The sequence below is a fragment of the Cinclus cinclus genome, chromosome 4 (assembly GCF_963662255.1).
Source record: "Cinclus cinclus chromosome 4, bCinCin1.1, whole genome shotgun sequence".
NCBI lineage: Eukaryota > Metazoa > Chordata > Aves > Passeriformes > Cinclidae > Cinclus > Cinclus cinclus.
This window is the reverse complement of record NC_085049.1, coordinates 68479768-68551856: the sequence shown is the minus strand read 5'-3', so window position 1 is coordinate 68551856 and position 72089 is coordinate 68479768. Positions and strand designations below refer to the sequence as shown.

At 43.0% G+C, this 72089-nt stretch overlaps 1 protein-coding gene across 1 annotated transcript; it reads right to left on the bottom strand.

The window, feature by feature from the left end:
- Window positions 1-29734: 29734 nt before the first annotated feature.
- Window positions 29735-58963, bottom strand: CREB3L2 (cAMP responsive element binding protein 3 like 2). The gene is made up of 11 exons (XM_062491509.1): window positions 58819-58963; window positions 46690-46856; window positions 44988-45075; window positions 43061-43242; window positions 42258-42404; window positions 40791-40849; window positions 39632-39700; window positions 32500-32599; window positions 31541-31667; window positions 30624-30849; window positions 29735-29810 (listed from the first exon to the last, which is right to left on the bottom strand). Exons 1-11 carry the CDS (start codon window positions 58946-58948, stop codon window positions 29735-29737), a joined length of 1371 nt encoding a protein of 456 aa, XP_062347493.1. The 5' UTR covers window positions 58949-58963.
- Between the last annotated feature and the right edge of the window lie 13126 nt (window positions 58964-72089).

The following is a 72089-nucleotide window of genomic DNA, read 5'->3' as shown; positions in this document are numbered from 1 at the left end:
GAATGCCTGAAGTGATTTACCCTTCTTTAGTCCTTTTTCACTTCATCTATAGCTTTTCTGGCTCCCAACAAACTAAAGGAAGAAAAAAGTAAAACTAATAAAAAGCCACCCAGATGCCACTCAGCCCATCATCAACAGCTGGAGGTGTCACATATTCACAATAAAGATGATTTGTCCCCATTCCTTCCCCCCCTGCGGGTTTTGTTTGTGACATTCTGGCCAGGTAAGTGAATTAGAGTAATAGCAAATGTCAAACTAAGAGCAAAGCTCGCCAAAAAAGGGACTGTCCCACGGAATAACATCAGGAATTGTACAGCGACACCCGCCCAAGCTGCCTCTAACACATGCTCCTTTCAGCAGGCAGGGCTGGCTTTGAGCCATTAAAGAACAATCCTGAGAGACCAGCACTCGGGCAATCGGGGAATTTTACTTTCCAGGCGATCTATTGTAGCTCAGAGAAAACATGAGGAATGAGTCCCCCTAGGTATATGTGCTCTAAAGAGCAAGAGATTTGCTTTCGTGTCCTGCGCTCGAACCCAACCACAGAACGAGTGGCTCCCAGCTGCCCTCGCAGCTGGCAAAGCAGTTCATTTTCAAGATGCAGTTCACTGCAGGCAAAATGGCAACGTCTCTATTTGGCTATAGAGATGTTGCAGCACTTTATAAAATTGACATACTTGACAGCATCCACTAAAAGAAGTCACCACTTCCACTTCGAAGCAGATTTATATCTTGCAGGGAAAAAAAAAAAAAAACACTTTCTTGCAAAAAAAAAAAATCTAAAAATTCTGGTTTGCTTTTTTTTTATTTGGAAACATTTGTCAAACACTAACAAGCATATTCATCTATTCATCCTGGTTGTAGGAAGGGTCTCCATAAAAACTAATTTTAAGACTGCTTTCCATGGACTGCCTGCAGTCAATGGAGATGGGCTCTTCCAGAGGACAGTTTGGAGCCAGAATTATTTTGGCAAAATGGTCCTCTGGAGAAGACTCTCTCACATGCTAACAACCATTGAATAGGGGTAGTCTCCCCAGCCTGAAATTACCCTTCATTAAAATTCCTCTTCTCCTCATACTGACCTCTCCACACATTTTTCTTCACAATTTTTCCAGAGCCAGCAGGGCATGACACCAACCACCAAGACGTGCACGTGGGGACTGATTCATCACAGCAGAGCCATTAGAAGGAAATGCATTAGTCTTAATGGCAAGAACTGCACATTCACATGGTCTCTTCCCAAGAAAGTTCTTAAATCCTGTGGGAGATGTATGTCTGGAACAGCAAAACCAGTACAAGCAGACACTGCTGTGCGACTGAGAATTCAGCAATTCCTTGTCCAGACATAATTTACTATAACAAACACTGCCTTGCTATTTTGCCTCTCTCTTATATTGGTTTCCAGGCTGCAGTTACCAACACCCTTCAGTCTTTCCCTCTTTCCTTTTCTGCTGTGCAGACCAGTAGGATGGGGGCTTCTCATTCCAGAGAGACAAATCTCACAGAAATTTGACTAGTACAAAATTCTGGCCCTGTTGAGTGGTGTGGTGCTCAGCAACCAGGACATAGTGGGAGAGATCATCATCCTGCCAAGATCCACCACCCTGGTGCCCCCTCCCTGAGAGAGGGTAATTGCTGATCCAATTGTTCCATGCTCAGAAAGGAGCAGAACACCAGACATCACTTTCATCCTCTCTGTAAGACAAAAGCTGTTGCCAGTAAGTGACTACTCAGCTTTCTGCTAGCCAGTTACTTCCACCAGTAGCTGCAGAGGATGACTCCCAGATAGAGAATATTTTCAGAAAGAGAAGGAAAAAAACAACCATAAACCATACACCCAATGTACATTCAGCTTTCAGACATCCCTGGAGAATGATCTCCCTCTTTAGCTGGAAAAATTTGGATGGCCACCCAATATTATTCTTATGATATATTTTAACCATGACATCAGGAAGCTCCTGCTAGCAGTCAGAAGATAATCTTCTGTGTTCTTTCAGTCTCTGGTAGCTCAGAAGAGGCTAAGTGTCACAGAGCTGACCAGCATTAGATTATTACAACGCATTTCTAATACAAAAAAATGAATCACAGCCAAGATAGTTTCACAAACACTACCAAATAACAGTTTTGGCTTGCACTCCCAACTGTTGAAAAATTCTCATATTTCAAACCAAAACAAAACCACTTTTCTCTTCTGAATCAAAGTGAAAATAAGAACTCTGGTTGAAGAAAAGTAATTATAATATCAATCATTCTATATTTTACTTATAAGATGAATATACAAATATATTTGTCATGTTGGGAGGGTTTTTTTTAAAGAAATCAGCATCTTCTCCAGAATATTTCAGTTGGAAAATATTATGCAAAAAATATCTTTAAAGTAGGAATATTCCACTGCGTAATTTTAAGCTACCCTTCTCCACTATAGAAGACTGGAACTACAAGCAAATGCATACATTATGGTACTTTCACAAGTATTACCTGAAGCCCAACTTTCTTAGAATGAGCAAAAGGTCACCATTTTAAAAAACAAACTTGTTTTCCCACTGCCTCTCTGTTTGAGCAGACTCTTCACAGCATGTCTTTGACATCTTCCTTGTGTTTCAGCACAGAGCCCCAGTCCAGCCACATCAGGCACGAGCCCTCCAGGCTCACCTGGCTGTCCCCAGCACCTTCATCACTCCAGTCAGCCACTGATGCACACTGCTGTTCCTGCAACCACCCATCATGAAGATATTTTCACTGGTTTTCTTTTATCTTCCTATAATTTGTGGTTCCACTCATAATAGAAGCTGCTTTTCTGCCTGTGTAGTAAATTTGTCTCATTGTCTTACAACCTCGCTGTGAGAAGCTGTTAGGATTGATTCACAATAGGGCCAACATTTCCATCAAGCAAATATCATGCTCAGCACCTGACAAATTGTGACACTGTTTGCAAAGTGACTGAGTCAGAAACAAAAAGCTCCCACTGTGTGTTTGGGTAGGGGTGGCTGGCAAAGGGGCTACCCTGCAGGAAGCAATGGCTGCTGTCCAGGCACAGCTCAGATACAGCAAAACCCAGGAGAACCCTCTGTTTTCTGGATGTGATCCTCATGATGCAGGCAGGACTGGGCAGGAGAGCTCACCTGCCAGGGAACTGCCTCTAGAGACAGCAAGCTGTCTCCTACAGGAAAGGAATCCATATCTTTCTCTTTTTCAGCCACTGGATCAGATTGGGTGGAGTCGAGTGGTGATTTTATCGTCTCAGCTTAGTTCCTCCCCCTTTTCTTTTTCTCTGTATTTCACATCCTTACTGACTTCTTTCAAGCTTAGAGGAATTTTTGTTATAGAGCATTACCTAGTGCACTCCAAGCACAGATTTTCAGCCTTCCTCTCCTTCTCTCATTTTTTAATTGCTGGTGACCCACTGGAAAAGCCTATCTTTGCTCAGCTGGAGGATCCAGAATTCTGACTGGGTTGAAATAATCAAATCCTTTTTTTATCACCTGCAGCTCCCATCAAAAGCAGATGGGAGAAGCAGACATGTGGAGCAGGCCCATATCCATATCCTTCAGGAGGCAGTCAGGCTCATCTTTATGACTGATAAGATGCACAACTGCAAAGGATAGTAAAATAACATCACTGGTGGCAGAAAGGAAAGGTCATTTAGTATCTTGGCACTTCATGTGCAAAATGGGATGGCCTCCAATTTTTGCAAAACAAAAAATTTGGGTAATCTCAGGACAAAGGTCAAACACCAAAAAGAAAGTGAATTTACCTTCTTTTTCAGCTAAGTCAGAAGAGGGTTATAATCAGTCTGTGATGGAAGCTTTCCCTAAACAGAAAACAGTCCCTACCAATTAGGAAATGAGGAGGAATGAAGCCAGAATTTCCAAAGCCATAAGTCAGCTCCCTTCTTCCTTCCATCTCTCTCTCCAAATTAGTCATCTTATCTTCTCTTCCCACAGAGGAATAGCATGAGCTGTGAAAGGAGAGGAGCTCCCACACTAGGGCTCAGCAGCTCTGGCTTACTGGACCAGGTACTCACATAAACACCAAACTCAAAGCCTTTCTTCAGAAAGGAGGGAAGTTGGAATTGTGAGCAGCTATTGTATGGGCAGGAAAATGACAGCTTCAACCTACCATCTCCTGATGGCAGAACTACATTTCAATGCTTTCTTTTCTGCACTAAGGAGGTGTGGGTAAGGGGAGAAGAGTGTGCTGAGAAATCCAAGGATTAGGGAAAAATACCATATTGCCCAGACAAGGGATTAGATTAGGTTTTCCTTTTAAATTCCCTGCTATCTGATCTCTCACATTTTCACCAGACATGAGGTGAAAACTGGAAAGAGTGCATTCCTTCCTCTTGAATAGGTGACTCTAGAAGATTACAAATGAGGAAATTAAATTATTTGTGTGTCATCTTGAACATCTCACCCAGCTGCATCCAGAGATACCTCAGCTTTGTGTCTTTCCTTTAAAAAAAAAATAAAAAAGAAAAATCAGTGGAATTTACTCCACTCTTCTTTTTTGTTTAAAAATTTAGAAAAATTAGCGGAATTTGCTCCACTCTTTTTTTTTTTGTTATTTTTTTTAACCACGTGAGGTTTTTCTAAACAGATTCTTCAAGAGGGAAGCTCACACAACACTCTGAGTTTGTCCTGTCCTGGACAGCATTTCTTAGGGTGCTTCTGGCTTGAGACTGCCCAGAGGCTTGGACAAACATGCAAAATGCTTGGCTTTTGCTGTTGATGTCCATCACATCATCAGGAGTCTGGGGTCTGGACATCATCTTGCTGTGCACTGGAAAGCCCAGGTTATTCCCAGAGGCAAAGACATGCTGTATCTCCTCTGGAAAGCAGAAAAGCTGTGCTTCTGCCAGCCCTCCCCTTGGAGGCTACCAGAGTCTGCCAGGCCACACTGCCTACAGCCAGCCCTGCTGAAGGTTATGGTTTTTCTCCCTCTTAAATGGATTAAGGTTTGATAGGTAAGGGGATTTCTGGGAATAGAGCTGCCACTCCAGGCCACTAGACTGAAGGCCATCAGGGTAGCAGTTTCTAAACACCATATGTAAAATCTGTGAAGGGGCATCTTAACTGCTTCATTGGTCTCAATCCAACTCGTAGCTGCCCCATCTTCACAGCCAACATTACTCATCCTTCTCTCTGCTGAAAAAAGAGAGACAAAATGCTGCCAAGACGGAGGCCAAATAACCCGACACTCAAATTTTTTTTGCTGTTCACTCTAGAACATGGCACATTTATCAAACAATGACATGGTCCATATCACACTCAAGGAAATTAAAAACACTATTTTGCTCTTTGCTGCCCAAGCTGAATCAAGATTCACAAAGCCAAAAGAGAATCCAGGCAAGCATCACAGCCCTACCCTGTACCCAGCCCGCTGGGAGCTTACTCCATAATTGTTTGTTATACATCAGAGGGGTTTGTCAGACACCTCTCAGCATTCCCTCAATACCTGAAAAAAGCTGAGAAAAAAACAAAAGCTGAAAAGCTGGAGAGGGTAACCAGTGCCTCCTCCTTTTTGCCATAGGTTTGCCTTATACTGATGGGAAGGAGTCACAAACCAGTCTGCATTCCAATTACACTTTAAAAGAGCATGTAACCCCTCTGCAACACAGCCCAGCACTGCAGGGCTTGGAAATTCCCCAAACTGAAACTCTAAAGGGGAAAAAGAAGCAGATTACTAGCACCTTGATGGTAAAGAATCAGAGAAAAAGCACTGTACTACAAAGCTCACACTAACCTTGGAGGCAGGAAAAAACTGTTTGAGCAACCTCAGTAACTTTAACCTTGTAGAATGTGAAACCCAGTATCCATGTAATTCTATGTTCCTCGTTCGTTGTACCATGCACTACACAACCCCAGGTATATAAATAACACGGAGCACCAGGGTCTTGGTGAAGGCAGGGCAACAAAGGAAAATTATGGAATTAAAAGGACGGAGAACAAATAAAAGATGCAGAAAGACATAAATTCTCTCGTGGTAGACACTGGCCAGGGACAAAACTATCTGCTGCAAAGCCAGATGCAGTGCCCTACAACAGAAGTGACAGTCGCAACTATTGGCTACCTGCAGAGACAAAAATGAGAAACAAGGAATAGCTTGAGTTCTTTTCTCTAATAGAAGGCCACCCACAACCAAACACGTCAGCTGCATCAGTACTGTTGCTAATTCCTTCTTCAATGTCATTTTAAATCAAGTAAAACCTGGAGGTGACTGCAGTGCCAGAAGAGAAGGTTCCTACAAGCACCAACACCTGGGAAGCCACTGGTACTGGATATCCCTTGAGGCAGTAGCATCAAAGGCATTTATCTCTTGTTTCCTATCTACACGAAGGTTTTAAATGCAAATTCTCTCAGTGTCTCAACTTACAACTAACCTCAAAACTCATAATGAAACTTTATTCGCATCTTTGGCATTTCACTTACTTTCACAGGAGAGTCCATTGCCCTCCAGGGCTTCATCTCAAAGCCATAGACCAGGCTAACATCAGCAATTAGTAATGAAGGACCTGGCCTAGCATGTACCTTCACATGGCATTTCATTGCCTTCAGAGACCTGCAGGATGCAATGCTCCAGGAGGAATGAACCTCAATGTGTTTTCACAACAAAAGGATATACTCCTGGGATCACCCCCTAATTGGATAAAAGCATCAGAACTACCCCATTACCATCCCTAGAGGAAACTCATTAGCAACCTAATGAAATAAAGTGATGACAGGAAGGTATTTTCTCATCATCTTTTAATGCTAACGGGCTTTAAAGCTATTTTGCTTCCTCATCCTCTCCTATGGTGCCCAGAAACCCCATGGCACTTTTCAGAGCATCACAGGCAGTCCCCTCTCCTGCAGATTACACAACATCAGGGAGCAGTTTCAGAGCACAGAGGGATTCTAGGGTGTTCGACTCATCATCTTTGATGAATCTATGCAATTGAATCTTAATCCCTGTCCCACTTGGAAAATGCTCCCCAGTGGGTCAAGCTTCCTGATGAGTCATACAGTTTAGAAGAAATATAATCTGACTACTAAGGACTCTGCTGTTTGGTTTCATGACAAGCAAAAGTCATGAACATTTGAAAGAAATTAGAAATATTGAAAGAGACTTTACAATTTTTAAATACTTTGAAGTTGATGAAAACACAAATATTGAATCGAGTTCTACAGAAGCATAGTGCTTCTAAAAATTATTAAACACGATAATTTTTTTCTCCTTCTCTAAAAAGCATCAGCTCATACCCCAAACACTTCTGTATCATACAGCCTTAATATATACATATTTTAGATGTACATATTAAACACAAACTCCATAGTAACAGCGAGGGAGGAATGGATAATTTTTAATACATCTGAAAAGGATATGAGAAAGCAAGACCGAGTATTCACCCACCACATTCCCTCTACCCATACCTCTGACCACTAAACACCTTCCTCCAAGTGCAGTTAGACACCTCCCTTCTCTCTGACTGCATGGCCATTTGCTTACAGCAAAGGGGACTAGTATTAGGTAGTCATAGGGCCAGTGATCTGGAAAATTTTGTAGGTAGAATTTAATGCTATTACCCCTCAAAAAAAAAAAGTTGGATGAACCAAATTATTAAATAGCACTTTCACATTAGGAACTCGTACGTTTTGAATCTAGCTAAGCTTTCAAACAGCTGTTAAATGGAAAGGGATTCTGGTAGTGCCATTCAGAGCTGCATTGGAATGGAAATCCAAAACTGAAAGGTTCAGGACCTCATTCCCAAGGTTTTTCTAGCACAAGCATTTCAAACTACCAAACTTCCTAGAAAATGCAATATAAACAGGTATTGGGAAATATCAGGGTCAGTCCCAGAGCACAAAGTCAGCCCTGCACCCGCTTTTTTTGTCATGAACACAATAGTTAGTGATCCTTAATTCCTCAGAAACACCTAACAAATCTTTTGCTTTCCCCTCGGCCTCCTCTCCAACTTTATGCTGAGCCATTTCACTAAATTAACTGAAGGTCTTGAGACATTCAGAAGAAACCTCTTAGTGCCCTGTAGCAGCCTCAGGCTACAGAAGACCTTTAAAAATGAACCCTCCCAATGGCTTAGTGAAATAAGTCAGGAGCAAAACTTCATAGAAACAAAGAATGCTTTTGTTTTAGAAGGACCTTACAGATCATCTTGATCCAATACACCTTCCATAGGCTGAGACAATTTCCACTAGGCCAAGTTGCTCAGAGCCCCTTTCAACCTGGCCTCAGACACTTCCAGAGATGGGGCATGCAACTATGGAGGGGCTTGGCAGCTGGTCTGTAAGCCAAACTGAGTTAGTAGAAGAAACAGCAATTTTTGTAGCCAGACTACGTGCATAACTAAATAAGTATACACTCCCTATTAACTTTTACCAAAAACATTGACACTAATTGCTTTGCGCAGATGAATACAATAAGTCATTGTGATGCAGTCAGTGAATTAAGATCACACTTTGTTGAGAGTATATAGACAGGAGAACACACAGAATAAAAGGATGCCATTGTTATTCTGTTCAAGTATGTGTGTGTATATGTCATGTCCAATCTGACAGCAACAGGCAACCTGTTCCAGTGCCTCACCACCCTCACAAGGAACAATTTCTTCCTAATACCTAATCTAAACTCTATCCTTTCTCAGCCTAAAGCCATTATCCCTTGTCCTGTCATAACTTGCCTTTGTCAAAAGTTCCTCTCCAGCATTCCTTAGGCCCCCTTTAGGTATATTTGGGTATATTATACTCCAAGCAAGATCAAATTATTATACACATGCACAAGTGCCTCTCCCCCGACTTTCAGGTATTCTTTGAAAGTTGCAGTTTCAATCCTTTTCTCTTCCAGTCTCTTTTTGACCTGGATGAGAGATCTTGCTCTATGTGCTAGAGTTGAAGACCTGTTCCCACTTTGTCCTACAGACTCCATCTGCAGTCTAAAATAGGTCTCTTTATGGTCCTTTCCCTCTGTTTCTCAAAGTGTATCTACAAGGACTCAGGCCCTGCACTGCCTGTGTTATGTATTGTCACAGATTACAGCCCTACAGGTGGAAAAAGCTGAGACAACATCCAGTGGGCAAGAATTAGACTTTTAGTTTGAGCTATGGCTCTGACTAGGTTGTTTTGGAGATAAAAACCACACAGCCTCTTCTTTGACACTACACAGTCTCCTACTTTGTTTGTGGATCTCTTCTGCAGACTATGATAGGGGACTGTGGCCTTTTGTAAGAGAAAAAAATCCGGTGAAATTTAAGGTAGAAAAACTTCTTTTTTTTCCTAACCACAGTCATCCCAAGCCCTGTGTTTTCCTCAGAGATTGACTGGGTCTGGACAGTTTCTGCTAATCTGTGGCACACAGCAGACAACACATTAAACAAGGTGGTGCTGGTGTGAGGACTGCACACATCTTAATCTTCATGGACAAAATCCTCCCTGAATTCCTTTAGAGGCAAAACACAAAACACAAGTTTCCAGGTAGAAGAAAAAAAAAAAAAAAACCAAAAAACAAACGAGCTGACTGACAGGCAGTCAACTTTCCTGCTGGCAGCATAAAGTGAGCTGTACATACAACAGCAACAGCCTCACCAGGAGCTCAACATCCCAAGAGAAAGGGTGATGAGAGAATCCAGGGACTCAAAACCAAGGGAAGCAGCTGCACCCAGCACATCCACACCAAGAGATACAGGAAAACAAAAGGGAAAAGCACAGTGTAGACAGAAATGAGTAGTGAAAACAGAAATATGTGGGAGCTTTTAAAGAGAGAGAAATGTGCCTAAAAACTTGGGACACAGCTCTTGGCACTGCCCTTTCCATCAGACCTGTGACTTCTGCCACGAGCAAGCACATTAATGTTTTGAACGCATAAATATGTGTTACCTCAGAGGAAAGGACAGAAAAAGGCTGAAAACTCACACACCATACATTGGAATTACCAATGTAATGACATCCTTTCATCTTTGTCCCTGGATATTTATGCAGAGCATGCACCAAGCCCCACAAGCACACACACCATGGTAAGCATTCCTCAGCCCACGGAGGGCCCAGCAATTTTTTGGTGAAAGCACAGGTGGTTTTCCCATGTGACTGCAACTTTTAAAACACAGCATTGTACCTATGTCCCACCACAAACCTTCTTCACCCTGAGGGAACATCACTTTTAGCCACACAAAGCCACCAAATACCCAGCACTAACCCACACAGAGACCTCTACAATCTCCCTACACACACATGGGCTTCTCTAGACGTAATCTTAACACTTTTTTTTCAAATACACCTTGTCCCGCATGGCTTTTCTTTCCCAAGAGCAACAAATCATAGAATTCAAAAACTACAAGAAGGAGAAAAAAAAGTCCCCAAACCAACACTAGGACATTTGGGTGAGCATGTCAAGTATACCTGAGTTCATGCATTACTTCCCCTTAAAAAGGGCTTTTTAAAAACCAAAACAATTTTGTAAAGCAAGGCAAAAAAAGAGCTCCAAATTTCTACATCCATTTTATTCCAAGGCAAAGTTTCTCACTGACAGTTCTGTAACTAGAAGTGGATACAATGATGACAGGCTGCCATTCCTGACTAATTTATTATTACTTTCCCCCATCCCTCTTTTTGTTTATATTTGTGAAATCCTTTTTCTGACTTTCATGTGTGTATCTCATGTCCAGGCTCTGCTGCATGGGCCATAAAGCAAGAGGAAGAGCACAGAAGAGTGTTACCTGTACACATCTCCATCCCAAAATCTCAGCCGAATTAGAAAGAAAAAAAATAACGAGAAAAAAAAAACCACAAAAACACTAAAACAAAACTAAAAAGCCCAAACAAACAAAAAAAAATAACTAAATTAACAAACATATCAAAAGTCATGTGAGGCTTCAAGAAGATAATTTCATCAACCATGGCTGATCCAGGAGAGAAGAACTGACTCCCTGCTCATTTATTCCAAAGGACTAGAGAGAACAAAATTGGTTTTCCACTTCATCAAAGTTATGTGGCACCTGATTCAGCACTTTTTACACAATGAAATTTTCCACCTGCAGGGCAGTCTAAGTGTACAGGTCTGTGCCTGTGCTACATAACAGCTTCATTATGTGCTCACAACGCTTACCCCTTCAGATCACTGATACACTTATCTCCTTCTGACTATGTACATAACTCCACTGCAGCTCACGTGTAGTTTTAGTCAGAGTTACCACTCACAACATCTCTTTTGTGAGGTGCTGCTAAGCCCAGATACATAAGGGAGAAGGTCAGACACTCTCAATTCAAAAGGCAGTCCCTTTACTTTGTGCTACGCAGAGACACTGATGGCCAGACTGGCAGCCACATCTCAATGGCAAGGAATCTTAAATGTCAACTTCATTTTCCCATGGTAGGATTCTTTTTTCTGACTATCCTAGTATTTTTCTGCATTTTGCTGCAGCACAGAATTTCCACCTCAAAGCTTTATAAACCAAACAGCTTCATGAAGGCTGCTTCATCTACCAAAAACATCCAGTGATCTGCTTTGGGAGGAAATGACAAAATGGTGATGAAAGTCTTGGTTGACAAAATAGAGTTACTGTTACACAAGTGAGTGGTAACAAGGCTGTACAGTACCTACCCACAGCTCCTAACAAAGACAGCTGCATGCAGATCCTCTGAGATTAAGCCAAAGAGTGAGAATTATTTAGCATTTGACATTTGGTAGAAGATAAAAACCCATCCATCATTTTCATGCAGAACAGCCGCACCCATTTATAGCAATAAAATGTGTTAAGATTCAAGGAAACCTAGGTAAAACAACACAATCAAAAGATCAAAGTCTTTTGATGGGTGTTTTTATTTATACAAATGTCATTCAGCTTTAATTATTTGTAATTCTTCACAGTACACTAATAAATGTTGTCACATTTCATAAAACAATTAAGTCTTAGTAATAGGAGACACCTCTATTATCCTGCCTATATTTAATATTTACTAAGAAGTGATGTGTATTTTATGACTTAGCATGCCTGAAAATAAAAGAAACAAAAAATGAGGATGTTTCCTATGTCTACATTTCTATTTTGATCCCCAGCTGTAGTCTCAGGTATTTGAATGTTCATCAACAGTGACAAGGCTTGTGTAATAAGGATTTCCCAGAATTTTCCTGCCGTAATTTTTCCCCTTTAAACGCAGTGACAAAACCAATTCTAATTATAACTCCTGTTACTTATTGCCACAGCAGACAAGCAGCTCTTGCTGATGATGCAGGGGGAGAGGCCAGCTCAGTTCTTGGCCTCCTCTCAGAGAGGAAGGGTCAGAAAAGCACACAAGGCACATCCCAAACAGGTTCGTTTGGCAAGAGGGGCAGAAACTTCAGCCAAGGAAACTCAAACCACCTACTTGAGATGGTGAGAGCTCACAGTGACTCATTCCACCCAGGAGTGGAACTGGGTGCCCAGAGGATTCCAGAGCTAAGGAAAGCAGTGCCTCCAGCCTCCCCCACGGCCAGAAGGGCAATGCAGGATGCCCTGCTGGAGCTATTGCCAGTCAGCAGCACAGGACTCCGAGATGGTTCATTATGGCCCCACATTTGGAAATTCCTGACTCAAGGAAGAGCAAAAATTCTAAAGCCTGCCACCCACTGCCTCGGCCAGGATTTCTCAACTTGGTCAAAATGAAAATTAACTTCTCTAGGAAAACTACTCTCTAGTGACAAACACCGCCTGAGCTCTCATGAGAGGGACATTAAAAATTACAACTTGATTTTTATTTCCAATGCCACTAAGCAAGATTCCCTGAATTTCTAAATAATAATTAATTAAGAAACTAAAACCCGTTTGCTCTACTGATTGTTTCAGTTAACTTGCATTTTAGGTTGTGTTGTTTGTTTTGATTTTTAGGGATGATCTTCTGTTTGATTGGGGTTTTTATTCATTTATTTATTACTCTTACTGTTTCTCTAAGCTTAAACATTTAAATGACAAGACTGCATTTCAGATTAGATTTTGGAGGCACAAATACTTTCAGGAAGCTACCAGATAATGTTTTACTTCCCAGGTTTCATCTTACCTTAGCTTTTTATTGTGGAAATATTCTTACTGAGCACCCATCTTTGGTATAATCTGAATTTCTCTTTATATCAAGAATTACTTTAACCTCTACTTGATCTAAAAGACACCACAAGGTTCCTCACAAACCTTGCAATGACAAAATAATAAAATTAAAGGGAAAAAAAATTACCTCACAGCTTTCTGTTCCAATATCTTGTAAATATTCTGGCTCTAGAAATGTATGGGGTAAATACTACCCTGAGAACCAAACTGTAGAAAGCATTTCTCTCTGGCAGATGCACATATTTAATTCACTTTTCAGTTTTCATTTGCCAATCTTTTCACAGCGCGGTGGGAAGCTGAACTTTCGGTTCTATCAGTTTATATATATATAAAAAGTTTTTCATTTTGTGAGCCAATATGTCAGATTTCCGGCAGAAGAGCCAAAACATCGTTAAGATATTTAACACTGTATTTATGGGGTACAAAAATATTAGGGCTAAGAATTGCTGCTTAGCTGTCAGCATCCTGATGTCAGCATCCAAACCATTGGGTTGTTTAAGAGCGTGAGGTTGGAAAGGGAGACATGACCCTGGAAACCTGGAAAGGGAGACGCGACCCTGGAAAGGGAGACGCGACCCTGGAAAGGGAGACGCGACCCTGGAAACCTGGAAAGGGAGACGCGACCCTGGAAAGGGAGACGCGACCCTGGAAACCTGGAAAGGGAGACGCGACCCTGGAAACCTGGAAAGGGAGACGCGACCCTGGAAACCTGGAAAGGGAGACGCGACCCTGGAAACCTGGAAAGGGAGACGCGACCCTGGAAACCTGGAAAGGGAGACGCGACCCTGGAAACCTGGAAAGGGAGATGCGACCCTGGAAACCTGGAAAGGGAGACGTGACCCTGGAAAGGGAGACGCGACCCTGGAAACCTGGAAAGGGAGACGCGACCCTGGAAACCTGGAAAGGGAGACGCGACCCTGGAAACCTGGAAAGGGAGACGCGACCCTGGAAACCTGGAAAGGGAGACGTGTCCCGCTGTCATTTGCTCAGCACAGAGCTGCAGAGACCCCTCAGCAAGGGGCTGGAGCTTCTGTTTGCAGCCCCTGTCCCCTGGCTCGGTCCCAATCCCAAGGAGGATCCACTCAAGGACGTCGGCGGTGCCCGGACACGGGAACAGCGCACCCCAAAGCCATTAGCTCCCACGCAGGCACGGGAATGTGGCACATCCCCACCGTGTGATTATCCCTAATTCCAGCACGGCCGGCACGCATCTGCTGCCACCCGAGCTCGCAGCGGGGACGGCGAGCTCTGGGGAACGCCAAGTGCAAATGACAAGGCCATGGGAATTTTCAAGTTCCCCACCAGGCATACCTGTGTAACTTAAAGCAAGTCTTTCCTCCAGCTGGTTTGAGTGGGGGACAAACACACCTACATTGGTATTTGCTACAGAAAATTGTGATATATTGTGATAATTGATAAAAGATCTGTGTTAATCACAAAAGTATTTGGGTTTGTTTAAACCAGAATACTAAGGTATGAAGTGAAGCATGGACAGTAGATAGAGAAAAATAGATATGATTAAATCATTCTGTTTTAAATCCCCCTGTTATGAATATTATGTTTTCTAAATAAGTTGTATCTACTACCAGTTTGCAAAATCAGAATTTCCGATAGTATGATAGGTTTTGCAAAATCAGATTTCCTGCCTTTGTTTGATCAATGCTGCCTATCTACAAAGGCCAGACTTCCTGACTTTTGCTGGTTTTTATCTGCCAAGACCAGATGGTTATCTCTGAGACTGACTATCACCCAGAGACTTTGTGGGTGTTTATTTGACCACCACTGCTTACCTGGTGAAGTTATGACAGCAAAAATACCCCAAAAATTATTGATTACAACAAGAGCCCATAGTGTAAGAAGAGGCTGCAAACCCAGGTTGGATGGAGCGTGGAGTGGGCAGTGACCCCTCACGTTCCCCAGAGCTGCTTGCTCTGTCTTTATCAAATAAAGCAATCTAAATTTTGCTAAATATTGAGACTTTTTGTTTCTCATTTATAACAATATTTAATACAGCAGTTTATGCACTTCAAGCTACAGGCCAGATCGGTACAAAACATTGATTTCTGAACACGTTACTCGTAGTTTTGGTACAACTCTAGAGAAACTAACAAGTTATTTGCATACAACAGCAATGTCTAGTAATTAAGAGACGTATTACATCGAGGATATCTGATGTTTAACAACAAATTTAAAAAGAAGGGAGGGCAGAAGGCAATACTTTCATCCAACCCTCAGGTAAACTACACTTTAATAACACTGATACAGAAGAAGTTTTTCTTCTTTTTTTCCCCCGTTCCATTTCACTCCTTCAACACCCCGACCTCCCATTTCACTCCTTCAAATACCACCAGTAGATTTTTTATTTTTTTTTAACATGCATTTTCAACTACCTTTATTATTTTAAGCAAGTTCTATCTGTTGGATTTTTTTTTTCCTGAATGTATAAATACAGCTCTAAGGATGTGTATGGCAATGTAATGCACCTGAATAGAAGAGCCCCAAATGAGTTGTTCAAAAAGTGCATGAAGTCTTGAATAATTTCTATTGCTTCTAATCTCTGTAGTGGGTAAGAGAGTTCAAGTGCCAATGTAAATAGGTTTTCCTGGACCTAATACAGCCATTTACATTTGCAAATGTGTTTCAGCACCATCATTTACTGAGAGAAATGGTAGAAATTTAAAGAACCTGGGGTTGCAGGGTGTGGAGAACTCAGTGGAGGTCCTCTGTGGAAGTTTTTTACTCTATCTGTCCAGATTGCTCTCATTATGGATAAATGATAAAGTACATATTATCTGTAGGGAACCAGCTGTAAATGAGGAAAAGGTGTGGAAATCCACGGGTGCAAAGAAAACACTCTTTCTTGCACATATCTTAAAGCAGGATAAGTGATATGCATCAAAAGATGCTTAGGAAAAGGCTTTTATATCTGAAGGTTCACAACTTGTTATATGCTTGCATAGATGAAGGAGAGGAGAAGGAGGAAAAAAAAAAAAAACCCTACATTTCATCCTAAAAGCATTTATTATGAAACCCTTACCAATATTGACCATGCAGAAAACTTCAAGAATACCCACATCTTTAACACACTTCTCAACAATCTAGAGAGCAAAACATTGGAAACAGATTTTACTATCTCCTCTTCCCTACCACCATGCCCCCCCCCAAAAAAAGGCACTTATTGCAAACTCCTTGCCTTCTGCCCCAAAAGCAGACACATGAGCAAACCTGCCTTGTTAGCAGCCACTTTATTTCAGCAGCTCACCTCAGACTGCCTTTTCCTACAATGGATTTACCCCTAAATGGTAAAAGCTAAGAGAACTGCCAGGGTAGAGATGCAAAAGTACCAGGAGCTGAGTGATGTTATGTTAGAACTGGAGGTGACCAGTAAGTTTTCATTTTCACACTGAGTCTAGGATGAATCCTCCCAAACTGCACACTCACCACTGGGACCATCAGCCCTGACAGGGGGAGTCTCTGCACACACCAGCTATTATAACCTCAGCTATGAAGAGTGTTTAATTACATAATTTTTGAGCCCTGCCACATGCAGAGCTTAGTTTCAGACCAGATCCTAAGTTATCCCAGCTGTAAACTGATAGCACATTAAACATCTCTATGGCTGAGGAGAGTCTCCAGCTAATTTACCTGAGGCTAGAGACACCCTTTTCTTGCAGGGACAAGTAACAGCTCTGTGTTTTCTGTCCTCCCAGCTGAGAGGGCTCATCCCTAAGCACACTGGAACAGTTTCTGATGGTGTGCTGCCTCCAAAGGGGCTCTGCGACTAGAATTTGTTAAGACTCAAAAACTTTTTGGCACGGAGCTTCTCAGACAGCAATGCGTTTCGGCAGATGCTGGCAATTAGCAGCTCCTATGTGGTAACAGAGGAGCAGACAAGCCCCACCGGCTGCCCCGTCGCGCAGGTGTATTTACAGGAGGAACAAACGCCTTTATTTGACACCAATCATGAGAAGTAAATGCACATCCATAAAAACGGAAGACCCTGGTTATGAAATTAACTCAGCCCGCAGCCACGCCTGGGGTGCGGGCACAGCAGCCCCTCTCTCTTATCAGCCGCTGGGGCTTATGCAACGCGAGTGGGGACAGGCAGGGAGGGGACACCGCACGCCGGGAGAATTCCCAGAGAAATCCCTCCCGGGAGCAGCGGTGCCGCCAGGAAGGTTTTTTCCGGCCCCCGTTGGAGGCACCGGGACCACGGGGGCTGTACTTTTACAGAAAAGGACAAGCCCTGTTCCCCGGGCAGCCGGGCCAGACCCCGGCTCTGTCTCGGAGCAACTCAGGAGTTCACCCCCATTCCCCGTCACGCTCCCCATCTCCCCTAGCGCTGCCGCGCCGGAGCAGCGCCCTGACCGCGACGGCAGCAGCGGGGCTGAGAGCAGCTCGCTCGCTGGCATAAGGGAATGCAGACCTGGGAGAGCTCTTTCAGGCTTCGGGATGAAGAAGAAGCCCCTCAGACTCCAGGGCGCTGCCCTCACTCCGCTACCCAGCCGCGCCACGGCCGGACCCGCCTGCCACCTCCCCACCCACCGAGAGGCTCCCGCCCGCCCGGCACCCACCTGTAGGACACCTGCTTCCTGAAGGTGAGGCTCCGCAGCTTCTCCTCCAGCGACTCGTCCGCCGCCGACAGTCCCTGCTCCTCCGGGATCCCGGCGGCGCCCGCCGCCTCCCCGCCACCCTCGGCCCCCCGGCAGCCGCCGCCCGCCGCCCCCGTCTCCTCCCCTCCGGCCGCGGCGGGGGGGTTCATTGCGGCGGGGCAGCGGGGCCGAGAGGGAGGAGGAGCCGGGGGCAGGGGAGGGCCGGCCGGCGGCTGCAGGCGCTGGGGGGCGGCGGTGGCGGCCGGGGGACCGCAGCTCCCGGGGCCGCGGGGCGCGCTGCGAGCCGCGGCGGCTGCAAATGGCAGCGCGACCGCGCAGCATCCATCGGCGGCCGCACTGCAGCGGGGCATTGTGGGAAACTCCTGGCCGGCCACGCCCCGCCGCCCGCCGGCCAATTGCCGTGCCGCGCCCCCGCGGCCACACCCGGCCCCGCCCCGCCCCGCCCCGCCCCGCGTCACTCCGCAAATCCCTTCCAGAGCCGGCTCCGGTGCCCCTGTCCTCCTACACCTGCGCTTGTTCGCCTAGCGCTTCCAGTTTGTTCCCCCGGTGATCTCAGTTCGGTACGCTCAGGATCAAAGCACCCAGCGGCAGAGACATCTTCTGACAAGCGTCACGGTGCCCCTCCGTAAAGTTAATTGTACTCCCACCCGGTTCCCTGCTTCTCCCTTTTCTTCATTAGGGGACGCTAAGGAAAACTTCAGAGGAGAGCGTCGGCATGTTTCAGCACAGGAGCTGACAGTGACAATAAGATTAAAAAGTACAGAAAAGGTTGAGGTCTGTGGCTATGATTTCATAAACTCCCATGGTCCACAAATTATTTCCCTAAGCAGCCTTGCCTTCTCTATATGAACCCTGTGGCTCACATCAGGTTTATGACTGTCAACGGATTCCTTACACCCGATCCTCACTCCTTCCTCATCCCATCCACAGATTCAGCTTCTCCACGAGAAGCACATATTGTGTACACATCGTTCACCTCAACTTCAGCATTGACAGGCCCTCCAAGCCAGCCAATCTTCCTGCCCCTTGTTGGCAGTAGCTATCAGCACTTTGTTGGGTGATGAAAAGTGGGTCTTTTCACTACAGCATGAGTATCGAAAAGCTGAACTAACCTTCAAAGGAATGCTCTACCCCTGTGCATAACCAATGCGTACAGTGCCTGCGTGCACAGGTGCTTTGCTCAAATATATGTTTTCTCCCCCAAACCTCAGAGCACCTTTAATTACTAGTGAAGCACATAAAGCATAATCAAGCAGTGATTTGCATATTAGAAGCAAAACTAAGGTTCTTATGAAGGACTGTAAAAGGAAGGTCTGGATCCTCCTCTGAGCTTTGTGCAGAGAGATCTACAAATATTCATGGAGCTCCACTGGAACTATTGGTGCCTTTTCCATTGAGAGCTGGAAAGTCATTCCTTCAGCTGGAAAGTCTCTGGTTGAAATTCCAGGGAAATCAGCAGTGAATGTTCCTTGTGAAAATATTCAATTTAAGATAATGTGACAAATATTTTTTGCAGAACCAAACTAAACCATCTTGGGGTGGACCTGTCAAAGAACAGTTCAGAGCCAGCCCAAAATCCAGCTTCCAGGATGGGGAGTGGCACCATAAGTCCCTTACTGCCTTATCAGTGCTATTTTTGAGGTTTTGTCATTGGTGAAAACCATGTGGCCCGTTGCTATGAGAAGATGCCAATAACATGTGCTAAAACACCTGCAACTGCAAATTAATTTTGCACTCGGAGAGCAAAACACTGTGCATCATCTCACAGCTTTATTCTCTCAGGCTTTAGTCCACAGGAGAAGAGCTCTGTGGCCTGTGCCCCAGCTAATGGCTCCACCTCTCGTAGAGCATCTGGAGCACAGCCCAACAACTACTCAGGATTTCCTACCTCCTCTCCAGTGAACATCCATGCCACTGAGCCACCTCCTCCTTCAGCATAAGCCCTCCTGTAGCTCCTGTGTGTCAATAACCCTTTTATCCACATGACCAAATTGACACTCTGCTCCAGGATTACCTATTTTATCTCTGACTGCTGCAGTTTGCATGACTCATTTGCAACATGAAGAGCTAAATTGACTTCCTTTGCCTTTCCTCTGAATATGAGAAATTATGAGAGAGTCTGAGGCTTGTGAAGGAAAGCCCTGCTTACACAGATACACCTGTGGTGTAGCTGTCAGTCCCTGTGTCTCCTGTACAGCAAGGCAGCAACAGCAGAAACTTTGTAGGAGTACCATGTTTGCTCCAGGGTCTGGCTGCAGACATACCACTGGGCCAGAAAGGAAAGAATGAGAACATAGATTTTTACCAGGTTTTGCCACTATCTGGGGTTATCATGATAACAAAAATCCAAACTCCCAGGTCTTGGCTCTCATCTCTTAAGTGCTGTCAGGTTAAATGGAGCACCTCACAGCACTCCCTGATTGTCTGGGAGAGCTGAGAAGGTTCAGCAGGCAGGGAGCTCTTTTTCCTGGGTGGAAACTTCTCACCATACTGCATGCCATGAATAGCAGGGTGGATGGTGGGAATGGTGGAGGAAATGCAGTGAAAGGAGAGATTTCAGCCTTTTGGAATAAAGCCAAAGGAAGGTTTATTCCATTACTCACATGCCTGTTAAATCCAATTTTGAACACTCCAGTGCCCACAGACCGTGTGCACTGCGGTAAGTTTCATTCCAAGCAGGAGGGACTGAAATTTCTTTTTCTGATAGAAACGAGATTGATATATGAAAATGGGGATTGGGGAAGAAAAGGGTGAGGCAACCTTGTTCATTGTGCTAGGCTAGCCAGTGAGAAGTCAGTCTACTTTAAATGCTCCATATTCCTTAAGTTCATACAAAATTCATCCCCAGGTTAGCCCCCAACATTCAACTTCCAGGAAAAACATACAAAACATAAAAATATATTTATACACAGATGTGCATATACATGTATTTGCATCTCCTCCTTTAAAACTTAAAAAGATTTAAATCTTATTTTTAAATGTGACATTAAGTGGCCAGCTTATCTTTCCAGATCCTATGTTGATAGATTGGATCCACACACAAGAACATTCCTTTTTGGTCAACATTTGAAGGTCTAGTAGAGCACTGCTCATCCACTGGGAAACTGAGGGGTGTTGAGGCTTAGTGAGGAGGAGCAGATTTGATCTGCTGTACCACAATAAAGATAGGGGCCAGAACATCTGGTATCTATCAACTATCAGAACATCTATCAACTATCTTACTAGAGATACACAAAATAGTAATTTTATAGCAAGGTATGGAACTCATGCAAATACATTTTAAGATTAATTCAATAACAAAAACTTAAGTCATTCCTATGGACCATTTGAAGCCCACAAAGAGGCAACACCAAGAAAAGAAGAAATCAAATCACTTTCTTTTTTAATTTTTTGAGGCACAAACTGGAGGGAGACAAGACATCCAAGCATTATTTTTCATTAGAAAGGAAATATGCTTTTGTTTCCAACTCCTATCTCATTTGGATCACCTTGCTTTGCTTAATCTCTGTGTGATTTACAGAGGAGGAAACTACCACTGGCTTTGCAGACCAGGAATCTGAAGCATGGAATAAACACGGCAAGCCAAAATCACCAGCATGCCACAAGCATGAGGCCCATGTTTCTAAAAAAATCCTAAAGCAAACAAATTAGGAAATGGAGAATCAGGAATGAATCTTCCATTAAATACCTTCAAGGGGGGTGAAGTGTGTGCTGTTGTAAAATAGGTACAAACAATAGCTAAAGATCAAGGAGAACACTTTCTACCCAAACATGCCATGAGAGCCATCACAAGTTGCATTTGGATATCCTTCCTCCTGCCCTGCCACAGGATTCAGCCTGGAAAAGGAGTATCAAAATCCAGCCTTGAATTCAAACAGTAGGATGCTTTTCCAAGAACAGCATGTCCTGGAGGCTGACAGCTCATCATACAGCATTTCCCCATTGTGTGGAGGTTTCTTTTTTATCAGACTCCCTGCAGCATTACCTGCTGTGTGATGCTTTAAGGGTCACACAGAGATCCGAGGAGATTCTTAACCCATGGCTGATCACCAGCCTGCGTTTTTGTTTGCTTGGAGGAACTGAGCTCAGCTAAAACTAAGCTGAGAGTAACTTTCCCAATCAGTCACAGTCTAACGATTTTCCTCTAAAAATGCTATATATATGGCTGGATGCTGCAAACAAGTGCCCTGGATCAATAGTCCTGGCAAGTGAAATTGCCTGTTTGGAAAGCATGAGGCATGCAGAGTAGATCCTTGGAGAAGAGCTTTTTTTTCTTCCTTCACTGCCAATTTCTTTTGCTACTTTGACCTCTTTAGCCCAAAATTAAGGCATTTCTGAAAATCTGCATCAGCCACAAATTTAGTGCAGGCCACGGTGTTCCAATTCCCATGTTATGCTGCCTTCCCCAAACCGTAAAGCAGCCTTCTTTAAGAGGCCTTGGAAAGGAGGAACCCAAAGCCATCTGTCTCACTCCCATTTTCAGTTAAGCTGGAACTATTACTTCCATGGCTAGTACTTGGATGATAAATTCATGGTTGCTCTTGTAGGGATGCATGATACTCATATATGAGGTCTCCTGCCTAGTAGGAAACTGGCATAAAACAAATTACTGTACCATTTGTGATGCCAGTTCTGCACAGAGTAATTTTCGTATCTGCACTAGGTCATCCATCCTCAAGTTCCCTGGATGACCAGCAAAGACAGAGTCCTCAAACTGAAAGCAATCAGGCATTTTCTTGTCCATGTCTACTCAAAGCAGCAGAGGTCAGCTCTGTACCCTGGCAGGATGCTGGGTTTGGGCTGCAGGGTGTAATGTCGGGTGCTCATGCAGGCAAGAACTTCTGAGTTGCAGGAAAAAGCTCCTGAATTATCTCAGGGGTGAGGCAGGCTAAGGGAAGGACCTGAGGCCCGCAGAAGACCCAATCTCTAAAAGCCAAAGCAGAAAGGGCTCTTGTAAGAGTTCAATCCAGTTGAAACAAGCCCAGTGCAAAGCCAGAGCAGGGAGAGGCCTTCCCTTCCAGAGGGCTGTCTAGCCCACACAGATGAGCCCTTCTAGCCCACACAGATGAGCCCTGGCAGGCTGGTGTCACTGGGCTGAAGCACTGCTCCCTCCAGCATCAGCCTGCCTGGGTCCCACTTGTACAGAGAATTTACTCTAAGTGGGGCTGTAGCACAGTGTTGCACTAAGTGCCATTATCACTATTAAATGCCATTGGCCTTCACCTGATTTTCACCCATTTCTGAGATATAATTCTCTGCTAACCTCAAAAAAGGAAGGGGCAGCCAGCTTCAGTAAAACCCCCCATCCTCCCTTTTCTATCACTAAATCACCAGGCTTCTGCCATGTTGAAGGTGGACACACGGCACACACTGGCACATCTGAAAAAGTTGAGGGCTCAGATTCTTTCTGATCATCAGGAAATCAAACACGTAGTAATTGCTTTTTTTCTACAGAAAATATTTATTTGCAAGAAATGAAAAGCATAACATACTTCACTACATACATATTTAGGCTACAAAAGCAGGTAGTGTGTTCTCTCACAGAATCAGGCAGATGATTTAAAAAGGAAAAAGAGCAATTTCTTTCCACCCAGTGGACATGTTTGCAGTGTGAACAATCAGGTGGGACCATATCCAGATGACAGCACTTGTACAAAAATAGAAAGGTCATTGAACACAGACACAGAGTTAAACAGACATGGCAAGAGAATAGAGATATCCGCAGTCAGAAGAGGCCCCAATGAAGTTTACCAAGGAGCTGGGGGGAGGAGGGGTGCTTTTGTACTAGTGTCACTGTCCCTGTCATCTTGAGATAGTTTTAAATGTTTGCACAAACCTATACTGCATTCACATGAACAGAGGGAAAGGGAAAGATCAGCTTAAGTGCCCTAGGGGTGTCACAGCAGAGTGACTTACTCACAAGGTGCTTTTCTGCATGGCATAAGGCAATGGAATTGGCCATGGAGATTTCTTTTAGAGAGAGCAAAACCAGGTAATTTACCCTTGGAAGGCCTAGTGAATCTTGGGGGAAACTGGGACGTACTTGCACCACTCTCTAAGAGGAAACTGCTTCCCCTGGCTGGCACCTTACTGTGTCCAAGGGATGGCTCCCAGGGGCCACCTTTTAAGGCTAATTTACACCACTCAAAGAAAAAAAAATATATTTAAAAAAGCATTCAAAGTCATAATTCTGCAGACCAAAAATTATACCAGAATATAAAATAATTATTTGTTTTGTACCAAGCCAGAACTGTTCTCTAGAAAGGCCAGCCAGTCTATGCATACACACAAAAACAACACAGTGCAACAACATTCAGTCAACAATTAATCACAGACAGCAATTCACACAACAGTTTTATGAGTGCTCGGTGACCTGGAATGTGAACAGGTTTCAGAGAGAAATGCCTGGACTTTCTGCTGCACCAAGCCCAAAGTGCCCTGTGTGTTCAGGTAGATGCCTTTATTTAGCAACACTTATTACATTAAGAAAACTCTGCATTTTTGACACCTTTTTATCATTCACCACAGATGCACACACTCACATTCATTCTCACTAACTGTACAAAAGAAGAAAGCAAGATGCCATTATATCAGCACCACTGAATTAAAATCTGTTATGGTAAAATCAGATATGTGCAGAGTCCTGTTAAAAAAAAAAAATCAGTACCTGCCTCTGCTTCCCCCTCTCTCTCTTCCACTCCCTTCATTATGGACTGCTAAGATTCCAAAAGATTTTTACCTGCTATTTAGTGGGTATAAAGGTCAGGTATGCATAAACAGGACTGCATAGCATCAAAGAGCAAGGGGAAGAGGAGTAAAGCTAAACCTAGCAGGTAACTACTAATGAAAGAAGGTATCACTGCTGATTTATGGAATCAAGGACTAGATGGTTTCCCTGTGATGTGAGGAGTCCCTTTACCTGCCTTTTCTTTCACCCTTTCTGTAAAGGTTGAAAGTTCGTAAAAGTTTACAAATCCAGCTTTTCCATGTTCTCACCTCTTTAGCTGCAGCTCTTGGAAGAAGAATCTGGAGATCAGTTGTAGGGCAGACAAGAGACTACTGCTAATAAAGAATATCTGAACTCTATTCAGCATCAGATCCAAACACCATCACAAATGAATTTCCTGCGTGATGCTCTTTTCTCTACACAGGAATTTGATTCATTATATATATACACACACACACACACACACCTTGGTAAAGCAGAAAAAGGCCTGACATAAAAAATGAGAAAACCAAACTGTATTTTCCCTCTCAATCCTGGAGTCTCCAATGGATGCTGATCATCTAAGCAATGCAGTATTAATTGGGATCAACCTTCAACAAATTCTCTGAACGCCCAATGTCACTTTATTGGCCATGAGAAAGCTACAAGATGGATTGAATACTGACATTTTTCTTTGTAAAGACCTTACTTAACACATACATCAGTTCATTCCCCTTTGCAGCCCCCAAAGTTGTTAAACTTTAACACTAGACAGTGCAAAGCAGCAACACATCATTACACTACACTATTATATAGGCTGGGACAACTTTTGCAGCTACAAAGTACTGACCTATCATTTCACCTTCAGAATACAAAATGTTCCCTTTTTAATTAGTGACTCGAGAAAGAAATATTTTAGTCACCAAGAGTATAAAAATACTCTTTATTCCTCTGTTCTTAGCTGCGTGGGTTTTGAACAATGGCCTCTTGGCATTAGCTAGAATCTAGAGCCTAAATACTCAGTGGAAATCCCTCCCAACGTAGCAATTAGCATCATTCGCTTACTTGACCTACATTCTAAAAGTGTCTAGACAGAATTCACCACTGATAGTCTGGGGTGATGGGAATGGAGAGGTGGGTTGGTTTCTTTAGCAGGGAAAAAAAAAAGTTTTTAGAATAATTTTTGGTATACCTTAGAAGACTCAAGAACACATCAAGATACACTGTTACACAGAGAGATGTGGAGGAAGAGGTGCCCTGTCAGAATAAATCAGACCTGCAGCCTCCAAGAGCAGTGTGTGAGAACCATGCTGGTTTTATCAGCTGGGATCTGGCCTAAGAACCTTAGCCTAATCCATTAGTCAGTGCTGCTGAAAAATATTGAGTGATACAGACGAAATGAAAGAAGTGTAGCAAAGAACTATAAATACCCTGGGGGGGTGGGGAGTCCCAATATTATCTACACACTGGCAACAAGGTTAAAAACATCACATGCCCTGTGCTTCAGACTTTTAAAATATACATGTATATAAAATAATGCCCTACATTTCTTCATAGCTTATCTTCCTAGAAGCAAAGACCCAACAGATCTAGACACGCTTTAAAGCTATAGGCAAAAGGTAAGTTTACTAGTATGTATAAAACTGTGCTGATGAGCAACATAACCTTACAGCTGAGGACTCTAAGTTTATCACTTAAGTCCTCTACTTGAAATGGAAATTATATAGCACACAAAGCCTTTGCTTACCCTGTCCACACACACACACAATTCCATAGCACCACTGATCATCAGGAAAAGCACAGTGAAGGCAGAAGGCTAAGGCCTCAAGTAAGAGAGCTGAACTAACTAAAAGCACTTCCTGGCATCCTCCCTGAATATGCCTTAATACTCCTGCCCTGTGCCCTTAACTCAGCACAGAGGCTGCTTCTCCATGTGGTCTGCAGTGCATCAGCATTCCCACCGGGGTCACCCCTGGATGCTGAGGGTGGCAGTGCAATGTCACCTTGTCCTGCCTCCCCCATCCCCTGCTAGGTAAAGAACCAAGGCACAAACTCCCTCTGGAGGTCGTGGGGTCCTTGCCACACAACAGCCTGGGAGCAGATGATGACATGGGATTCCCTGGCCCCTAGCAGAGAAGCCTATTCTATTAAGGCCCCTGAAGAAAAATAATCACAAACATACCAAAGTGAAGCAAAGCTTTTCCTTATTATAAAGCAACATGTAATGCAATAAATCCCCAAGCAATGTGTGCACTAGGTCAAGAGATTCTCTAAAAGAGTATCTAGAAATAACTTAAAGAATTACACAATTTAAGATTATAGCAATTGATGATCAAACACTTGTAAGACATCAATATGGCCATACTAGCTAGGATGAATTAGTACAGAGGTCTGACCCAGACCATGGCCAGTTTAAAATGCTCAGGATGGAAACATGATTAACTTCCAACCAGATTTGAACCAATATGCCCAAATTAAATTTAAAAAAAGGGCAAAGTTTTAATGGTGGCCAGTGCAGTAGGTTTCAGAGAGAAGGAGCCATTTTGTTGTGCAAAATCATCTATCCTTTAAGAGCTGAGAAATTATTCCACTTTGGTTTTCACACAGTGAAGTCAGCCAGCTGTATCTGACACAGGAGGTGATCCATTTAGCTGGCAATGAGCAGGAGCCCAGGCTGCACAGTGCAAACTGTAAGACTGGTAAGTGGTGGTGTGCTTCACACCCTGGAGCCTCTTTTGCAAAATATTTAACCACTTAGTTGTCCTCAAACACAGCAAACTAAGGGTGCTCTGGAATAAAAAAAAAAAAAAAAGACTATTTAGGAATTTTCTAAACTGTGACCTTGCCCACTTATGCTGACCAGTTGGGGTCAATCCCAGCTTTCTCCTGTCACTTTGCTGACCTCAAGTGGCTAAGCAATGCAGCCATCCCTTGTGGCACTCCCAACTGATCACTGTTTATGTGAAGCCTTAAACCATTAAAAAAAACAAACCCTAAACACAAAAGTTGTTAATGGATACCGGAATGATTCAGAGAACCCAACAGGATCACTGTGAAGGGAAACAGATTTTATGGTGGAGGTTGACCCATGCCAAGATGGGAATACTTGCAAAACAGACTACAACAGCATTTCTCCTCTCACTGTCACCTCAGGTAAAATAATAAGGCACTTGCATGGAAGGATAGGGCATTACCTAGAAAAGCACAACTGTACACCAGAACTCAGTACTAGCACATGGAGTCAGGCACTTGTTTCATTCTCACTGATATGAGACACCTTCTTAAAATGGCACAGAGGGCACTGATCCACAGTCCCCTCCAATTCACTAAATCCCTTCCACTAATTTCACTGAATTCTGGGTGAGGCCTGAGGGCAAATAGGATGCCAAAGGATGAAAGTCTAAGGAGAATGAAAAACAAGAAAGAAGCTGGTGTGAGAGCTGCTGTAATAAAATACAAATTCAGTATTTTACAAAATAGAGTAGTTGCAGGAAGTATCTACTATACATAGTAAAAAATTATTTGTAAGGCTAGATTAGTTTTTCCCTTATTTATCATTAGGGAAAAAAAAATTAAAAAGAGCTTCAAATTACCTTTTTTTTTTTTTAATTGACTTCTTCTGGTAAACTGTAAAGTAGCTATGCCAGCCTGCTGAATTAGGATTTTCACATTAGATCCATCCTCAATGGAGCACGAGTGCCCTTCTGTAGGAACCAGATAAAACCCTGCTCCAATTCTGGACTGAGTTCAACTATGCCCCTGCAAGGACAAACTGCAAGAAGCACAGCTCAGGCAAAGGCATGACCAGGGTACTGAGAGAGAAGACACTTGAAGACAACAGCAACACGGCACAAGAAGGAAACAAAGCATGGAGAAGAGTACTGGAGCAGGATCAGACCTGAATGCTGCTCTTGGCTTTCTCAATGAACCCAGGTCAGCCACTTCACCTCCCCACATGCTCATCTCATTCATCTTCTGACAGTCTCCTGCCTACATAATCAGCTCCTCAGATCAGATGCTGCCTTGTCATACAGTTAACACAGTATCCATCACCTCTAACATGAGCTGGGCCTATCTGTACAGAAAGCAGTTGGTCTCATATCACATCTCTGGAAAAGCAGGTAAGAGGAAAATAAGACACATGGCTCTATTTTAGGACAATTCAAACTTAAGTGGAGGAAATGGGTGTTCAGTGATGTTTGTGTGTCTGATTTCAGAGTCTGCCCAGATCACTTGCAGGGTTAGGAAAGCTCAGTTCTCTTCATTGCAACTGCCTGAACAGAACTTTTTGAAGCTAATAAATACTATTTACAACAGTAACAGGAAGGTGGCAAGGAAAGGAAAACACAAGACAATCTGAGAACAGGTCTACACAAGAATTTTCATCAACCAGCTAGAAGCCAACAAATTAATTCCATATGGTTCTCTCAGGAGGCACTTCTGGTTTAAGCCTTACACTGATATAGTTTGTTGGGAAGGAACTGACTTAAGATAAATAGATTAGCCTTAAGCAGACTAATGGGCATCCATCTAAAATATTGCATAAATGTAACAAAACCTGCTTTCTAAACCGATTTAGTTAAACTAATGTAATTCTCCCACACAGAGTGTGGTAAGACAGTGACTGATCCTTGCTTAATTTCTCAAGGGTGGAAGCAGGGAAGCCTACCAGGACTGCTTTCAATGCACAGAGAAACCTACCCTGCTAAGTGATGGAGAGACTGGAGGGGAGAAGAGAGAGCCAGGGGAGGAAATTCAGCAGCATCATGGATTAGCCCCCTCCTGCCTGTGCTGTGAACTCAGCAGTGTCAGTGCCCTTTCCTGTCCCTTCAGAAGCAGGCTGCACATGTGCTTCTCTATCCCCCCAAAAGGCTCAAGTGCTGCAGACTAGTAGACACAGAACTGTGGTGAGACTCTAAGCACCATCATGCTGCATCTCCTCTCTCTCTCAATCACCTTCTCCCAAGAAACCTATCACCCATATGCTCCCATTGGTTTTGCACAATTCACCTTTCTCCAGAATGTCTTTGTGCTCAGATCAACATGCCCAGGTGCACACAGACCCACCAGTCACTGGCACACTGCTGGCATCATCTGCCATCATAATTCAATCCTGCCCTTGCAGTGTTAGACAGGAAGGGGATAAAAGCAGAGACAGGGACTCTGTGTGCAACATGAGGAAGGGAGTTACAAAGACAAGAGATCCCATCTGCAGTCACAGCCTCACCAGTCAATGCAGAAGTTGAACTCCCTCTCTTTTGTACTTTGGTTCACTGAGGATGACAAGTCAAGGGAACTTTGGTTGAAAATATGTGGGAAAGAGGGAAGTCAAGAAAAAGGGCCTTTTTATTTTTAAGAGGTGGCATTGACTCTTCTATCTATTTCAATTATCTTCAGTGTTTCATTTCCTTCTAGTTCAGAGTTGACTCTGTAGGGAACAAGAAAAACAAAGGTTAACGCTAACAGTAATTTTTTAAAATACATATCCTGCTTGATTTGGCTAATGCTGAAGAGCCACCCAATATTTACCAGGTAGGTATTTGTCAGTTAGAGTCTGGTAACATACTGAATTATACTGAAGTAGTCATCTCTTTGGTTCTAGGCAAGCAAAGGTGCAGCAGGAAGAAGCACACACATTTAAACCAGTGACTAACTCACTCTCTTTTCAGAGGCCTGGAAAACTTACATTTATGCTAAAAAAAAAAAAAAAAGAGAAAATCCCTTACATTTATGCTAAAAGTGAGGGAATTCAGTGTAGGAACTTAAGTAGTCAGATCATTTTACATGTCTATCTCTTGAGACTGAGTCCTGCAAACTTTCTGTAGTAATGCTGTGGAAGCTCACTGCTGTGACAAACTCCAGCTCTTCATGCCCTAACCTCATTGAAATTCCAGTGAGTCACAGCCACACATTTCCATACAACTGCCAAAAGCTTATTCCTCCGGGAAGCATAAAAGTAAGTGCTTTAAAGAAATGGGCAGGCCCAACTGACAGGCTTACAGGGGTTAGGTTTCTGGCAGAAGTACCAGGTTTGGTAGCTGTATTACTACAATTCTGTTGCAACCACTTCTTCAGAGCAACAGTGACTTTGCCTATAGGCTCTCCAGATAAAAAAGAAACTCTTACTTCATGCTTCATGGTGCTCAGCATAGCTGAGCTGCTAGTCTGACCTCTGGCCTTCAGGCACGAACAAGAGTGACACAGAACCATCCATGTGACAAGCAGCCCACCCTGCACTCACCTGCGCTGCTGCAGGCCCAGCAGCACTGATTTCTCTAGCCTTGTCTTGTTAGATATTGTGAACTGCATGATATCATCCTGCTGTGTCCCTGACACAGCTTCCAGGGACAGTGCTGGGAACTTGGAGGTGTCTGTTTGCCTGTCGTTGTGATCTGCAAAGGAGATCGGGCTTGATGGCTCCTCCAGTTGGTGAGGCTCCTCATAAATCAGTAGACTCCTTGACCTCACTGCATACAAAGACAGAAGGCAAAATCAAATGAGCAACAGATAGCTCAGAGAACAGCCCTGGTCATTTCAGGAAATGTAAACAAATGTAAACTGTTAAGCCAGAGCCAAAGCTGCAAAGGCCTTTTTTTTTCATATTGATTAACTGGCAGTTTGATAGCTGAAGAAAGAAACCACAGAAATGGTCCAGATAGGGATCAAGAAGTTCTGAATTATTCACAAAACAAAAACAATATTAAATAATAATTTTGATAATATATTGGTTCATTATGGTTATGCAATGCTAACAGCTTCCCATTCTGTCATTGGACTCTTTGGTAACAGTGGCAAAGAAAACAGCAACTGAAATAATTTGTGCATTTTAACAGTATGAACATTTGCTACTGAGTAGAAACCCTGCTACCTTTCACTAACTTTAGTTCTGCAAACAGAGGCAAAAAATTCTTTTAACAGAAGTACCAAGCAGGCTAGTGGGGAAAAAGTCTTGCTCATTTTTATGAAATCTGCTGCCATCAGCATAGTTTGCTGAGCTATCCTTCTTAGAAAAACACGGGTATATATTAAAAAAAAAAAAAGGCCATTTAAGGAGCAAAAATGCAAGAGGTGCTTGAGAAGGGGGTTAGAAAAGGGTATGGAAAACAAGTACTTAAGTACAACCAAGCAAATAGCAAGACTGGAATAGCTGTCACTTACCAATGGAATCTGTGTAGGACTCTGGTGAGGAATGCTGCCTGGGCAACACCATCTTTGTAGCAGAAGGATACGGCCCATAGCTCTGAGAGAAGCTGCCAAAAACTACTGCAAAGCACAGCACCACCATCTGGCAAGGGGAGGATGCAGAAGAGGTGAGTGCACCTGACCCACATGCACACATGAGAACTGATACTTTATCAAAACAAATAATTTGAGGCCATTCTCATCACTGCATACCTAGCAAAGGCACCTATACAATCACAATTCAGTGTTTTAAAGAGCACATTTCAATGCTGGGGTTCATTTTCAGTATCTGACCATTCTAGCCAGCTGCCTTATTTACTCACAAAGTTGAAATGCAGATAAAGCTCCTGTGTGTGTTTTACAGGCACTGCTGAGGATTTCCAAGGTTGTTTCTACTGCTGGCCCCAGTCTTGCTTCCCAGAGAAAGTGAGCCTAGATCGGGAGAACAGCTTAGGCCTTGTAAATGATTTCCATCAATTTACAGCAATTGAGGCATAAAGGGAACTTTCTAGCTGTAAGCGTAAGAAGGAAAATGGAAATGTTTCATTCTACTCATTTTCTTATCTTGACTACTACTACTGAAATAGCACAGAGGTAGATTTACAGCCTCAGTCATATTTTTATTTGGTAGAGCAAGTTTATTTTTATTGCTATGAAATTAACTGAGCCTCAAAGGTCACCCTTATTTCCATTTTACAACCCTAGACACCAATTCCCACATATAATACTGCAGGAAATAATAAAGTGGGCCCCTTGGAAGAACATAGCTTCTTCTTTCATCACTGTCTCACCTCCCTCGAAATTATCAAATCATGAAAAGGCATTCCCCAAGCTGCAAATTTGCCATTGAGAGGCTTTGCAGAACAAGAGATGTGCCTTTGAGGAGTGGAAAGAGTTTCTCATTCCCTTGGAATTCCCAGCCTTAGTCCACTCACCATGAGACAGGTCCCTGTTTGTGTGCTAGCTGCCTTGCATGAGCGGGACACTTTGCCAGCAACCATGGCTTGGAGCCTCTGCAGCTGCTGCAGAAGTGTTCTGGAAAGCAAAGACAACAGACAAGCATCACACACACTGACCTGCTTGGTGGTTAAATAGATTTTTGTTTCAAATTCCACACATGGAAATAATATAACATTTAGGATAAAGTAGAGATAGTTATGTCTTCTCCTTGAAATTACTAGCAAGTAATGCTTTTAATTTTTAATGTAAAAGCTTTTACATGTATTAGCACTGGAACTTTTAAGGTCTTTTGCTTTTCCCTCAGCTGATGTCTCTAAATAACTACTTTAGCACTTTCAGCAACTAAAAATTGTATCTTTGGTGTTTCTATATGAAATGTCACAGTAACAACAGAAACTGCTCTACATGCAAGTGACCAGTTACATATATAACCTAACTATGTCATGAATTCATCAGGAGTTTTGCCATTATTTTCAAAGATGCAAAATCGAGTTTATAACTGCTCCACTTAGTTATCAAACACTCCAACTGCTCTAGTTGGTTATCAAAACCTCCTTTTCCTAAAAACCTGCTGTTTAGTGGTTTAGAACACATGCTAGCTGACTTTTAAAGAGAAGGACTAAAAACCAGACATAGGCACAAGGCTTCATTTCTCACATTCATTTCTTAAATAAAAAAAAGTAATGCTATTTGATAAATCCTGCAGAGATGACAGAAATTGTAGATGCTTCAAGTGGCTTCTTTGATTGTGTCTTTCAGAGGTCTCACCCATAATGATAATTCTCTTGTGGCTGGATTCAACAGTGCCAGACCAGAAAAACCTTTCTGACTTTTTCTCCTGTAGCATCAATTACTACAGTCAGAATACAAGTAATTTAAATGGGAAATTATCTCAAAGTATGGCTGGTACAGGGTTTTTACAGCAGCTTTTTAACAATCTATGAGCAACCCAAATGCCTGTCCTCAACACAAATATAGTATAATTTTGTATCAAAATGCCAAATATGCTGCTGGTTTCCAAGTTTACTTTTCGCTTCTCCTGTAAGTTTAACAATTTACAGTAGAAGATACCCCATAGAAACTCCATAACAACATACACTTTTGGAGGCTATTACATCAAAAGTTGAAGCAAGAGGCAAGGTCAGGATGTCAGAGAAAATGGAAGGAGTATTTTAAGATCAAACTGACTAAAAGCTAATTGTAGGACAGACCCAGAGGTGCCTGCACAGCTCAATATATACACTGCTCTGTCTATTTTCATAGATCTTTTAAAACATCAGTGCTCATTGCTAATTAGGGTTTAATGAATTCAGGGACTTCAGGAATACATCCTGAAATGAGTACAAGGCATTCTCAAAGCACAGATTTATCTGGGCCAGCAGACCCTTCTCAACTTCTTAAAAAAGGATATTTTGCATGGTCTTGTCAGTATGGCTTACTCTGCAGCTCAGTATTTAAAGAAGAGAGTGATATGCCCAATGCAATCCTTTGTTCAGCAATACAGAGACCACAGGCAAATTAAGAGGTACAAACAGTGTCCACCACAGAAATGAGACCATCTTTATTCCCTGCTCCCTTTGGCATCTCTCCCCAGGTCCTCCTGACATCCACTGCATGACACGGGGTTCACCAGACTCGTGTACATCATTTCTGGCACAGAACACATCACCCACAGTGTGCCCACCACGTGCCAGCAGCTGTGTTAGACAGCAATGCCCTTTCAACCCTGAGCCTTCTGTAGTATTTTGGAATTCTAAATCTTTCCCCCATTTCAGGCCTGACTCACTGGCCTCGATGCAGAACAGCTCTGCAGAGTGAGGAGGAAGGAGCTCTCCTCCTCCTCAGCTCGGGGGCTGGCAGCAGCAGCAGCAGCCTTAGAGTGCTGATCATTCTTGCCACTTTTTGTGGAGGTGTCAGTGAGAAAACAGCTAATGTCTGGTGAGGAAATCAACAGAGAAGAAGCAATTGTCCTCATTTTGCTCATCTCTGCCTTTTCATGCTCAATTTAAAAAACCTGTTGGGCAGAGTGGGCCCAGAGAGCTGATTACAGAGCAGTCTCTTTGGAAAGTATCATCAGGCAGGTATTCTGAGGCCTCCTATACACAGAGGAAGACTCATCCCCCACCTTATTTACCAAATACCTTCACATAAAATGTCTTTCTTCCCCAGGTAGTTCATCTGTTTGAGCAGAGCTACTGTTTTCTTCTCAACAGAGAAGGACTCAGTGTTTGGAGCTGACAGGATACAGGTGCATTTGCAAACTGTCAGCAAGAACCAAGGCAAGAACAAGAAACAAGCTTGATCAGAGATGACAGCCATAGTTTATCCTGCCACTGCCAAAATGGAACACTCCATGGTGCTTTTGTTCTCTGCTTCAATCTGGAATGGGGCAAGACTGCATTCTGAGGTCAAAAGATTGCCATGCAAAAGCTTGTGACTGGACCAGGAGAGGCAAAAGAAGCAGATCTCTGCCCTGCAGAAAAGGGACTTTGCTAAACTATGATGTTCCCTCCAAATAGCACGAGAAAGGCTACAAAAGCTTTTAGTGGAATACCCTGCCTATAGCTAAGTCCTAACAGGAGAAAATGCAATCCCAAGACAGCATGCTAAGGGGGTTTGCACCCCCAGGGATTATTTTCACTGTGTCTGACACATTTCCCAGGGATATTCAATTAGAGGGTCAATTCCGTAGGAGGTGTGAGCGCGCTTTCACGCTTTTCCCTGCCAATGGAAGCACCTCATAGGAAAGCTGTAAAGTGACTGGAGACTCCTGCACTTCCTTCCACATACTGCTAGCAACCTTGTCTGTCTGTGATGTCTTGGTTTTGCTGCATATTCACATACCATCATCTTCAGAAGAGGCCCTTTCATTACCAAAGTAAAGACCAAATCAAGCCTTCCCTTCTGCTTCCACTGATACTTTAAGTGGAGGAAACTTGTCTTCTACAGAACCACATGGGAGACTTCCTCAAGTCAGTATTTCTGTTTAAAAATCCAGCATCAATTCAAACAAACAAAAAGCCAAACAAACAAAACAACTTCTAGGGGACACCAAACACTTTATCCTAATCAAAAGTCTTTAGATGATTGTTCCTACTGTGTGAGGAACAAAACCTAATAATGATGAGGTGAGAGAAAAATTATTCTGTCTTTTAACTCTACACAGAGATTCCTTCTCTGCCTGTCCCATTTTCAGGAAAGGGGACAAATCCCAATGTAAGGTTTTAACTGAAAGACCACTTAAATCCACAGTCTTCCCTCATCTGAATTACAAAAAAAAAAAAAACCTCCAGCAATTTTTCATAAAAGATCTTATTACAGCATGAAAACCAATCTCATGCTGATCTGAAAGTAAGGACTTAGTCCAGGACTCCCAAGCCTTGTCAGATATTCTAAGGGTAGCCTGAAATTAAGTGCCAAGTATCTCATTGCAATGGAAACCTAGATCCTTTACTCCTTGAAAATTATTTGGTAAAGTGACTTTACCAGTCGCAAATGAAAGGACAGCCAAGCAAATCAGTGAAGTCTGGCAGCTTTGGTGCCGATAAACCCTTGGTCGATGAGACTGATGTGCAACTTAGATGACTGTGAGTTAGAGAAATGGAAGAATATCCCATTTTTATTTACAAGGCATTGCCTTTAAAGTGCTTGTTAGCAGATCTACACAGCTGGCAACTGTTACTCCACGGGAGCAACTCTGGCAGCCACTAGCATTCATTGTCCATGTGTAACACTCTCATCCACATTTGCACTGGATCTTGTATCTATAATTTCTCCAGGAAAAGGGAGCATCTCTTGATGCTTACAAATACAGACTCAACAAAAGTGAGAAGCAAAAGCACTTCTCAACACGTCATCCCCAGAACCAGATGTTTCAAAACTGTCTTCAAGCCCAAACAGAGCTGGCTCCCAGGTAGACAACGCTGGTGTCAGAGAATGTTTGCATCCCTCTGGATCACTGGCAGTTTCTGCCTTTGGTCTCAGTTGCAAAATGTGAGTGGGTCAATCCTTCTTGGTGACTGGGACAACTCAGTTCAATAGTCAGCACCAGCTTCTTCTCCTACCCTTTGCTTTCTAAGAGAGCAGTGTCACACAAGTTTAGATGCTACTCAAACCAATGGCTCACTTGTGGCTGTAAGACAAAACAGAAAAGCATGAACTCACGTGCTTCCTTAGTTTTGAAGAAAACTGCCTAGGAATGAACTTGGGCGGGTTTCTTTTAAGGGATTGAGTCCTACGAATTAGGAGAGCTAACATATGCTAGTGTTCTAATACTAAAGCTTACAAAAATGCTGCACTCACCCACTCAGAGTAATGAGAATTAAAAACTCTGGCATTTTGATCCCCAGCCTCTTGCCTTGTCTTTTAAGATGCCTGAATGACAAGGGGCATGCTCTTGGACGCAAATTTTTGACCACACTTGCACCTCTGACGTGGCACCTTTTCAGACCCAGCTCTTCAGGCTAAGGCTGGCTTTCAAGGAAGAATCTTCTAAATTTTTTCATGCTACTGAGAGTAATGAAAGGACACTTTGATCAGGAAAAAAATATCTAGTGTTTCCACAGTTTGGAAGCAGATTTGGAAATGCAAGCAGGGTTTCCCTGAAGTCTGAGGTATGTGTCTATGCAAATGTTTCCTATATATAGCTTAACATACTCTAAAAATGTGATTGCGCATACTGAAAGGAAACTGCTCTTCAATAGTTGTATGTTTTGGAAATTGCACTTTGGGGGCTCAGGGCCACACAACATCGTGGGGATCACTTGGCCCCACCCCCCAGCCAGTTCCCCCCCCAAAATCCTCTCAATCCAGCTGGACTGCACAAACATGATAGTGACTGACAACAATAAGTGTTCATAAACTTTAGGGGAGCAAGTACGGCCCAGTTTTTCAACAAGGTTGAAGTCCAGCTTTGTCTATATCTACAGTTGAATGCACCCTTTTAACATGGAATCATAGTCATATTTTCCTGTTATCCTTCATCCACTCTTACAATCTTTCACAATGGGAGAACAGCTCTGATGTTTGTAGATCTAATTTTACATAATATCCTCAAGCATTTTTTCAGTTCATTTTTTACTGTAATGAGCACTCAAACTTAGAGCTAAAGTCAACTAGGCTTCTGCTTTGGGTATAATTAATAAGACACATGCGGGCATAACTGTGGTAGGTACTTGGAGAAATCAAGCCCTAAACACATCAATTCTGACAATACTGACAATAATTTTGACCACCGCTGCTCCAAACTTAGATTCTGTTGATTCTGTGACTCTGTGGAGGAAGTTAAAGTTCCAGCTATAGGATGCTGTCAAGACAAGTTCTGAAAACGTGAACAGTTTCTGGATGTGATGCCAAGGCTCTGTGCAAATACCAATGAGGAAACGAGACATTTTTAATTCATTGTAGGATGTGCATAACATACATTAAACCAGGGCCTGAAACCATTCTCTGAATGAGACAGTTACACAGGAAGTAGGAAAAGTGGCTTTTTGGAGTTAAGGTGGAAAACTCTATCATATGATATGTTATGAAACTGAGCTCTGATCAAAGCAGGCACTTGAACAAATGCCTCAGTATTTCACATGTAAACCTTAGCAGATTTTAGACACAGATTCAGATTTGATATCTAAACAGCCAAAACAGCATTGCCATGAACTACAAGAATTTCTGCGCAGCAGGACGAGCATCTGCTTCTCTGCAGGAGATCACAGATCAGTATCAATGCTACTGCAGAGGGAAGGAAAGAATACAACTCATCCCACATGGCCAAAGGATGAAGGACTTGGAGACAGTATCACTTAACAAAAACTTTTAGAGCCTTTAGCAGGAAAGAATTAAGATAATCAAATAATAGAGAAGATGCTAAAGATCCTTTCTGAAGGGATGGAAAACACCAACAAAGCTGTTCTCATCAGTGCATCCTCAACAGCTCAGAGATTAAAACAGTTGGCCAGATTGGTATCAACTGGGGAGAACAACTTCAGGGTTGACAATATGTTATCCCCAAGGGCATAATCTACAGCTGTACCTTTTGGGACAGATTCTGGGCGAGACATGCCTACTCCACACCTACAGAACAATTCCTGGTTCTTTTACGTCAAACCCTGGGGGACGATACATCAGAGGCACAGAAATGGCTTGGCTCTCTTAAAGCAAGCAGCAGATGTCTCTATGCATGAGCAGTGTGTGGGAGACACTCCCCAGCAAGTCACAGTCGTACAGGGTTTAGCTTCATGAAATTAGAGATTGGATCCAGACATTAGAAACAACATGTGCTGCTCAACAAGTAATGCACTAGCTGCCAGATCAGCTCTAAGGCCATTTTCCATGATCACGGGTCTTAGCTTCAAATCCCAGCCTCCTCCCACACTTCAGTGTCACCATCATGTTCCTTGGTGATATTCATCCATCACTGCAAATGGCTCTAACTGGGAAGTGGTAAGAGCGGGCTCATCTAGTACCTGCTCCCTGGAATTTGCCACACTGACCATAAGCCAGGACTGACACTGCACTCTCAGCTAACACCCAAGTAAAAGCTTAGCTATTCAACATTTTCTGCCATGTGTCCTTTGAAAGCCGTTTCTTCAGAAACCAATAAGCAAGAAGGTGATTTTTCCCTCCAAAATTCGGGGGTGTGAGTTGCTTAGAAGGCTGCACAATAATTGCAATGACATCTAGGAGTGCATAAGGAACTAACAATGACTTGAGTTTCAGCACTGTAATTTCTGCAAGTGTCATGTCTCAGGTTAAGGCTTCCTGGCAAAATTGCACTCATGAAAGATAACTGGGAGAGCTGGACTGTAGGGGTTTTTTGTTCTGCATTACTAATTACATTCCCTTAGGCAGTGGATGAACTCAGAGAAGAGTGCTAAAAGGTTTCTCAAGCACAGCACAGGCTGGGGGGGCTGTTGAAGACGTGACATCCAAACCTCCATGCTTTACCTCCCACTGCAGTCACAATAAGTGGCCTTCCACATCTCTCTCTGACATAAACACCATCAGACACAGCTACTGTTCACATTTCCGTTGATCTCTTAACCTCCAGATTTTCACTTTTCATGGCAATATCCCGCTACCAAGTTTTGTTTGATGATCTCCATACCTTACCTGTTTGTGTTCTCCAGGACTTCAACCTTCTTACGCAGCTCACTGTTTTCATTTGAGCAGGTCTCAACTCTGGAGACGGCACAGTGAAAGAGAAATAGAAAAACATCAGTTATTTATTGAAGTGATTGTAAGACAAGCTACACTTGCTTTCACTGAGAGCTCTGTGATCTTGCCTACATTCAAAGAAACATTACACCAATGAACTTCAGTTGTAATATTTAATCACGCTCCATCGTCTGAAGCACACAGCAGAAGTTGCATTACCTGTCTGGCAAATGCCATGCTTCTGAAATCAGAGCCTCAAATTTCAAGTTGATGAGGGCAAATAAGCCACAAGATTAAAGACAGGGCTCAAGACTGTCCCAAGATACTACCCATTGCCAAACTCTCCCTAGAAATCCCCAAACTAAAGGAGACTGTCATGTAACGTGTAAGAGGTCCAAGTAAAATATGTGACTCCTAAGAAGACAAACAGGACCATCCCTAATATCTTCAGGAAGAAAACAGGGAAAAGGAAATGGCCTTGATATCTGGGATGCAAGAAGTGGAATTTCAGAAGAGTCACTCTGAGGAAGTGAGACAGAGATATAAAGAGACAAGAAAAAAATGGAAATGACATCAAGGATAGATGGTACAAGAATTTTAACAGAACCATCTGGTGAATTGCGTAAGAGTAATACTAGAATCTTCATCTCCTGGAAGAGAGATGAATTTGGGATATAAACCACTAACTGGGCTCCTGCTTGCTAAGGGAAGTCGATGGGTCACATGCTATTTTCCCCAAGTCCTGCTTCTTTTCCCAGGCAGTCCTGACTCACCCACTTCCTACTTCTGTTTTCATCTGTGCTAGAAGAGAGAATTTACTCACTCTGGATCCATCTTTCCCTCAACACTGCCTGTCCACTAGGCCAAGCCAGTCGCCTGAGGCAAAGGCTGGGTCTTGCCTAATTTAAGGTGTGAAGTGTTTGCTGGCACTTAGGGACCTGCTGCAGGCAGGCACAGCCCTGACCCCGACAAGCAGCTGCCAGGAGCAGGGCCTTTTCTCAGTCACTGCCACGAGATGGCAGCTGGAACTGTGCATGGACCTGTCCCAGCAGCCACAGCTGGATCCCTTCCCAGTGCTGTTGGCCTGCTTCAAACAGGAAGGAGGCTGGCTTACTTTTTTTCCAGACTGTCCATGTATTCTTTCTTTTTTCTTCTGCTTTCCTGGGCAGAGATCTAAGGAAAAAGGAGGAAAAACACCAAATATTTGCACAGAAAACAAAAGCATCACAGACAAATTAATAAACTGCTAAAAAGCCCCAGTGTTATTGGATTCAAGCCTCTGTCGTGTTCTCATTTCTATTACTGGCAAGCCAAGCACTGACTTGATCTATCTCCACATTCTGAAGCAAGACCCCCTCCTTTCCATCACACTAAAAAAGACCATCCCCTGCTAACCTTAAAAAGTAAATCTGATTCATCTGGAGAGAATACCCTAGGAGAAATCCCAAAGATGATCCCAGGACAATGTCCCGCATCTGGGACAGAAAAAGCCCAGGAATGTATTAGAAAGTATTTTCAGACAAGGACCTGGGGTCCTGATAAAGATCACTTAGCAGTGTGCCCCTGTTGGAAAAGCAGCCAACCAAACGTGGGTCTGCATCAATGAGATTGTTCTTAGCAGGTCCAGAGGAGTGGCTCTTCCCCCTCTGTTCAGTGGCTGCAAAACCACAGCTGAGCACAGCAGTGCAGTCCAGGGCCCAGAAATAAACCCTCTGGATGTACAGAAGGAAGCCCAGAGGCAGATCTCTGCCATAAGAAGCATGCCAGAGCACAGGACATTTCAGGAAAGGCAGAAAATGCTGGGCTTGCTCAGCTTGAAGAAGAGAAGGCCAAGGAGGAAATCTTATTGCTCTCTTCAGCTATCTCGTGCAGCAAAGATGATGTCAGAGCTCCCAAAGGCACACAGCAAAATGGCAAGAGGCATCAAATACAAGTTGCACCAAAGGAAATTCCAATCACATTAGGGATTCTATTTATTTGTTTTTACCACAAGAGTGGTCTCAAATGGGAACATAGCTCCCAGAGACACAGAGGACTCATCTGAGCTTGTCAGGTCTGAAAAAAATTGCATTCTTCCCTATCACTAAGATCTTCCCCATGTTAGAAGAAGGAAAAAAAAAAAGAAAAAAAAAGAGAATTGCAGGGAATTTGGCGTCCTTGGTATCTACTTTATAAGTCAGTGACTGAATTCAGTGATCAAAAGGCTAATGCACTGAAAGACACAGTCATATTTTAAAACAGGTAACAGAAAAAACCACCTTCCTCACCATGCAAAGAATACAGAGCTCTTTGCCTACCATAAGGGTAGGATTGTACTGATTTTTAAATGGAGCCAAGCCACAGCAACTTGATACCCTTGCTAAAGACTCCATTGTTAATGGGGTCAGGTAAATACCTACTCTGAGGCACACTCACACTGACAGACAATTTGATGGATGTGTTTAGGAACAAAGAAAAGCACTTTGTTAAAAGACAACTTACAGCACTCAACAGTACCACAGACCATTACTGCAGAATTCAGCAGCACTTTTTAAAATGAAGGACAAGTAGGAGCCACCCAGCAAAGCTAACTGATATTTACCTTGTTTTTTATTTTCCTGCGGATTTTCTTTAGAACTTTCTCCTCTGCTTTTGTCAGGGGCAGTTTGGTAGGGATTGGGTAACCCTCTGCTATCAGCGTCCTCTTCTCTTCCTCTGTCAGAATGAGGGGGCCAGTCCCCTGTAATTTCTTCAAGGGTCGTAGAATTGAAATAAATTAAAACAGTAAGTGCACACAGTCCTAGAAGAAAAGGTTGTTAGGGAAGAGAGGCAGCAGGCCTCCCACTTCAGAGAAGACTAGGCCTACTGGAACAGCCTCCTGCAATTGGGAATGTGTGGAAGGTCTTTCAGGTAACTTCCATTCAGAGCTCAAACAGGAGTTTGGGACAGGATTCCCTGTAAACAGTTGTTCCTGGTCTGGCTCTGTACACACTGAGGCCAACAGTAAAACTGCCCTTGGCTCAAACAGGGAAAGAGACACATGAGAAACACTACTGAAAATCCCTCCCTAAAGATCATCACTTGCTAATAACGTGACAAGAGGACAAATGCAGATCTACCAGAGACAGATCAAGCCAGCAAGGCTGGGCCCTAAGGCAAAACATAAGCCCATGATGGGATAAACCTAATAACACCAGTGAACCCTGTCTCAACTTAGGGGACAGGCACGTGCTGTTCCCTGTGGGAACGGAACAGAAAAGTGAGCAAGAATTACTGGATCTGCAGTTTTGACCAGAGATTAATTCATTGAAACAACAACAGAAAGTTAGCAAATCTCCGTCAAAAAAAACCAACCAAACAAACAAACAAAAAAAATACATGGTGGAGAAAGACATCTCAACTTACATGTGGTGCAGTCAGGAGAGGGGAATTGGAGAGCACTGAAGCTGTGCGTGACACAACCTTAGCCGTGGCCTGGAGCTGCACTGGGCTGGAAGGAGGGAGTGATCGAGCTGGGCTCTGCCCTCCTTCGGAGTCACTGCCATGGCTGCTCGGAGGGGTGGGAGGCAAGTGCAGGGGATCCACTGCTAAATGGCAAGAGAGACAAAAAGTAACATGAGGGTTTAAGGTGTCGACTTAAATTGCCACGACAGCCACCACCACCACACAGTTTCCAAGACTAGGAGGGTCGGCTAAAAAAATGGATCAAGCAGAAGTGGCAGCTTGCAAGAACTTCGGAGCACGCAGGTCTCCAAAGAAGGAATGAAATACAGCAGCTATCTTTAGGTTTGACAGACAAAACAGGGCTCTGTGCATATGTTCCAGTCACTTCTACCTACACTTCAGCTCCGTCTTCAAATGCTTTACGGCTCATGTATAATGTGAAGTACAAGCTCCCTGTTCCTGGGAAACCACATTAATAGAGGGGCTCTGAGCCAGCATACTCTTTCCAAAAACAATAGTATTTTCTAACTTTGCCATGGATTAAACAATTTCCCAGTATTTGCAAGGGAAGGGATCACATCCAAGGAGTTACATGATCAGGAAGAAGAGAAAGGCCTCCTAAGGATGTGATTTGGCACAGCTGAGAACTGACTGACAACCTAGTGACAGCAAAGGCTTCAATGCACTGATGCAGCAGGAGCAGCACAGGCAGCCACCACAGGAACTTTTCTCACACTGTCTTATCCAGGGCCATAAGATAACCTCAACTACTGCCAAAAGAACCTGCTCTAGAATTGTCAAAGCACCGCTTATGATCAAATGGGTCTGGACTGAGAGAAATGGGACACATCTCACCTACCTTATAAAATGGACAATTTAGCAGATGCTCAAAACAGCCATAACTAAGTCACTTTTCCTCTGAGCTAAATTTACATCAACCAGATTTTGAAGTAGGAAGATACAGGGCTAATTTGCCACCTTCCACTTCTGTTATGCTTTCAAATTTGAGTTGAAAAAATCTAATGCATAATGAGGGAGGACAGAAGAAAAATAGGAATAAAAAGAAAAATCTATATAATACTCTTTTTGTCTTATATGTTAGCTCTTGCAGTTGCCAGAAGAAACATATTTGAAAAACAGAAAGGCCCTTAATCCCACAAAGTGAGTAAACAAATCTACACCTGGGTTGAGACACAGCCTCCCTTTATCCACCTGCTACATCATTTGCTTGTCTCCCTAGAGCTCCCTACTACGTACCTACAGAAATGAATTCACTAACAGAATATCAAGTGTTTCTATGAAGTGAAATGCAGTTCTCTGCTCAGATTTCATGCCAAATATTTGGCTCTTCCAAAGTATTAGCTTTCAGGGTAGGGATCTTCACTCCTCGTTCCACATTAGAGTGTAGAACAAACACACAATGATTGCTTTTAAAACTAATATGCTACAAACAGATTCACCTAACTTTTATTCTCATATAAACTCACATCCTGCTTTTGCATCAGAGGTTGACAGTAAAGTTTCTTGTATCTTAACTAAGTCTCCTAAAATTGATTTTCTATCCTAAATAATCCTGTACTTGAATAATTCAAGCTCCCTTCAGCACAATTATTAATACCCTACAGATAAAAAGGAATAATTTTCTTTGTGATGAAAAACGGGGAGAGGGCAAGAAAGAGAGGGCAGGAGATATAAAGAAGGAACCTCACATAAAGGCTCAGAGAGACTCTGGCTCTTCAATAACTTGAGTTGAATCCCTATAAAACAACAGCTTCAGCCTAAAAGCTAACATAGTGAATGAGAAATCCAAATATTTAATCAGGGTAAAGTACATTTATTGTACTTTCTGGCCATCTCCCCCTACATCTTCCTTTGGGAGTTAACAGACCTTCCTTAGAAGAGAGGTTCAGGAACTGATCCACTTCATGGGGCTCCAATTTAATCTCTGGAAGAACTTTCTGGGTCAGTGGTTTCATCTAGAAAAGAGAAATTAACAGCATGAAAACCTGAAGTACACATCCCAAAAATCTTAATAGAGGGACACTAGGATTACTTCTCCATAAATGGAGCGGTTTCCTCTCCTCCTGCTCTGCCACAGGCAAAGCTCTAAGTGCTTCACACAGTTTGCTAAACCAGGCTACAGAGAATACTGCCCTGACTACTCCCACTGTGGCTCTTCTTACTGCTATATTTAGCTAAAATAAAAGAATATGCTTCACAGATAACATTTCAGACTGAAAGCTAACATGCAACCCACTCCAATTACTTCTCTAAGCAACAGAGCTTCTGCTAGGATTTGCCAGACTGTACGGTCTGTCTGAGTAAGGACAGAAACACCCCTGGGAGTCAGGGAGAGCCTGTTAAAGGCCATTGTCATCTGTGAGGAAGAGCAAGGTGCCAGCCACTGAGCACCAGGTTTTGGGACCCAGGCTCCTTTCACAGTGCTGAGGAGCAGGAAAATAGACAGTCACTGCTGACTGAAGTTTGGAAGACACCTGGCTTGCCCCACTGACAAGGCTGGGGCACCAGGCTGCCAAGCTGCTGCCCAGAGCCTGTCTGTGTGCTACAGCTCCAGGCCTGAGGAAGCCAGTCTGGCACACCAGCAGGTTAACTGCAGCCAAAATCTCTCTCAGTAACCTGTGTAACTAAACCATGCAAGTGCAGTGAGCCACCAGCAAGTCACAATACTCTGCAAATCACAGCATTCCAAGCTACAGCAGGACTACGTCCTGGGAACAGCACATTCAAGCAAGGACAAAATTATGGGAAACTTCTGCTTAGCTTTCTTCAGTTTTTCATAAAATAATTTCTGTTGCATATATTTCTGATCCACATCCAAGTGGAAACATGTATTTTCAGCGTGTATCAACTCCCTCCAGCCTGGATTGACATTGCATCCTGGGGGTTGACAACAGCCATGTTTCTTCTTCCACTGGCTGGGGAACCTGGTGGGCCACCACCTGATGCAGTTCTTTCTCCTTAACCCAACTACAGCCAAACTAAGCTCTTCAGAATGCCCACTGGCTGCTCCAGCTATGGTCAGAAAAGCATCACAAAGCTCTTTGTGAGGCTCGCTGGTCCAGAAGTAGCAGCAGATTGAAATGTCAAAGCTTCACGTATCTGGCAAAAGCAACTTTGCAGGCAAACAGGTAAACTCTCCAGTCAATCCAAACAAGGAATCTTGTTCTGCTTAGGGGAAGGCATGGCAGCACTAAAGCATGTTCTTAGGAAAGACACTTAGCTTGTCACAGGCTTGATAGAGCAAATGGATTCGTCAGTTCTGGTGCAACTGGTTCATTAGAAACAATTCAAATATTTCTACAAATCCAAGAGCCCCAGGCTTTGGGCTAGCATAGAAGACAAAGTTGTATATCCAATCATTAAGAGCTAAAGATGCAGACAAGTGTTTTGAAACACAAACCAACAGTGTTTACAGCAACAGTGAGACACCACCAACCATTAAAAACCATTAAAGCAGACTGCAGTGTGCACCCTGAACTGCCAAGCTCTGGCACCAAGGAGGCTACACTGGTATGCAGCCTTGGGAGAGCCTGCAGCCAATTGTGCAGAGAACAGAGAGTCTGCAGTACCAGGGCATCTGTCTGTAGTTCAGGCTGTTCCCCCTCCAGCGACGTGGCTGTCACGGTGAGACTGACTGAGGGAGCAAGGCCTGATGTCTCACACAGCCCCGGCTCAGTCTTTATTGCAGCTGGAGTAAACTCTGTAGCCAGACACCATTCCTCATTTTCCAGGTCACCTGCCAGGGAAGGAAATTGGACACCACATGTTTAGATCAGAAAGACTACAAACAAAAGGAATGTCATTCCTTCTCCAGAGAAGGAAAACAAACACAGAAGACATTTTAGTCTATCAACAAAACTCTGTCTTTACTATTCAGCTCTCAGTCAATGCAGACAACCGTGCCATTTCAGGGCTGTAACCTAATCCTAGCCCCAGGTTACACAGAGGAGCAGCGAGGAAAGACACAGAGCACTAATCACTGTGCATTGCTGAAAGCTGCTAATGCGTAGCAGAACAAGACTAAACAAGCCACTGGGTAAAGCAGCCAGGGAGCCGTGTCCTAAACAGGCTAATGCCTGCTGAATCAGTTTTATTTCTCCTTCCAGAGATAGCCTTTAGCCACACTTCTGCTTCTTCTACTGCTTGTAGGCAGCAAATAGCTCAAAGGATGAGATTATGCTTTTAAGAACTAAGTATTTGTCACATCCTTAACTTCAATTTTTTCCCCAAGAATTCATTTAGTACATGCAAAATAGGTTATAGGCTTTGATGATGTCACAGCAAAACCAGTGCCATGGTCATCATGCTAATTTTCTCCACAGAGCCTCTGGGAAGTCACAGCACAACATGCATACTTTTATCTGACAGCAATGAAACGTGCATCACGTGTTGGCAGAATTATCCTATAACTCCACTTACTGAAAGCTCACTAGTTAAGAGAAACCTTTTTCTAGACAAAGCTGAAGGGTTCACCTTGCATTGTCAAGAACTGGAAGGTCAGCATGGTAAGTTTAGCACCCCATTTCCATTCACTGTTTGACTTGCTGGAAAAGGACTTTTTCCCCAGGTCTGAAGTATAACAGAGGACCAAGAACTTGGAAAGACTCAACCTTTGAAACAATTCCACAAGGCTGTTAACAACTCCCTTTAAAAATATAGAATATCCAAATGCAATTCTGCCTTAGAAAACTTCCTATTCCAACTGAAAGACTTGAGTTGTTCCTCTTGCAGGAGAATTTTCTATACCAGGGGCACCTCATCCCAACTGCACGTGCTACAGCCCTCTACCACGACTGAGCAGTAGTTGGGAGAGGCACATCCATTAAATAGAGCAGCTGGAATCTGAAGGCAAATATACATAAAAGATAAAAGAGCGCTGATCTTTCTTTCAAACCGATTCTTTACTGCATATATGAAATTTAAAGAGAGAGAGCAAAAACATACACTGTGGGACTGGTAAAATCAATAGAGCTTTGAATTAACTGAGTGCTGCGCCAACATCTTGGGAGGCAGCCATGGGGTCTGTGTCTGTGCCACCAGCATTCTGCAAGGCTGCACAAGACCCTCCATTCAAGCTGAGTGTATCACGCTAGTGGGATGTCAACAAGAGTTCAGCTGCAAACAGGTAACAAAATAAGAGTCAGTTTGCAGCCTCTGTGCTGCTGTGTGTCCTTGCTATTAAGACCACACAGGCACTGGGCAGAAACTGGGTGCCTGGAAGAAGAATGTACATCTCCAGTGCTAGAAATTACTTTGTGGTGGGACCTAACCTCCACCACTGGCAAGGAAGGAGGTAATTTGAATAAACACACACCAAGGAATTAAAAATGAAAAATACGTATCCTGTAATCAGAAGCTCGAGAACAGCAAGGCCAGCAGCTCTGCCAGGTTTAACTGCAGAGCAAGGGCTAAACACCATATTTAAGTTTCTGGACAGCTTACTCCCAAAGCCTCCTGGGAAATGCAAAAATGCAAAAATAGAAGTATTTATGGAAAAAAATAGGTAGGCTTGCCTAAATATTAACTCAGAAGAGAGAACATTGCTCTTTTTCAACCTTCCCTGAGCCTCTCTACTCACAAACACAAAAGCCCAGCTCCTTCCCAGCTTGCTGCGTATGCATCATTCAGGTAAAACCTGGTATCTGCCAGGATATCCAGAATCCCTTGGCAAATGCAATTTTCAAATGCCTGTTTGGACAAGTGGTGTCAAAACTGGCCCCACATCACATTGTGCAGAGCCTCCCTTGGCTGCCTCTTGCACCTCTGGGTCAAGCTACCCCTGGATCAGCATTATTGTGAAGGCTATGGATAATGGACAGCTATTAGTGAAGCCAGTAATTAGCCCTTAATTTTCTCAAATTTGTATCATCATGTAAGAAGGGACATCCAGCCATGGCTGACCAGCAAAACAAGGCATGGCCTCTAAGGCTGCACTTTATGATGTTTATCACCTCTAATCCCCAGACTCATCGCAAAGATTCAGCTGCTCTAAGACAGCAAAATATGCTGGCCTTTGCTGGTCATTTCACTCCTCTGGAATCCATCATTTTACTCCTCTGGAAGCCGACTTTGCTGGTTAACCTGATGTCCCTGCCATCACCACTTAGATGTGCATAAACTACTCAGAGTTATTCTAGGCTTTAAGCTGGTCTAACCAGTTTGTAGGGTTACAGATGGCTTCCAGGGACAGCAACATGCTGCATTTAGCACTGAGATAATTCTGAAGAACTGTATCTGACACTTTTTTAACACTGCCTTTTACAATACATGGTGACAGCTGTCATTCCAGATGAACAATCCTGTGAAAGGAAGGGATGGAGGCCTGTTCAAATCTCACCTCGATACTGTCCTCTTCCCCCCTTTTCCCAAGTCACTGTTACACATTCCCTACCAGGATCAGGGAGTGTTGTACTACAAGTTACTTTCTTTTGACACATTCTAGCTTCTGAAGTCACCAAGAATCCCTCCCCTGCTCTAAGGGAGCTGCAAGGACATTTCCCACTCTCCTTTCTCCTCTTCCTGAACACAGCAGGTTGAAAGTATCTGAAAGTCATTCTTAGTTTACTCTTATAATAGTTCCTCAGCATCTTAGTGTACTCTGCCAAGCACTGTACTAGCAGAGCAAAGTGGCAACCCTTTTCCCAAAGGCATTGAGAATGTAACACAAAATCAGGAAAACTCAGGCAAAGAGGAAATATGTAGGAGGCTAATAGATCAGTGGTCATACAGAGAGGTATGACACACCCCCCAAGACAAGAGTATTTCTGATAGAGGATTATAGAGAAGCATGAGAGAGGTTTCATGGAATAACAAGAACAAACAAGAGGTGTATGTGAAATATTGAGATGAAAAGGACAACAGGGGCTGGCTCAAGAGACCCACTGGAGGAAAAGGGAGGTAGGTGTCCTCTCTAAACCAAGCAAGACATGCTGTGGTAGGAGTAAACAACTGGTGTCAAGAAGTTAGAGATGTTTATATTTGGCACGATCCACGAGGTACACGTGAACTTTTGAGCCAGTCCAAAACAAGAAACTGAGAGTATAATCTTCATGATGGTATGAATTCTACACAAATATGAAGAGGACAACACTGCATCCTCAAAGGTGAAAAAAAAAAATATGCTGCAAGTCATTCAGATAGAAAAGAAAGCCTAAACAAGAGATTTAGCTCTCCAAATGGCTAAGAAAATACACATCCTAAGTACTGTCACTTTGGTTCTCTTGAAAAAACCTCTTCTCAGGCTTCAGAACAGTTCACTGTTGAATAAGTGATCCTGGCTGTCAGTTCCCTCTCCAGCTGCAATTTTCTACAAACCACAGAACTCTATAATGCAATGACTGCTTAAATACATAGCACTCCCCTTTACCTACACTTCCGTCAGTCCATGAATGCTAGGCATTTTGGCACATGGAACATGTAATTTAGGGAATCCACACAGTGCTTAACACAATCCCAGCCAACACTTCTATGTGCAATGCACTAGTGCTGGTAAATTGCACATGTGAACGAGCATTCAGGTTGCAAAGCACCCAGGTATTAAGAAATACCTATGTATGTTTAATGCAGTGTCCTTTTGCACATCATATACACGGAAAAATAGGAATGTTTTAATAACATGACCAAACAATTTCTTTACAGCATCCATGTGTTATCCAACAAGCAGAATGCACGGTGCTTCACTAATTAAGATATTCCATGTTTTGTTCTTTGCATTGTCTCATGCACAGCCTCACCTCACCTTTACCAAATACAATTCAAATTTGGTTCTCACAGGACTATTTAATTCCCTCCTGGGGAAAAGCTCCACCACCTGAATTCATTTTCACAGTGGAGCTCAAAATTCAAGTGAGACATGGAGAGACTAAGACAAAAAAATAACTAGCAATTTAAAATGGCCAAGTGGAGACAGCTGGAGACAACTAGAATAGGATTTTTCAGATGATTTAGCCCTGTTACTACATTTGATCAAAAGCCAATATCCATTGAGCTTTCAGGTTGGGCTGTGAGCATCTACCACTGCTACAAGTTAAACATCAGAGTTTCAACTCAGGCATCCAAAAAAACCCATTCATCACAGCCACCCAGGGTTTATGACACATGCACATAAGATCTCCTGTGTCCAGGACTAAAATTACATTTCTTCAGAAAGCTTTTGTGTGCTTATTCTGTCATCTAGCTAGTGCCTCTTCTCCCACAGACTTGTTTAGCTCGCATCTTCCACTGCACACCTCACACTGTGATGATGACTGCCAACAGAAATGTGCTCCTCCAAGGATCACAGCTGTAGCTGTACTCAATGTGTGTCATTTACACATGAAAAATGCACAACCAACAACGGCTGTGCTTTTACATGTCAAAATTAGTATATATAATTTCTGTGTTTATAAAAAACATTTTAATATATCTGCATTTATACACAGATATAAAAAATTCTGCATAGTCTCTTAAGACCATGTGCAGCTTTCTAGGGTATTTGTATCTCTCAGAAGAACTGCAACATTTTGCTTCTTTTCTTGTTCCATGGACACCTTATGGAAAAGGAAGGGTAGGAAAAGTGGAACACAAAGTCAAAAAATGCTTACTTCAACTGTACAGTTTTTCTAATATCAGAGTTCCCAGAAAGTTTTGCTTTCCTTTATTTCTATCCAACTAATTTTTCAATCTTGTCCAACATAGCACCTCCTTTCCTGTGAAAAAGCAGATGGTCTCCAACATTGACTAAATTTCACCCTTTCTGACAGATGTACAGAAAAACAGAACTTACAAAAATAACTAGAATTGTGTCCCTTACTCCACACATTCTTTTCAGCACTCTTCATTAGAGTTTACAGAGACACATACTACTGGATAATTAAGTTGCATGTGCATTTACTGTGCATTTTTAAATAAATGAGAGATGCACTCTCATTCCTTTCAAGTACAGAGAATGCAAGTATCCAGAAAAACCACATGGGTTTCACCTTTTTTTCCCCTGCAGTAAAAAGTAAGATAGCACCACTATGTAAACAACCCACATAAAGGGTGTGCCACAGAACCCAATCTTTAAGGGGAATAAAAGCCCATACCACCATTACAGATCTCCATCACGGAAAACAGATGCATGCACTGAATGTCATTTCAAACTACCATGCAAATAAGACCTCTACACTCATCACGTGATACATCCTTATCTGTATCACCAGAATGAAAAGGCAGCTTTTGCCTCCTCCTTCAAGTTCACTGTTCAAGTGACAGATAAAGTAACTTAGAGAAAAACAAAACTGAAAATGTAAGGAGACCATAGACTATCAAAGTGCTTTGTACAGTACCCAGAAATGCCATCTCTGAACAGAGTAATGCAGGAAGCTACCTAATGAGTCAAAGTGTTCTCCAGCCAAACATATTTAAATAACCTCCCTCTTCAGCTGTGTTACAGATTCAAACAATAGGGCTTCAGCTAATTCCTTTTGGGGCATTTGGTCCTTTTGGACAGACCTTACACTGTCACCATGCACCACAGGGCTGGATGCACAGTCCACCTGGCTTCTATACAGCCATGCCATGGACAACCATCTGCAGGCTCAGGCTCAACTGACCACATGATAATGACACACTTTGATGCAGACAGCGCTTAAACTGCACTAAGGGTCCCTGTGTACCAACCTGCCCTTTGCACAAGCAGTCAGCCCTCACCTGAATGCTCCCTTTGAGGGGAGTGCCTTTATACATGGAGCAGTAGCACCCAGGGGTGCTCACGAGCTATCCACCACAGAAGAACAGCTGCCAAGTGGGAGCCTGCCAACTGGAAAGGGAAAGCACCTCTTGGAAGAGGCTCACAATCTGTTTGTGGGGGAAAATGACTGCTTGATCTGCCAGAGAAGCACCTCTGTACCATGAGCCCCAAAGGGCTGCTGATGCATGTATTTCGGGCATGCTGCTGGACATGCTACTTGCAGGGAAGGAAGTTCAGTGTCTCTAGCTTTGCAGTTTGAGCCTTCCCAGCCTCCCAAGGGCAAATTGGACATTTCTGGAGAAATAAATGCTTCCTTCTCTAGCCCCTGGTTTCAGATGGTTTGCACTGCCCAACTCTAGGCTCACATAACACTCCCTGTCAGACACAAGCCCTGTTTATTATGCCTGAAATGCTCAGCTCCAACACCTCTACCTCTCCCCGTCTCCTTTGAGAGGTGAGAGCCCACATTCATGGACAAACAGTTCCTCTTACAGATTGTCCAGATGGCATTTCCCCCTCCCGGCATGCACACACGCTCCCACCGCAAATAATGAAAGGAAAGCCCTCAGAACTGCTGTGACAAAAGAGGTACTGTTTGACCACCAAACATTGGGGTCCTTTCAAAAGTGCCAGGAAGGGAAAATTAAATAAAGAGGCAAAGGAGCAGCAGTGATACCCAGTAATTACAGTGCATAGCAGAAACAGCTTTTTTCATGACAAATGATCATCATTCCTACCAGCATCCCTTTTCTGACCAGCACGGAGTCCGTGTAAAACCCACGGATAATCTGCATCACTATTAAAATTACAAAGATAGAAACAAAGACATATCACCTTTGTACACATGGGAGTCAGGCACAGACTGAGGTGGTAGCTGGATTTACAGCCTTAACGTTGGATAACATTAAATGTCCTATATAAGATTATGATTTTTTTTTATTTTAAGGTATGAGAAAGTTATCCACAGAAGCACTGTGTTCAAATAAAACAGTTCTCTCTCTCAGGTCTGAATTTCTCTCCTCAAACCCCACACAGATGCTGTGAACACAGATCTGTGTTTTGGCTTCAACACACATGAAATGGACTTGATGTTCACATTACGTAACTAAATAAACAATGAGATGACTGGTTTCACAAACAGCAGGACTGGAAGTGGGAGGAGTATTCCCATAACAGTTTCCATAGGGAAACTATTCCTGGGAAATCAGTTCCTGTAGTCACTTGACAAAGAGTTTGAAAAAACAAACTGCAAAGGTCCCTGTACTGAGAAAGGCACAGCAATAGCTGAAGGTCCACAAGATTACACCTACAGGGAAATACCAAGGAAGTGCAGTTCATTTAGACTGTATCCAAGCAGCAGTCAAGAAGGAACTTAATCACAGCCTACAAACACCTAGGGAAAGAGGTTTCAGAGAGCAGATGGTTCTTTAAAAGAAAGGCTATAATGAGCTCTCATCTCTGTGTAACTGAAAGCTAAAGGAGGCCAGACTGCAAATAAAGCTAACAATTATTAACTGCAACCATAAGTAAATGCCCACCCCTAAATCAAAACTAACATTTTTCAGACATGCTGTTGCTCAAGTAGGAGTTACAGGGTTGATTCAGAGTGGCCTTCAGAGATTGTGGACCTTGGATACATAGAAGATAAAAAATCTTCTTATACTCTAGTATCAATGTAGTCCTTCTCATACAGACCCATGCTTTCAGGCACATGGTGTGATTCTTGGGGTGTCCTGTGCAGGGCCAAGAACTGGACTTAATCCTAATAAGTCCCTTCCAACTCAGAGTATTCTATGCTTTTATGACTTTTAACACTGTAGATGGTGACAAGGATTGACTGCTACCTTCCCACAGAAAAATCTCTCAAATACAGGCCATTCCACTACATGACTTTCTCCTCATTTCCTAAATAAACACACAAAAGAAAAAAATAACAAAAAGAAAAAAGCTGCAGCAGTAAGTTTTCAAAAATTGCCAGTATGGCTTTGACAGCATCTTTTGAAAGCACAAGTGAATTTCTTCTTTAATTTCTGTGTTTGTGTTTTTGTTTTTTTTTTTTTTTTTTTTAAGTCAAGGCAGCACAGATTCCCAATTTCCTTGTTCACATTACATTGATTCAGTATTTGGACAAAAACAAACAGTATTGGGACACTGTACTTCTCTATATAAAGACTACATAAAAATAAATTAGGATATGTAATATAACCTACTATAAATAATAAAACTCCTATTACAAACAAATACACCACATATACACATGTATATCATGTGTGAGCATATATATGGATACATATAAAATCTGTGAAGACCAGCCTGAGCCTCAAGCCCAGAGGTGCCTCTATGCAGAGACAGCACATGACACTGACTACTGCTTGTGAACTCCATACCTAAGCAAGGGTTTTTCATAGCCCTGCCTGAGATGAGGGATGGATTTATTGCTGAAGGAAGAAAAGTGGGAGCCATGGTTTTGGGGGTATTGTTCTGTTTGGTTGGATTTCTTCTTGGTTTGTGTTTTTCTTTTTCAAACTGTGTAGGGAGATGGACTTGAAGTTTAAAAGCTGAAAAAGAAAATTCAAGTTTTAAAAGCACATTACAGAAAAACAGAGCCTTAGCAGTAAAAAACACAGTAACAATACAGGTTACAGTCTGGGGCCAGCCCCAGTTTTGGCACAGACATGAATAAAACAGAAACACACAATTTCAGCAATCAGTCTGTCAAACCTTCAGCCGTGACAAGCCTCTTCAAATCCAAAAGTAACTTCAAAGCATTCCAGAGCAGGAGAGCTCCAACAGGAGGGGCAGGGGGGGGACCCAGACTAGTCTCAAAAGCAGAGCCCTCAGGAAGACTGGGAAAGGAATGCACCCAGCCACCGGGGCACAGTCAGAAACACAGCACACATTCACTCACCAGCTGTCCACTGTCTCTGCCCTGCCAGGCTCACAAAGTGAAAAACACCAGAAAAATCAAAACACACACCCACCACCAAACACCCCCAGCATTTGAACCGATCTCAGAGGATGAAGAGCCCCACACAGACACTGCAGGCTCTGCTGTCACATTCCTGCTACACACCAGCCCCTCAGTATCACCTGTATTCAGCTGTCACCTATGCACCTCTCATGTCCCAGACAAGGGGCAGCCAGGATCCTAAAGTCTGTGCCCACAGCTAACAAGATCAAGAAGGATGGCGGAGCAGGGAAGGAGCCTACACTCACATCTCAAGTGACAAGGAGAATAACCAGAGTGCCTGCTGAAACTTGGGTCTTGCCTCCTGGCTGTCTGACCCACAGTCATCCCTTTTTAAAAGGCTGCAGAGACTGGACAACTGAAGACAAACCTGTACTGACCATAAAAGAAAATCAGGCTTCTCTCCCTGTTTCTTTACAACTGTCAGAAATAAATCTGTGCCTCAAAAGGCTGCGATGAGATGTCCCTAACCCATCAGCCTTGTTCTCAATGTGCCCTCCCACCTTCATGTCCTTTCAAGAGCATTTTCCACTCCAGAGTTCTCCACAACCGCTCTACAGTTGTTTCAAAAACCCCAGGGCTCTAAACTAGAAAGCAGAAACCTGGTGGGATAGAGGTGGCAGTGCAGCTGGTGTGGATAGTTTGTACACAGGACACAGCCTCCTTTTTCATGTTGCTGCCTGAAGCCCTCCCCAGGCCATATGCCTTATTCACCAGTTCAGGCAAACAGAAGTGATCAGCCAGCTGCAAGCACGTAGGTCAAGCCTGTAAATCTCTCTCCCTCTAGTATCTTTAAAGTTTATGCAAAATTGAATCTAAGAACAGAATCTCGTCATGGGGAGAAACCAAGTAACGCATTAAATGCCAGATGTCTTGTACTCATGTGCTTTAAAACTGACACCTTCAGAGAGCTCACACTAGCAACAGGCTGCAAGTATTGAAAAAAGTTATTCTGTACAAAGCTGGGGAAATGGCCTCAATACAGTCAGAATACAGAAGTCAGAAGAGTGCCAGTGTTTGGGCCTTGACTTTATGGACACTTAAATGTGTTCTCACTTTGAATTTAACAGGACTTCCTGGGACAGTTAGAACCAGGCTTATGAGTTTCCTACGTTCTACGGTTCTAGCTCCTTTTAGAAAAATTTTAGATAAAATTTACAATTACAGGAATAGGTCAATTCAACAGTTGCAGAAATTATGGTAATGGCCAGGCAGTGGCCAGCAAGAAACAGGTCACAGCAGAAATTACTCATTCCCCTGCAGGAATGGGCAGAAAAATGGGAGTCTAAGCAACCAATCACTCCACCACAAAGGCTGAGAGGAAACATTAAATAGCATTTTCAATAAGGCTGTGGGAGACCGGGGGGGGGGGGGAAAAACAGAAGATGGAAACAGACACCAAATTGCTTAAACCAGTCTTGAAGATCATGTGCTGAAAAAGGCTGGCCTTTTGCTCAGCCTCCCTGCATACTGAAGCTCAAAAAAAACATGCCTCACCGTGGAACAAGCATGAAAACACTCAAGAGCTCACCAATCTGTCCATTGGGATGGGTATTTGGAGAAGGCAAATTTTTTGAACATTGTATATATGTCTCTCATCCCCTGGCACTCCACAAAGCCCCTCCCAGCTCCCCAGCAGCAGAGGATCATGTTGGAGCATATGAGCCTCACCCTCCACACCCTGTACCTTCTGGTCCTCAAAAGGACCCTGGTGCTCCCAGTATTTGTGCCCTTACCCCACCAAGGGGACTGGCCTTCATCAGAGTTGTCTGGAGCATTGTGCACCTTCACTGTGCAATAACAGAGATGCTTTCCAGCTCCAGTGTACAGCCCTGCAGTACTGCCATCCACAAAGTCATCTTTTCCTGCTCTCACAGATTCAAGGAATGAAAAACCACTAGGGTGATGCCTTTGAATATCTATCAGACAGCCAAGCTCACTCTAATAGTGCAATTTCCTTAAGTATTTCTCAGAGCTTCACTGTTTTGAAGTCAATAGGTGCAGAAAGGTTGTGAGCATGATTCTGAGGTTAGGATTAAATAAAATCCTAAACCTCAAGAACAATTCCTCCTCCTCCTCCTTTCTTATGAAACATACTGCAGAGTGAACACAAGACGAAATGTTTTCCATTCATTTTCTATTTTTAAACTTACTTGTTAATATTTCTTGGCTTTTTAAAACATCATTTCACTACAGCTCTATTACAGCGGTCTCAGCACTATAAATTTCTTCAGGAATTTTCCCCAGTGGAAACTACCCTCACTTTTAGCCTAATTTGAAGCTTCTCCCTGTTAACTTCCAGAAAAACTTGGTTTCTGATGTTCCTGTGCTTGATTTCCCTTCCAGAATTAATACCTCCTGTATGCGTTTATTTAAAAATACTCACATGAAACAGCTAGGAAATATAAAAACAGAAGACTTTCCATAGATTATGTTTCCCAACAATTTCCAAAAATCCTGTCCCACGCTGAAAAATCCTTCTCACAGGTTTTATTAGTTGCCCTCTAGCAAAATCTCTAAAAGATTTCATCTTGTTCCAACAGAGGACTTCGGGCTACACATCTGTCAGCCTTTGAAGACCTGTCTGGTGGATCTTCACAAGCAGCTTAGCTAGTCAATGCTTAACCGAAAGCACTAATCTCTCTCCCTTTTATTGTAATGCAGCTTAACACTCCACTGCTTTGTACTGTAAAGCTAATGGTGAAGATAAACCAATTATTAGGAGTTGAAGTCTGGCACTGCAATTATTCCTTATAGTTACCAGATATTCATGGTCTTGCTCCTCCACCAACCACTTCACACCAGAACAAGAGGTTGGATCTCCTCCTCCCACCATTCTTATCTTTCCCCTTTTCCCCCTCCAGACGTTTATAACTCCTGAATCACAGATGACTTCTAGAAATGCTATGGGTTTTCATCATTTTCTATGCACCACCATTGTCAACAGCTACAGTTCCACCAGGAGCATTTCACTACTGCATCATCACAACAAATGAACAAGGGCACAGTGTGTCATACCTTCATTAAAGTTGTCATCAGTGGAGATGTGTGTCAAGGGAGACTGGGGTCGAGAGTCCCCACAGAGGGAATAGCTGTGTTCAGCTTGGATGAGGGGTGCCGGGGATGCCGGAGACAGTTCCACTTCCATTATTTCATTCTTCTCAGACAAGAAGGGATCATTCAAGAGCTGGCCTAGGACATCAGGTGAAAATTCATCCAGGAACTCTGTGAAGTGCTGTGGAGACAAAAAGGCAGTCGGAAGTTTATCTCCTTGTCTGTCAGTCGCGCCAACCACAGGAGAGAATAGATCAGAATAATTCCATATGTGCCCTGGTCATCCATGCCAGTCAGCAGCAGGATCTACCAGCCCTAACAACCTCCTCCTCCAATCACTACTTCAAGCTGAAGAGCTGCAGCTAGAACAAAAGTCCTCTCAGAGGCATACATTACAACAGAAAAGCCTGTCATTAAACTGCAACAAAAATGGAAAATGGAAGCATGGTACTCATGTCCTGAATCAGTCTTCTCCCACCACACCAAAGGTACCCACTACAGTGGTGCTCTGTAGTGCAGCCAAAAATTTCCCCCAGACAGAGCGAAAGATCCTGCAGGATCTATCACCAGAACATATTGTGTGTGGAATAGAATATAGGGGGTTGATGTTCACTGAAGCACAGAATCAAAATGAAACACATTCCAGCACAGACGCTGACACCACATATGACTATTTTAGCTGTGTAGAACATTCTGTGTGCTCCAGGAACATGGTCCATGCACATCTGCAGCCAAGCAATTAAACACATTTGCTATAAAATGGGTTTCCTGATAGATTTATGTGCCTATTTTAGTAGTAGCATTCCACCTAGAGCCTATATCCAGCTTCTAGGCCCCAGAGCTAATGCTACTGACAGCCAGTACTAATTACCACACTGTCTACTGCACTGAATTCATTACACCAGCAGCACATGTTAGATCTGTATTCAGCAGAGTAATTTCATGTTTGTTTACTATTCAAAATGAGCACAAAGCAAACCTTGCAATCTATTTCCTCCAAACTCCAATGCAGTTCCTCTCAATAGCCAAAAACTTTGTCTCATCTTCTTTCCAATGTCAGAAAACTAGATCTTTGACAGATGAAAAATCTGCCCTGCAACAAATCACTCCCGTTCATCTCATTCACACAAAGAGTTCTATTTTTGTATAAAAATACCTGCACAGTGAATTGTAATGAGATTTTCTGAACAATGAGGCATTATCTACCATCTTATATAGGCTTCTTTGTCAGTTGAGGCATGATGCTATAAAAGTCTAAGTTTATTTGATTTGTTTTTTTGCAAGCAGTATTGATCTTGGCTCTTCATCGTGCTCTCTCCTTCAGAGACAAACACTGAAATTCAAGATTCAGCTTCCTGTAGGCTAAATTAGGAATTAAACAAGTCAATATTGTATAAACCCACAAGGGAAGCAGAGTGCTTACACCCTCACGCACTCACATTTCACAGCTTCAGCAGCACCTGTGGCCTTGAAGCCTCAAGTTGAAAACCCTGAGCACAGCTGGCTCTCACAGAGCACCCTGGATGTTCAGGCACCTCTTACAAATGCTAACTGTGCCATTTTTCAAAATCAGTAAGTCTTGAGTCAATTCTGACCAACACTAAGGAAAAGAAAATATTGACTGAATACAAGGCAATAAACAGAGGACCACATGTGCTATGCTGGAATAACAAGCTAGCTCAAGAAAAGCCTTTACAAATGGAAAAACAGATCTGTAGCCTCATATTTACTTACTGTAAATGATAACACTAATAAACACTTGGAGGACTCTGCAAGAGGGTCATGCCCACCCTAGAAAGCCTCTTTTATTTTAATTTTGATATCCAAGGATTCGCTAACACTTCCCAACCAGGTATTTCCAACAAGGATAAAAGTATAAACTACCACACCCCACTAAGCAAAGAAGAAAAAGGATGTACAAGAGTATTGAACACCCTGATACATCAATAGAGACACTAAAAAACAGAGTCGGTAGCCATTAATATGTAAACAAGGCACAGAAGTACTTCCCAGCCATGAAAGAAGTCCAGGATGAACACACAATAAAGAAGGGGCTTTCTTAGGGACAATGGTTTTCCCTCCAGTCTATGTATTTATTTTCATTTAGAGCAATGGCAAGAGTCAAATATATTTGTTTACATATTTTCCTAAAGCTGGAATATTTCCTTCTTCCTAATTCTTGTATGCATTATTCTGACTGATGAGTAGCAGATGCTGGAATAGGGCTGCTACAATATTTGTACCATGGGTTCCACATGCAGCTACTTTACCACCAGCATCATCCAATTTCAAAATGCCATCCTTGAAAATCTCATACCTACGTGTTGACTTAGTCTGACACTATGTAGATGCTATAACTTAACAGACTCAGCTGAAAGAAACATGGCCACAGATTACACAGCTATTTTTGGTAAACTCACAAAAAATTTTATTAGCCTTCTGTCTATCACTGTTTTGATATGGAATAAAAGCTTATCAAATGCTATTTTACTTTTCCACTTGACTGAAGTTAGGTTTATCAGATTTTATTTATTTTTTTCCTTTCTGAAAGGAAAAGCAAAGGAGCAAACAAACATTCAACTTCAGAAAACCAGAGAGAAAGAGGGCCTGGGGTGGGGGAAGGATGTTCAATATCCTTGTCAATATTTGTGCTTTTCTCCTTTTCAGGTGCAGCTGCAAAGCAGCAAGCTGTAAGCAAGAAGAGAACGTGCATTCATAACAGAATTGTCCGAGAGCAAATAAATGGCTGATTTCTAAAATGATTTTCTAGTTTCATTATAATTCTCAAAGTAATTTTTAATCGTCCGTGATATAACATTGTACACTGGCCAGTAGATGCTGCCACAGGTCAGACTGTGCAGCTACTGAACTCAGCAGACACCTGTAGGGATCTGGAGTCCTCAATCTGATTAAAAATATCACAGATTCCTTGATTTAAAGGAATCTTTCATATGTTATACACTTCTCTACCACAGTGAATGTTTAAAGCTAGATCACTTTTTGTCCTTATTAAAAAAATTGTCTCATTCAAAGTGGCTCCATTTGCTTAGAGAACTAAAGAAGAAAAGGCATCTGAGCAGCAGCTAAAGCAGAAACCATCTGGGTGCAGCCAGACGTCCAGCTCCCCAAAACTTCCACCTACATCTAAGCTGCTCCTTCTGTCTTTTTAAAGCACATTTTCCTATTGCCAACCCTCCTCCTCCTCCCCTCTCTGCTTCCAAATCCAGCTCAGCAGTAACCAGCCACTTCCATAGCTGGAAAGCCCCAGAATAACCCTAAATTTTGACACAGTAGCAACCACCCCTGCGCTCAGTTTGGGAAGGAAACTGAGACTTTGACCCTTAGAAGCTGTATAATAATTTGCTTGCAAAAGAAAGAAATTCTTTGTCCATGGCTTTCAGCTGGGCATCTTTCACCCAGAGAGTTCACCTTTACAAAAACTTAACACAGGAAAGTGCACTTGCACTGAGAATCTGTTTTTTTCCTTCTTTTCCCTTTTTGTTGTTAATACCTCTTCAGACAGCTCAGCTGCCAGTTTCCTGCTATCCTCACACCCCACTGGCAGCCCCAGCACTAATTGCAGACATGTGTTAGTACAAGGAGTCTGTTTGAATTATTAAACAATTCTCACCACATAGCAAAGAGATATATTCAGCTGGGATTCTAACCTCTGTAAAAAGTCAGGGATTTAGGACAGAGGTAACCTTATCTTCTGCCTCCCCTTCCCCCAGAATCCTGAAAAGACAGACTAAACAGCAGCACTCCTGTTTACACAGAGAAATTGCAGCCACTGAGGAGTTTCAGCACTCATCTGGCTGGACATTGGCTCATGCCTACACGCTGGGTGTTTTTGGGGAACACAAACACCTCCAGACATCACGTTGCAGTGAACAAACAGAGGAAAGCTCTCACATCCGGGTGCACAGCGGATTTTTGGATAGCTCTTTGAAAGTAGTACTTGGCTGCAGACCAGCTGTGACATGGGCTGCAGCTCTCCACAGCATCTACCTGTTCCTGCACCACACAAAGGCACTTTTCTCCAACTGCCTCAGGGACCAGGGCTTTTTTTCCTTCCTGTCTGATCAAATGAAGATCTGTGAAGCAAAACACTCAGGTTTTACTAGGTGCGTGGCAGTGCTGGCCTCTCCACTAGCTGAAGCCAGATGAGAGCAGCACTAGCCTAGCTGGTCATTTGAAGTTAAGACATTACCATGCCTTAAAGTCATCTTCAGAAAACTGACATTCTAAGAACTCCTTAAAAAATGAATGCAGAGAAGTCAAGAGCCCCAAACGACACTGTGCAATATATTTAAATTTTTAAACAAGTAGCTGAGCCTGGAAAACGCACTGCATCAACAAGTCCCACACACTGACTGTAGCAGCACAATCTCACCTTCTCCAGCAGAGCCATGCCAGAGGAGAGCTGCAGTGACAGCACCTTTTGCTCACTGCAAAACTAGCCCAGCTCTCCCAGCAGACCAGGGCAAGGCAGCCATGCAACGTGCCAGGGTTATAACCACGTACAGATTCAAAATATTACCCTCCTGGGAGTTAGTGGCTCCCTCCTGGCTCACACCAAAGTCTCCCCATCCTGGAGGGATCAGTCACCCCTCCACAGGAGGAACTATCAGGTACACAACAGGCACTTATAATTAAAAAAAAAAAAAAAAAAGTCCCACCATCTACCTGTAGGTACAAGTAGCCTGGGTTTTATGTCTTTATTATACTGTAAAATCATTTAGTATCTACTCAGTAACGATACTGAAATTCCCTCATTTGTGGGAGAATATGAAGAGTAACACAAAACTGGTATTTGAAACCATCAAAGAGATCCACTGTAAGAGCAGACACAATTGTTTGGACTCTCACACCAGCATTTACTCATTTTTAGCACAAAAAAAAAAAATGTGGACAGACTAAAAAAGAAATCCATTAAGTGAATAACATACAGATTGTATCATCAGCAAAACAAATGCCAGGAAATTCAGAGCTAATACATTTACATGGTAATTAAATCTGCACATCTTCCCAACTTGCTCAGGTTACACAGTTGGAAATGCTGAAGTTCATGCTGAGCAAATCTTATAATCCACCCCATTATGTACACATGTATGCACACATTTCCATTGCAAACACTCAAATATTTCCACCCCACAACCCCATAGCAAAGAAGAGATGCACTTTTTAAAATTTTCAGGGGGATTTTTCAAGAACTGTGCTTACTCCTTTGCCTCCCTTTCTTCCAAAATATTCTTTCACTTTCTCCTTTTACAATCCCCAACCAAAAAAAATCTTTCACATTTAAAAACATAACTAAAACCAAAATGAAACTCTTAAATAGAGAGGACAAAATATGGATTAAAAGAAAGAAAAACAAAAAACAAAGAAAGAAAGAAGCCCTTGTGCAGCTGAGGCAAGGGTGAGAAGCAACCTCCAAGTTCAGTCGTTTAAGTCCTCTGCCTGCAAGAAGACAAAAGGATGCTATTGCTCATTCCTAGCCCAAGCCTCTTGGGAGTCATGCAAAATAGGAAAATCCTTCTCACCCTCCCCTGCCCCTTTCCCAGTGCATACCTCTTTGATCTAGCCCAACTTTTCAATAGGCTGGGCGCATGTTTTGCTACTTCCCACCCTCTCCCCAAAAAGCCAAAGCCAGAGGAGAGAGTCACTGTGGGCCAGAGCAGCGAGGCAATGAGCTGGAAGCTCTTCAAAAAGGCTCTCCCCACGAGTCCCTGACTGACACCTCAAAGTACATTGTTAATTCTGTGCTGCAAGTAAGCATTTTGATTAAGCTCTCAGGTCAGATATAGCTGTTCTTTTGTCACAGCTCTTCCTATCCCCACTCCCCCATCCCTTATTTTTTTGCCAGCTTGAGCAGCAGAAGCACAGAACACTGAACCTGTCCATTACTTGTCCCCACGCCCTTCCCCTCACCCAGTGAGCAGCAGGGTCACAATTCTTTACCCCCAGAGATTGCAGAGGCTGCAAAAGACAGGCCTGACTGACCCGTCTGCGTCTCACAAGCCTCCAAGCCACCAAGAGCAGGGGCAAGCCTCTCCTTGCCACCTCCAGCTAGCGTGGCACACACTACCCAGGGAGAGGAGCTCAGCTTCCAAAACTTAGTCACTGGGGTCTCCAGTGATTTTTGGCACCCACACAAGATACCTAAAGACTGGTTATGTATTAAAAGCTGTGTAGTGCTTAGGTTGTCTTGCTTTTTTTTCCCCAGCTATGCTCCAGCCATGAAGTGCCAGTCATAAATATTTACTGTGAGGTAATATTAATTTGCTTGGTTACACCCCAGCTACATCTCCAGCCTCTATGGAAGGAACTTGCATTTACTGCAAGCTTTACATCAAACTAGTGTGTTCCATGTAACTCACAGAGTTAAGCCAAAAAATAAACAGTGAAGAAAGTTTTCAGATTGTAAACAAATTTTACAGTTCAATGGAGTGCATTTATGACCTTTTTTTCTGCCCAAGAACTCATCAGCAGGGATAACACATTTTGTTAACACAGCTAGTTCAACTTACAGCCATTTTTAAAAGAACATGGTTGCTCCAGTTCCTTCTGGACAGGAGATAGATCTTAACAATATAGGAGAGTTTTAAACTGCTTGGGCACACTCCACTTGCTTTCATTTAACATCTTCCCTCAACATGGAAATGGGAGGGGATGAAAGCAAAGAAAATACATTTCAGGCCTCATATAACAGCATCCCCTGTTGATGGGTACAGATGAGCCCTGTGTAAAGGGCACTGGCAGCACAGTTCCTGTATTTTAAATAAAATCCACTAGTCTTGCATGCATCTTAGAGATCACAGAATATCTCAAGTTGGAAAGAACCTGTAAAGATCAAGTCTAACTCCCAGCTGACTTTAGAACTGTAACAGGAAGGAGAAAAAGGTAACTACTGATACTGTTAGGAGACCTCATAAAAATCATAATTTCACATCCAGTGAAATTAGTCCCCATTAGTGCAGGAGGCCTTCTACAGAACACAGATGCTTTTCCAGTTCAGCTGTTTTATGTTTAAAGTGTTCTCAACAGCCTCCTCCCTGAGGACCAAATTAGTATCTTGCAAAGGAGGATCTTTCACTAGTCTGACTGGTGTAGGTAGGAAATAACTTATGCTCTATCAGCAGTGCTTGCTAGTCCTGACTGACAGGACACTTGACATTTAAAATAAAAATCCTTATTTTTTTCCTTTAAAACTATTTCTTCTTTCATGGTTACAAAGTTGAAATGGCATGGTTCCAGCTTGCAGGAGCCACCCTTCTTTCTTTTTCCTAACACTGGCTGCAAACCTACACACCACCCATCAAAATCCTGCTCTTTAATTAAAGCTGTCTGACGTTATAAAATAAATAAGGCCTTATGATCAGTATTGGAAGCTTAAAGAGAGATTGAGCATTTTATTTCATAAAGAGTTAATAGTCTTTGTTTTACAGATTTATAATACTGGGGGGGTGTTTTGCTGCACTGTTTGTTTTTAAGAACAGAAGCACAGAAGCTAAGGCTTGAAAAGACAAATTTAAGCTCCTCAATGTTTATTTAGGCACTCCTCACTTTTGAAGAGCCAGATTTTCAAGTGCCTATATGCAGACACCCTGAGTTGATTATGGAAAATATGAATTAGCTTTTATAAAAACTACCAAAAATTCATACTCATAATAGTTGAAATTGCAGATGTGTGCATAGTTTTAAAAAGAAAAAACACACCACACACATATAACCCTTTCCTGAACTCAAGAAAGAGGTGTTTGAGCACAGTGGAGGGAGAAAAAAACTGGAGTGGTTTTGTGAAACAAATATAAAGAAATCAACAGGTCACATTGCCCTACCCAGGAAGATGAACTGTCCAACCTTTGCAGAGCTCAAGGATCAGCAGCCTTTGGCTAGCAATGACCTGAGGTGCCACAGGGTTTAGACCCTGCCCAGCAGGACCTGTGTCTCTATCACACAGATATCTACTATCAAGGCAGGAGGAGAAATACACTGGCAGGACTTTGTGTTCAGTGCTGCTGTAACTGAGGGTTACACATTAAGTACCGTGCACTAAGAAAGTTGGTTGTGTGTCAAATACTGTTCCAGTGTGTGATCTCACCAGACAGTCAAACAACCAACCACACTGAACAACACCTTCCCAAACAAGTCCTCTACCTTGCTTTCAGTAGAAACATCCTTGGGGTTTGATCTAACATACCTTACCCTTTCCATGAGCTTGCACTAAGCACAGACACCATGGATGCACACAGAACTAGGACTTCATCCACAGCAGGTATCATCACAGACTTCCCATCCCTGACAGTCAAAATGTTTCCAGTTTCCAACTTTGCAGCAAGTTTCCTGTCAAACCTGCTACTGTTCCAGCAAGCTAATGAAGAGCAGTGTGACAGTACTTGATGACAACACCAGGAACATCCCTACACTGTACCTGGAAGAGAACGTGGTTTTTGAAGCCATGAGCTTCACACAGGAGCTGCTTCAGATGAGCCAGCCCTACCAAATGTATCCCACAGCAAAAAGCTTTGCATTTTAAAGCCACCCGCAGTGGTCCTCTGTAGCACGAGATGGGATACTTCGGGACACCCTCACTGCACTTGTATAGCCTTAACTCTGCAGAAATTCACACAGGAATTCACAGAAGTGGTTTTGGTACCTCACTTTGAATGGACCAGTACTTCCATCAGCACTGGTACTTTGGGATCCTTCCTCTGAGGGAAGACACATTCCATTTTACGTCAAAACAAGAGGGTGGGTGGGTCACTTGCATTTTACTTGTGTCAAAGCCAGACAAGGTTTGTTTAGAAGCCCTGCTGAAATCTGCAGAAAGGAAAAAAGGAGACAGGATATGAACATGATCAAATAAATATACACTTACAAGCATGTGGAGCATGCATCTGGACAAATCATTTTAAGATATACCACACACTTGAGAGTTGGTATTACAATTTCCTATGACAAACCTTTTGTCACAGCACCAGTAAACAATACTTCACTCAGTTTTATGAAAAATAAACTAATAAACCATGAGTGGTACTGGACTAAAGCTCAGGACCCAAGACAGCAGTAGATGGAAACATCTGTATCCTAAGATTGGGTCTTAAAAACAACCCTGTGTGCTTATTTCTCCTCTCTGCCTCCTCCCAGAGATGCAAGGGCTTGTGGAACACGTTATCTAGCAAGAGGTATGGTGGCACTCTCTCCTCATGAGTCCTGGGAAAGCAGGGGAGACTTTCAAAACAGTGTTGCCATCATTTGTCTGTGAACTGATATTTCAGCCTCTTATTTTAGCCGTCTGCCACTCAGAACACTCCTCTCCTTCATCTCTACCTCCTCTCTGTACCTTCCATTTCTAGACCTTTGCTCCCAAGCAGGTAAAAGAGAGGCCAAGCCAACTCATCCCCTTGCAGGACAAAGAAGAGCAGCAGAACTGGGAGCGAAGCTGCAAACTGCAGGTGAAGACTCTGAAGGAGCAGAGCCAGAAAAGCAAAGGAACAGAAGGAAAACAACAGGAAGAGTCAAAGTCACAGCATCCGGAAAGGGATAAAACCAATGACAGATAAGCAGCATATTAAGATTGTGCAAGAACTTCCTCCATCCCCATCTGTGTATTTTTGCCAAGTGTCATTGACTTGTGTGCACTGCCATTTAAATCTCGCTGTATTACAGTGTTTACTCTCGTGACTACCCTGGACTTTCTCTCATTTGCTCCTCCCCACCTGAAAGGCAAAGTCACTGCCATCTCGCCATAGCAGGTGAAGAGAAAACCACCCAGGGAAAACAAACCTGCTTACCATGGGAACATAAATATTATCTATCTGAGCTACTGGGAGAAAGGAAAAATGACCGAGAATTAACATAAATCAGAACCTAGAAAACAAGAAACAGTTAATAGAAATGCAATTCCGAGGGAAAAACATTGCTTCTGAGTTTGCCAGGATCCAGAGGAACATTAATTATAGATCAGGCCATTGCTTGGCTGCAGTTACTGGGGGAGAAAAAGAGAAGATCAAAATGTTTAATTTAATATTCCTGGGAGGGGGCGGTTCTGAATTACTGCTTTTTATATAAGACCAGATGATACAGCCATCCCACAGGATGGTAATGAAATTACTTTTATCCCAACAATAATGGAAGAGAATATAAAATCAGCTACTCAAAGTTGGCCATTTTAATTAGTAGACCTAGAAAACTTCCATCTGAAAAGTCTAAATACAGCTTCTAAGGAGCTCTTGAAACTATTTTGAGTAGGAGACAATACTAATGGACTGAAATAATATGAAAATATTTAAGTGTAGACAAAGAGACCAAAGTATCAGCAAGTTAACCCACCTACTGTTCATTTCTGATAAAGGGAAGAGATGGAAAAGGAAAGAGAAGTAAAGAGCCCAAGAACTTCCAAATAGAAGAGAAATCTAACTTATGTTTATAATTCCACAGTAAATGATAATCAAGCTTCTTAAATTTTGTCTCATTCTGAAATAATACTGCAAGCCTCATACCCCGTGTAGCATAAGGCAACTGAGTTGGTGCTGTACAGCCAAAGCTGGAGTGAGATGAAGTCAACAGGCCTCATTCAATGTGTCAAGGAAATCAGAAATCTCCAGATGTGAAACACAAATGAGTTGATTGTGCCACATGTTTTCAGAAGGTTCCCATATGGATCAGTTCTCAGCTCCAGACTCTAATATTTTATCAGTCACCTGAGAGGAAAAGCCACCATCACTGAAGGTAGCAGATACTGCAGTATCAGCAGGTAAAAGAAGTAACAGAAAGGTCAGGCCACAAAACCAAAACACAGAGAACGTGGTAAGCAGACATAAACAAGAGACATGTCTTCAGTAAAGCTGAAGGTAAAAAACAAAATAAAAATAGAAGTATCTTACCGTGCACACAAAAGGCTCCAAATCACACTTGGGCAACTGACAATCAGAAGCCAAGACCCAAGGACTCTGGGAGAGACACGGCTCAAGGAACATCTGTGGGACACGTACCACAAGCACTGGGTCCTGGGGAGGAATTACTGCAGATGTGTGCTCAAAATGCACACAAAGGCTCCAAATGCAGAGAGCCCTGCTGGACTTCAGGTTCAGCCCCTCAGCCAGTGCTGGGGTTTCACACAGTTCCAGGTGCAGCCAAGCACTGGGGACTCTTGCATGGCCATCCCACACTGTGGGGCTAGCACCCAAAGAACTGCAGGGAGGTATTGTAGAAATTTTGCCTTTTTTTGTTTATTTAGGAGTTCTTGTTTATACTTGTTTCTTAAATGAGAAACTTCTTTCACATTTAAAAGAAAAGTGCCTGTAAAGCTCAACCCTCAACTACACCTTTTTGTATCTCACACCAATTACACAACCTGCTGCACAAATCTGTGTTCCCTGCAAAATCCAGAGCACACAACTGAGGACCTCAGAAGACAGAGGGGTGTGAAGCACAAATTTCTCCATGCTCATGGCTGATGCACCTGCTACTGGCCATAGCCAAGTCCTACTCCTATGCCACCAAATTTCAAACAAAAAAAGGAAATTGAAGAGCTGGAGAAAGTTCAGAGAATCACAAGAATCACTACAGAAAATGAAGTCTTGCCTCAAAATAAAAGCAAATAAGAAAAGACGAAACCAATGTATTCAGCTTATCAAACAGGAAACAACTGCAGAACATGAATGTTGCTAAGTAATGAAAAAGGAATAAGACTTAAGAGGATGGCTCTACCAGCTTGCAGCTAGATTTACCAGCTGGAGCCAGATCCATTCATTGTGGTTCACAATATTAAAAAGAGGGAGAAAATCAATCGTGAAGGAACAGTGCAAATTCTTCAACCCAAGCTATTCTTAATTGAAGATTAGAGGTTGCCCTAAAAAGATATGCAGGAATTCAAACAATCTGGGGAAGTTTTATAGCCTTTGATTTACATAAGGTTAAAATAATTCATAATAATTGTTTCCTTTGGCCTTCTGGCAGCAAAACAAGGATGCTTACTAGAAGAGCAGCGTGTTCTGGAGAAGCTGATGCAAAGCCAGAGCTGGGAAACCTGCTGATGCGGCTTTGCATTCCTGTACTCCAGATAAGTTGATATCCTTATCGGGAAGGTAGCTGGGGAACACAGTTCAAGAACCCAGGTTTAAGAGCAAAGGTTGTCTGTGTCAGACACAACGCCCCGCTCACAAGCCTTTTCCCAACACAGTTCTCAGCAAGCTTCAAGTGGCCAGCACATCCCACAGCATTAGCCCACTAAAAGCCTTCTCCCTTGTTTATTTTTAAGGCTGGGTTCTCCAACTCTGCTGCACAAGTGAGTCAGCTTCCCTCCCCACACCAGAGGGCTGGTGAGGGCCGTACACATCTCCCAGCTAGCTGGGAGAGGGAGCCTACCACTTGCTATCACTGCAAGAGCCCCACCTCAACAGCAAGCTGGGAGAAGGTCTCAGAGGAAAGATTTGGCAAGCTTGCATTGGACTTCAGGGTTTCTGTATCAAAGAGACTGAAAACACACACACATGCAAACTATGCCCTATCCTTCCAAAATTGATTTGCTCCTCAGGATCAGAGGGGCAGCTGCAGACACACCACAGCACAAGGAAATGGTTATGACAAACTGCAAGGACTCACAAGCACTGTGATCATTTTCAGAGTCCACGTGTGATTTCCACACCCAACAGATGGCCAGTTTCAATGCTGACAGGAGATTCCCCATGAGCCCAAGCAACAGGAACGCTGAAGTGCATGGGGAAATTAAATGGGAGCTTCCATGTGAAGGGATTTGCCTCAAAAGAAGTAATTTAGCAGTTGCTCATTTCAAAGCCTCTTTTATGTCTTCTAGTTAGTAAAGCTGCATGTGTCTGGGCATCTCTTTCAGGGTATAATCATCCTTTCCAAGTAGCGAGTTTGTAGCAGTAGAAGGCTGCCCATAGCAATCAAAGGCAAGTAACTTTATACCTGTTTAAATCTGACAAAGAGCACAAACACAAGTATGTCATGTGCAACCCTGTTCAAACACACTGCGAACAAGGTTACTTGTGCTCTTACTTTACGTTAAAAATAAACTGCTTTTTTGGAAGTTTTTAAAGCTTTTTGAGTTTGATAAAGAAAAGCTTTGAAAGCTACCAGCTGACAGAATGAAAGGAGAGTATTTAAGGAAAAGAGGAGTTTAATCTAGCTTTAAAGATGAACTGCAAGATTAATGCCAGCAGGTGATGTGAATTTCTGGCACTGAAGCAGAAGGTGCTCCAGCCAAC

Excerpts from the sequence above, each read along its gene's own strand:
- CREB3L2 (XM_062491509.1), bottom strand. The coding sequence starts at position 58,948 with ATGGAAGTGGAACTGTCTCCGGCATCCCCGGCACCCCTCATCCAAGCT. Across the intron at positions 43,243-44,987 it reads GAACCTCTCTTCTAAGGAAG|CAGTGGATCCCCTGCACTTG; the intron begins GTCTGTTAACTC and ends CTTGCCATTTAG. Across the intron at positions 39,701-40,790 it reads ATGGACAGTCTGGAAAAAAA|AGTTGAGACCTGCTCAAATG; the intron begins GTAAGCCAGCCT and ends TGCCGTCTCCAG.